This window comes from Camelus bactrianus, chromosome 33, assembly GCF_048773025.1.
Source record: "Camelus bactrianus isolate YW-2024 breed Bactrian camel chromosome 33, ASM4877302v1, whole genome shotgun sequence".
Classification (NCBI taxonomy): Eukaryota; Metazoa; Chordata; class Mammalia; order Artiodactyla; family Camelidae; genus Camelus; species Camelus bactrianus.
This window is the reverse complement of record NC_133571.1, coordinates 7,906,456-7,977,954: the sequence shown is the minus strand read 5'-3', so window position 1 is coordinate 7,977,954 and position 71,499 is coordinate 7,906,456. Positions and strand designations below refer to the sequence as shown.

Here is a 71,499-nt window from a genome sequence, read left to right as displayed (position 1 = left end):
CATCGAACATCACTGTCACAACACACGTTTGATAAGAATCAGCTGCTTATCTTCATTGTGTTGTATGCAGTACAGTTTGATCTGGAGGCAGAGGGCTGGATAAGATGCTCTCTGGTTGGCTGCCTGCCCTAAGATTCCAGGACTGCTTCTGATGGAAGCCACAAGAGAAGCTGATGTCTCAAGCTGCCACTCACCTAGGGAGACTGACCTTCCCTGGAGGAGAACTTCCTTGCTCCTCACCTGGCAGTCTAAGCCCCAGGTGGCCAAGCTGTTGGTCCTTCTGGGGCTTGGCTGCTCCAGCTGTACCCAGGAGCTCAGCTATGCAAATACCAATTATGAGTTTGTATTTGTGCCGACCTCACCTTTTGCTTTCAAATCTCCAATACAGAAAGGAATCTGTCTAGGGAATTTGGACAATAATTTTTTTGGCTTGTTATTTACTTGTTTTTTGTTCAAGTGGTGAATTTTATAACTCATAGACATAAACTTTGATTTTAAAAAATATTCCTAGCTTTGTCACAGTTATTTTTCTAACAACAAAAAAAGCACTTTACCTTTGTTAGCTGGTCCACTTTACTTCAATCACTTGATATTCCTAAAATAAGCTGTGGCTCTTCCTGCCTCTGTATCCTAGACACACCCTTTCTTTGCTATTGATTCACCTCCAATGCTTAGTTCAAATACTGTATTCTCGGAGAAACCCTCACCATCTAGTCATTTAGAGTAAATGAGCCTGAGCTCCCAAGGCCCACTGAAGGACTCCTTCGACCTCCAGTGAGTCTCAAGGATCCCTGAGACGAAATTCTTTCCCCTTCAAGAGGTAGGGAGGCAGGGACTGGGCTTCAAATCCGCTGTAAGGGCAAACCCGATTGATGAATTGTGTGCCTGTCATATCACCCCTGAGCAGTCACCCTCTGCTCATCAGGTTGTCATGTCCTGGGAAACTCCTTTGCTTTGGTCAACAGTGTCTGTTTTTGCTCCATAGCTGGATGGAAAGGGTTAAGCAGTTCAACAATTTCCCCATGGCTTGGTAATTTCTGGAGAATCCTGGCACATGTAATTTGCATAATGCAGACTTATCTCCTGGATGATGCAGTGCCCTGCAATACCAATGCAAATGAACTGCAGCTGTATTAACCTCTGAGGCTCGGGGGGGCTGATTGGACCGTCCCTGGGAGCCCTTGCCGGAGATCACCCTTCCCCGTCTGGTCCCAGGGACGCAAAGTACAGACAGAATTTCCTGGGAATTACACTGAGGGTGATTCTCTCCTCATTTCATCCTATAGTAACCTCAGCGGTCAGGGTGTGATGTCTGGGACTGTCTGAGAGCTTGACTATGAGGTTAGATAGATCTGGTTTCACATTCTGGTTCTATCACTTAGTAGTCACGTGACCAAGGGCAGGTTGCTTGGTGCCCCCCTGCCCTAGCTTCCCCATCTATAAAATGGTTCCTCAAAGGATTGCTGTCGGTGGCGCGATATCATATACACATGAACACCGTGCAAAGAGAAGCGAAGCAGTTCTCTATTGATTCTTGTAAAAGAGTTTATTAGGACATGCACGATGCCTGACATTCCATCTAAGTTATAACAATGTTAATAATCTTAAGCTATTTAGGTTTCCAGGCTCCTGCAGTAAACACAGGTTGTTACATGATCAAGGACAGATTGAAAGTTCATCAAGAAACTTCATTAAGTAGGCCGTCTCTCACCCAGCCGGCTGTGCCTGTCTTAGGTTGTCCTCCTCTGAGGCTCTTACCTGTCACTGGCCATCCAGCCCTCCATACTGGATACATTAAAATAGGCCATCTCTTATCCAGCCGGCTACGCGACATTTCTCACAGCTTGTTTATCAGTTCAGCCCATGGCTTATTCTCTAGAGCCTTCAGATGGGGGCCTACAATTGCCATGAGGATTAGATGAGATAATTTTTTTTTTTCAGTTTTCTTTTCGGGGGGAGGTAATTAGGTTTATTTATTTATTTTTAGTGGAGGTACTGGGGATTGAACCCAGGACCTCCTCATGCTAAGAATCTGCTCTAACACTTTGAGCTATACTCTCCCCCTAGATGAGATAATATAATGTAACGCAATGTACTTAGCCCAGGGCCTGATGTCGTGAGTGACTGGTGGCTGTGGTGACGATAAGGAAGAAAACCTGTTGTTAGAGATTGCTCTCCTGAGCCTGTGAGGTCTGATGCCACAATGTTCTCCCTGAATAGGAGACCATCTGCAGTGTCCTAGAAACACGTGGTTCAGCCTCACTGAACTCTGCAGCTCCATCAGGGGTGAGCAGGGGTCCTTCCTGCATGGGGATCCCCATCCCCTCAGACGATCTGCTGAAGGGTGGAAGTGAGCAAGGGATGACACTGAATCAGAGATTCCCACCCCCACCCCTTCCCAGGATAGTCTTAAGATGCTGTACAAACAGAAAACTGCCCTGTGCCCTTGTGTTCTGGTCAGATTCACTTCTCTGCCAGGGCAGAGACCTCTGGCTCACACAGGCAGAACGGGGCCTCCACCTGAGGGAGGTGCAACAGCCTAAGCTCCCACCCTTCTGAGTATCTCCCCCTCTGTCTGTAGAATCCTTGCCATTAGGAGCCCCTCTTGTGAGTGTAACCAAACAGGACCTCATGGGAACTTCTAGGGTCAGACCCTTCTCCCGTGTCCTCTGCTGAGCTCCTCTCTGAAGTACCCAGGTAATAGTATCTTATGTATGTTTTCTGGATTTTTCAGATGCTAAAAACCACCACCGAAGGGAAGAAGTGAACTACTCGATGGTTAGGAGCACGTGGCCCTCAGACCTGCTGGCGCTTCAGGGTTGATGGTGTTGACCACCCTGTTACTGCGACATCAGCCAATCGAAGAATTGTGCACGAGCTGACCACGTACCTTGCGACCTCCTCCCACCACCCCCCAACCTCACCTGGCTTTTAAATATACTTCGCTGAAACCCTTCGGGGAGTTCGGGGCTTTCTTGGGCATGAGCCACCCCATCCTCCTTGCTCGGCCCTGCAGTAAACCTTTCTCTGCCCCAAACTCCAATGTTTCAGTTTGTTTGGCCGCTTGGTTCCTCGGGCACATGAACTTGCCTTTGGTAACATGCGGGAGACCCAATGGCCTCTGTGAACGAGGAAACCTAAGACATGGGCTCACTCCTCTCCATCTCCAAGGAGATTACCGTTTTCTAATCCTGCCTCTTCGGTAGGGGTCCGGGGGTAGGATCAGAGTCTTGAGCAGGGACCCTGATGTCCCCAGGGAAGACTTAGTGAAGAAGATGGTGCCCTGAATGGCACAGAAGCATCTGAAGCGCCTTTTGTGACCAGGAGCACTGGGTACACGGGGGCTGAGGACAGCCTTTTCCCCTTTGAAAAGTCACTTCAGGCTGGTCTTTTCCTTTAGATTTAGGGCTCTTGGATGCCCTCAGACCAGGAGTCCCTGCTGACCCCAGGTTGGAAGGGCCTGGATGTGATCCCCAGCCTCAGCCCCGCCCTTCACCCCTCCTCCTCCCCGCTGCCCGCACCTGCAGGGTAACCCGCAGTAAAAGTTAATGAGTGATTTATTAAGCCCTGTAGGTGATATTCCTGCTCTTCGCCCCCAAATCCAGATGGCTCAAGCCATCTTTCATTTTCATTTAGGATTTCATCTTTCATTTTAGGATTTAACAATTCAGAAAACTGATTTTGCTGAGGAGTATGGATTTGGCTTTTGTGTATCATGGAGCAGTTTCTTTGCAAAGACGGCTCGGGGGAGACTCTTAGGTGTCTGGCATGGGAGGAGAATTCTGCCCTGCACGCTCCTCTGGGACTGGCTTTCCACCCAATCAAGATAAGGCAGGTAGAGCCATGGTCAATATTTAATCAGGATACACGGATTCGGCTCTGTAAAGGCAACACTCAGGACTTATGTTTGCAGGCTCCAGCTAAGTGCCAAGAAAGTATTAGTCCCTGCCACGTTTTAAGGGCAAAATGACAGAGTTATTTCCCCCAAAGTCAGTCCTGGGAATTCAGATGAATATGCAGAGCTGCACATCACCCTGGACCCTTGCCTCTTCACAGCCAGGATGGGGTTTGGGCTGGGCAGGGCTGGGAGGGGCAGAGCCCTGTCCTAACTGGACCATCCCAGGCTCCCTTATTGCCCGGAAACTGCTCTGTCCACCTTCCCTGCTCAGCCCGTGCTGGGCACATTCAAACGCATGGTGGCCTCACAGGAAGAAAGAAATGCTGTCTTTAGTTCTTACATTTGCCTCTTTCTCTTTCCAAAGGGTTTATTCTAGGAATTTGGTCTCCCTGGTGGGTGAACTCCATCCCTCAGAGCCAAGGGGCTCTGCCACGTTGGGGATAGGATGGTAGATGCTCTGAGGCTGCATCCTGGATCCCCGCCCTGCTTCCATAAACATCCTCTGATGTCAACAGACAAATGTTTTCACCCGTGTTCTCCACCTGACTCTCCTCTTGCATGTCACTTGCCCTTCTGTGTCTTCCCCTTTGGGGTGTGCACGTGGGCACATAAAAGCTCTCGCTGTTTCCCTGATGTAAGTCCTGGAGTTGTGATGAGATAGTCTTACTCCCCAGCAGATCTCTGCCGGCTCCAAGGCATACATCACAGCTCCTCACAGGTCTTTAAGAACAGTAAAAGTTGCCTACAATGATTGGTTGCTGTTTATGCTCTATGTACAGGGTTAAGAGCTTTGTCCATGACCCCATTTAATTCTTCATTATTCCTCCTGAACTAAGAGTTATTACCAACTTCATTTTACAACTGAAGCTAAAGAGACACAGAGAGGTTAAGTAACTTTTTAAAGGTCACACAGCTATTGAGTGGTCAAGCCAGGATAGAAATGAAGATCTGCCTGAGTCTACACTGCATCGTTTACCACCACGTGTGACCGCTTCTCTAATGAAAATAATTAAAATAACTTTAGGTTGAATTTATTAAAATTGTACAAGTAACATATGACTACATTGTTCTTGTGAAAAAATTAAAACTGCTAGTATTTTATCTCCCTGGGGGAATCCCTTTTAATGAACATCCCATAGTTTTGGTCATTTCCCCCTACTCAGTGGGTAATTACTCTCCATTGGGCCAATATAATTTCAGACCTTTTCCTATATATTTACATCCACGTAAATATAAACATAGAGAAGACCAGCATTACCTGCTGTTCATTAATACATGGAATCATGCTTACAAGCACCATTCCGGAACTTCTCTCACTTCACAATATGTCTAGATCCTCTTTCCCTGTAAGCACAGCAGATGTATAAATTTCTTGCTGCCACTGCTTCAAATTTCACATTATGGGTATATACCATAGTTTTCTGGGTCATTCCTCAATTGGTGAACATTTGAGTTGTTATCAAATTTCCATTATCACCATGTTTCAACCAGGATCTTTGAACATAGCTCCTTGTGCACATTTGTGAGTGTTTTCCTAGGGCAGAGGAAGTAGAATTGCTGTGTGATAGAGTATGCAAATTTAAAATTTTAATAGATACCAGCCAATGATCCTTCAAAGTAGCTGCGCCAATAAATAACTTCTTAACAATTGTTACACATACGTCGGGGAAAAGTATCTTCCCTCCAGGGAGGGTAGAAAGAGAAAATGGGCTTAAATGACCGTGGCACACATACACAGGCAACAGGCAGTGAGCGTCGTGAGCTGTGGCTTCACAGTCAGGCAGGTGATAACTTCTCTGAGCCTCAGTGTTCACATCTGCAAAATGGAGCCAATAAGCGCTCTAACTCAGAGGGCTGTTGTGAGGCTTAATTGAGACGATGCATGAAAAGCTCACAGCATAATACCATGTACATACGAAGCAGTTGATGACCGTTATCCTTAGTTACATGGGAAGGAAAAGAGGCAAGGGGATGTTTCAGGGCTGTCTCATGGTGTGGAGGCTGAAAAGACCTAAGCAGTTTTGGCAGAGGAGGTTTGACTCTTCCTTGGTGAATTTGACTAACACTCCCTCAGAAGCCCTAAAGCAAAGCTGTTGAGTCCAAGAGTCTCACAGGGCATGGGGAGCTTCGGGGTTTCCAGATCTGTTTTCCTGGGGACACTGTTCCTCGGGTGACCAACTGTCCCAGTTTGTCCAGGACTAAGGGAGTCCCCAGGAATGCGTGGGGGACTTTGAATAGTAAAATTGGGAAGGCTTCGAGCAAACTGGGACGAATTAGTCCAGAAAGGCAAGACTTGTCTGCTGCTTGGTCTTGGGCTGAGTTCAAGCCCAGATGCTTTGGCTCGGACCCACTGGAGTCCAGCCCTGGGCCCGGGCACCTAGCTTTTCCTACCCCGGGCTCAGCGTCATTCTTCCCTCTGGGCCCTGGCAATTCCATCCTCCTTACCTCCTCGAGGTACACAGTCCTGGATTTTGACTCTGGGAGAGGTTTTTGGTTTATCAGTTGTTCTCATCTGTACAGCATCAAATGACACACACTGTTCTCTTACAAGGTGCCAGGCAAAGTGCAAAGAACTTTCCATATCTTAACTCATTACTCCTCACGGCAATCCCACGAGGTATTATTATTACCTGTATTATCAGATATTATTGTCTGTATTACTCAGAGTTCCCCAGAGAAACAGAACCAACAGATGCCTGCCTGCCTGCCTGCTTATCTATCTATCAATCTATCTATCTATCTAGAGAGATTTACCTTAAGGAATTGATTCACATGATTAAGGAGCCTAGCAAATCCAAATCTGCTAGTGGGGACAGCAGACCGGAGACCAGAGAAGAGCTGATGAGTATGGAAACTGAGGCACAGAGGGATTCTGTAAGCTGCCCAAGGGCACACAGCAGTAAGAAGAGGAGCCAAAGCTTGAGCCCAGGCAATCTCTTCTTCGGGGCCTATCCCCTAATTACTAGAGTGAACAGCCTTTGTTATACGGGGCTATTACTGTACCTATGACCTTGCTGAGTTCTCGGGAGGATAAAAAGAAACACGTCATGTGCATGGTGACTAGCAGAGAGGAGGTGGTACTTGCTACTTCCCTTCTCCCTGATCTTTCCTGTTGTTGAAAATGAGGCCCGTGGCCACAGAGTCTAGTTATTATTATGTTTAGACCCAGACCGCCCATGAGGAACGGAGTTTTGGCTAAGGGAGCATGTGCCTTATGTGTGCTTGTGATGTTGGATGCTGGCGGCATTGGGGATGCTGGGCTGGCCACCTGCATTCCTCTGTGTGTCTTTAAACTAGAGAGGGGGCCAAACCCTCGATCAGCCAGGAGCCTGGAAGGAGATAACAGGGTCTGGGGTGGGCCTGTAAGCCCAGGGCCCTGCAGCCAGCAGGGAGAGAGGGGCCAGGTGGCTTCAGGGGACTTCGTGAGCCTGCCCTTTGTCCCAGGCTGTGGCCTGGGCATGCACCCAGCCCCTGTCTCTGCTACCAGGCACCAAGCACATCGCTAGGATGTGGAACCAGTCAGACGGTGATCCCTGAGGCCACCTCACCTGACCCTCCACCCCAGTTATCAGTCCATCTGACCTAAGACCTGGGATGAAGTGGTTGAACTGCTGGCTGTGGTATGTGCAGGTGACATTTACACCCAGTCTGTGGCCTTTTGCGCAGGCCCTTGTCAGCTTTTGAGGGGAAGCCTCCAAAGGCAAAGAGATGGGCTCTGGCGCCAGCAGGCTTGGGCTCAAATCTTGGCTCCATTTACAAACTTTGCAACACTGCTCAAGTCACTTTATCTCTCTAAGCCTCAGTTGCTTCATCTATAAAATGGGGGTAACATGGCTGATCTCTGAGTTGGTGGATGGTTCCGTTAAAGGAGCTCACGTCTGTCAAAGAGCGTGACACAGGATAGGAGCCCCTTTCTCTCCTCTGCTGGGACTTGCCCCTCATCTGATTAAGACGTTGGTCCTGAGGCCACCTTCTCTGACCCTCTACTCTGTCTTCCTTGAGTCTAGAAGCATCAAGAAGGGCTCAAAGAATCTTTGGCCGGCCTCATACTTGGCACCTAGGTTTAGAGTGACTGACAAAGCCAGGCTGGACTCCTGGGTTGGGGGCCAATCTCGGCTGAGACCCACACAGTGGCAACAGTCTCCCCACAGGGAAAGCACCCCAAAGTGCTGGGGTGGCTTCTTGGACATTTCAGTTTTATCTCCCGGGAATGAGTCCTGGCTGGTTTTGATTGATTTTTTTTGGCTTTCAATTTATAGCACATGAATTTCTGAATTCCCAAGCCCTCTAGCCAATATGCAAATGGTTTGTAACAGACAGGTGGAATGAACACTAGAAAGCCAGCACTTTTTGGTAGTTCCTGCCATAAGGCTGATCACTAAAAAGCAAGATTATTTTTTCCTGCAGAAATTATTTGAGCGTCTTCCATCCTATGGCCCTTCCAGGCTGTGGTGTTGAAGAGGGAAACATTTAAGGAGAAAATTCTAAGAAGAAGGAATTTTTCCCCTGTTTTGGGGTATGACACATTGCTTTCTGTGGGTTTAGCCAGAGTGGGTTGGGGGCTATGGTTTGGATGACGGTTGGGTCAATCTTGGATCAGAAAGGAAGATGCCAGGCAGGTCTGGGCCACCTCCCAGAGCTTGTTTTGGTCCTTCCTTGTCTATTTTTCCTTCCTCATGGGCTCTTTTGGTGGGACACTCTGGCCCTACAGAACAGACCCTCACAAAGCAACTGGGATTAAGATAATGGTTAAAAGCATGAGCTTTAGAGATGGACATTCAAATCCTTTTTCCACTTCCTGTCCTTGTGACTATGGGTACTTCATTTAACCACCCTAACACTTGAGTACGTGTAAAATGGAGATAAAAACAGCACCTGTTTCATTTTGCCAAGGTGAAATACATAATTATGTAAATCCCACAGTACAGCACATGACACTTTAAAACATCCTCACTGAATGTTTCATTCTTTGTTTAATGTATAATCAACAAACTTAGGAACTCCAACCCACCAGCAGCTGATGGGTCCTATTGTGGTCCTGAATTGTGCTAAGTGTGCTGTGGGGAGACAAGAGAAAGACTGGCCTTATTTCTTGACTGAGGAGCTCTGGGAGAGACAGGACTTACACACGAATAGAAAATGATGTGCTGAACAGGGTCTAATAAAATGTTAGGCTGAATGGAGCCAGTGATGAGAGGAATTGAAATACAGGCAGAGAGGCTGCTGTGAGAACGGAGAAGGGGCCCAGAGTTTACAGAGCTGGCTTCACAGTCCTTATCACAGCCCTGGGAGGCAGACATTTTTACTCCCATTTTACTCACCAAAGGGCACTGAGGCCCAGAGACATAAAGTATCCCTCCCGAGTTCATCCAGGTAGAACTGGCTAGAGTTGGCGTTGGAATCTGGATGATGGAGGGTGAGCTTGAGCTGACCTTGAAAGAAAGGTAGGATGTGGAGAGGCCAAGGATGAAGGGGAGTTCTGTTCCTCGGTTTGCTGCTTTAGGGGCCTTGGAACTATGCCCCACGAGGAAGACATTGGAAGGGTTGCCTGCGGCCAGCGCTGGGCTTGCCGTGCCTGGCAGGCCATGGGCATCAGTACCAGCCAGTCCTGGCAGGTGGAGACCATGTATGGCGCCTGCCTTGCCGCAGCCCAGCAGTGAAACCCGACACGTGTCTTGGCCGCCCAAGGTGCCGGACATTTGCCTTCTTATCGTGCTGGGCACATTCCATGGCCAAGAGGCCACCTGGGTTGCCTGTCAGGGTAGGTCCACTTCGGGCTGTGTATGCATTGCACTGCTGCCTGTCCTGCAGGTTTTGCATTTTTCAGAGTCTGGCGTGGCGACGCGGGGTCAGGCGTTGGGGGTGCGCTGCCTCGACTGCAGTCCTTAACAGCAATGAGACGGTTAGCGTCCTGGAACAAACGTGGTTCTGGGGTGAGGGGGCCTGGCTTTGAATCCTGCCCACCTCCCTTGGTTGCATAACCCGGGGCAGGGTGCCTCTCCTCTCCTGGCCTCAGCTTCCTTTACCATAAAATGGGAATGGTAAAAAAAAGACTTATCCTCAGTTTCATTTTGAGTATTAGATATTATAAAGAGCCTGATCTACCTTGCTCAGTGCTCCATAAAATTAATAATCTTTTTAAACATTAAAAAAATTTTTATTGACTTATAGTCAGTTATATTGTATCAATTTCTGATGTACAGCATAACATCCCAGCATGCATATATATATGTGTGTGTACATATATATATATTTGTTTTTATATTCTTTTTCACTAAAGGTTATTACAAGATATTGAATGTAGTTCCCTGTGCTATACAGAAGAAACTTTTTTAAAATCCATTTTTACACATAGTGGCTAACATTTCTAAATTTCAAACTCCCAAATTTATCCCTTCCCACCTCCTTGCCCTGGTAACCATAATATTGTTTACAATGTCTGTGAGTCTGTTTCTACTTTGTAGATGAGTTCATAGTGTCTTATTTTTTTTTTAGGTTCCACATATGAATGACATCATAGGGTATTTTTCTTTATCTTTCTGGCTTACTTCACTTAGAATGACGATTTCTAGGTCCACCCATGTTGCTGCCAGTGGCATTATTTTATTCTTTTTTATGGCTAAGTAGTATTCAATTGTATAAATATACCACAACTTCTTTATCCAGTTATCTGTTGATGGGGGACATTTAGGTTGTTTCCATGTCTTGGCTATTGTATACAGTGCTGCTATGAATATTGGGGTGCATGAATCTTTTTGAATTAGAGTTCCCTCTGGATATATGCTTAGGAGTGGGATTGCTGGATCGTATGGTAAGTCTATTTTTAGTTTTTTGAGGAATCTCCATACTGTTTTCCCTAATGGCTGCACCAAAATACATTCCCACCAGTAGTGTAGGAGAGTTCCCTTTCCTCCACATCCTCTCCAGCATTTATCATTCATGGACTTTTGAATGATGGCCATTCTGACTGGTGTGAGGTGATACCTCATTGTAGTTTTGATTTGCATTTCTCTGATAATTAGTGATATTGAGCATTTTTTCATATGCCTATTGGCCATTTGTATGTCTTCAGTGGAGAATTGCTTGTTTAGGTCCTCTGCCCATTTTTGGATTGGGTTTTTTGATTTTTGGTTATTAAGGTGTATGAGTTGTTTATATATTCTGGAAATTAAGCCATTGTCAGTCACATCATTTGCAAATATTTTCTCCCATTCTGTAAGTTGTCACTTTGTTTTGCTTATGGTTTCCTTTGCTGTGCAGAAGCTTATGAGTTTAATTAGGTCCCATTTGTTTATTTTTGCTCTTATTTCTATTGCCTAGGTAGACTGTCCTAGGAGAACATTGCTAAGATTTATGTCAGATAATGTTTTGCCTATGTTTTCTTCTAGGATATTAATTGTGTCTTTTCTTATATTTAAGTCTTAAAGCCATTTGGAGTTTACTTTTGTGTATGGAGTGAGGGAGTGTTCTAACTTCATTGATTTACATGCTTCTATCTAGTTTTCCCAACACTACTTGCTAAAGAGACTGTCTTTTCTCCATTGTATATTCTTGCCTCCTTTGTTAAAGATTAATTGATCATATATCTGTGGATTTATTTCTGGGCTCTCTATTCTGTCCTGTTGACCCATATGTCTATCTTTATGCCAATACTATGCTGTTTTGATTACTGTAGCTCTGTAATATTGTCTGAAGTCTGGGAGAGTTATTCATCCAGCTTTGGTCTTTTTCTTCAGTATTGCTTTGGTAATTCTGTGTCTTTTGTGATTCCATATAAATCTTAGGATCATTTGTTCCAGTTCTGTAAAAAAAATGCCCTGGGTAATTTGATAGGGATCGCATTAAATCTGTAGATTGCCTTGAGCAGTATGGCCATTTTAACGATATTGAATAATCATTATTTTTAATGGTAATCACTGCTTCTGGAATATTGAGAGTTCTGAGCTCCAAAATAGTGCTTAGAAGGGAGTGAGCAGAGTTGAATACAAGAGGGTGGTGGGAGTCTGCCACAATATCTTGCTTCCTTGGACTTGGGAAAGCCCCAGTTTCAAATTCCAAACTGTATGAGGGAACTTGAACTGAGGTTGAGCTTGCAGAAATCCTGTGTTTCACCAGATTGCTCAGAAAGGGCTGTGTGAAGGATAAATGCTGGAGAGGATGTGGGGAAAAGGGACCCCTCCTACACTGCTGGTGGGAATGTAGTTTTGTGCAGCCACTGCAGAAAACAGTATGGAGATCCCTCAAAAAGCTAAAAATAGACCTACCATATGATCCAGCAATCCCACTCCTGGGCATATATCCAGAGGGAACCTTAATTCAAAAAGATACATGCACCCCAATGTTCACAGCAGCACTGTATACAATAGTCAAGTCATGGAAGCAACTTAAATGTCCATCAACAGAAGTTGTGGTATATTTATGCAATGGAATACTAGTCAGCCATAAAAAAGAATAAAATAATGCCATTTGCAGCAACATAGATGGATCTGGAGATTGTCATTCTAAGTAAAATAAGCCAGAAAGAGAAAGAAAAATGCCATATGACATCACTTATATGTGGAATCTAAAAAAACAGACAAATGAACTTATTTGCAAAGTAGTAAGACTCTCAGACACAGAGAACAAACTTGTGGATGGGGGGGGTGGGAGGGGATAAATTGGGAATTAGAGATTTGCAGATACTAACTGATATATATAGAATAGGTAAACAACAAGTTCATGCTGTATAGCACAGGGAACTATATTCGATATCTCATAGTAACTTATGGTGAAAAAGAATATGAAAATGAATATATGTATATTCATGTATGACTGAAGCATTGTGTTGTACACTAGAAATTGACACAACATTGTGAACTGACTATACTTCAAAAAATATTTATATATATACACACAAAGAAAAAAAAGAGAAAGGGCTGTGTGTTGGTGATAAAACTTTGCCCTGACAAAGTCTCTGTGGAGCCGGAATTAGGTTTAAGGAGAGTTTAGCTCAAACTTATCACCCGGGAGGGAGCCATCACAACCCAACTGTGCAAATGCATGTGTGTGTTTCTCGTCCATCACATCCAGCTTAGTAGAGAGAGAACCAGGATGTGTCAGACATATCTGGGTTTAAACTGTAGCTTGTCACTGTGTGACCTGGGGCGAGGTCCTCCACTTCTCTCTGTCCCCTTCTCAGGCCAGGAGGGCTGCATTCCTCTGCTCCTTTCTTTCCCTTGGCATTTACAAGGGCCCTGTGAGGTTGGCGTGATGATGACTGATTATTGAGCAAACAAGCTAGGTCACTTAAGTGACTTGCCCAAAATCACTAGTCTAAGAAACCCAGAGAACAAGGTGTTCCACCAGCCTTGAGCCTCATGTCTTAGAAAGCTCATCCAGTTCCCCTGGGACCCTCTGGAAGAAGTTCTGGGTCAGGGGTCCAGTTTGAGATCTTGAGCTCTTCCTTTGGCTTCTTTATCACTGCATTTTTCCAAACGGAATTCCTGTCCTCTGGTGATACTGACTGGATGTTTGCATAGTGTATCTCTGAGAATCATCTCAGGTTTAAACTCTGCCATTTTATGAGAAGTTGGCTAATTATATGAGGCACCAGTTGTTTGCAACATGGAGCAGATAGGGGAGATTGACTATTTGAGGGAGTTGTAAAAATTCTCTAGACTGCTATTGCCAAAAAAAAAAAAAAAAAGCTCTAAAATGGACTGCAAGGTGGTTCTACAGAGACATTTCGGGGGAGGGGAAGTCTGGCTTTATGAAGAGTTACTAAAGAATAGTTTAGACTGGCTTGGGGTTTTGAGTTTGATCCAATCAGTCTGAAAATCTAAAACCTGGCCGACCAGCCCACTGCTCTGAACCCCCAGTTAGTGAACACAATGTAGAGTTGGGTGAGAGGGTGAAAGTACCTCTGGTAAATTCAGGACCATTCTCTGAGTTTCAAAAAGTGGAATGACCCCTTAGAGGTGGCAGACCTGTGGCTCAAAAAATTTTTTTATTTTTCTCCAGCAACAGAAAGAAGAATTCACAGTGGCTGGAGGAGACGCTGTGGCTTTTGTGGCTGCAACCTTCCCACTGTTATCTCCACGTGGCCTTGCACTCGTCCGCAGGAAAATGGGGACTGCCAGGGAGGAAGAGGAGCCCCATGGTGGACTGCACTCAGCTGGGAGGAGCAGATTTCTGCAAATCAGGCTGTGGGGGATTCTGAGACCCCTGTTTAATCTTGCCCAGCTCCCAGCTTGGGGAGCGGGAAGGATGAGCCCCACTCCACTTGGGGAGGTGAGGGTGGAGAAAGGGAGGCAGGAAACGGTTGCACGAGTCAGGCTGAGACATGGAGATGCAATGGTTTGATTGGCAGGTTTGGAGACATCTGATTAGGTCTTGGGAGCTGGCTGACCTCTTAGCTTCAGCCCTCCAGCCCCTAGGTAGGTGCCAATCTCCCAGCTTTACAGGCTGTAAGGGAAGGGAATGGAGGACCACCAAGCGTCCTCCTCAGAGTCTGCCTTGAAGAAAAGGTAACCCGATTCTGCCCTTTCCAGGACCGCAAGCTGCCAAACCCATCGAATCTCTCTTCGAGTGTCTGCCTCTTCTTCCCGGCTCGTGCGGTGGGCTGTTCTGTTTTCCGGAGGGAGTCAGGAGGCATCCCACAGCGGACACTTCTAGCATCCTCACATTTATTCTCTTTCTTTTTAATCAGCATTTGAGACAAGTGTTTGGAAGAGAGCCCTCACTTTTTCTTTCTCTGCCTCTCGTCCCTTCACTCTCACGCTCTTGCTCTCTCTCTCCTTCCATTAATTTCTCCTTTTCTTCTTAGTGACTCCCTTTACCCTTCCTTTTTTTGATGCACTGATTTTGGTCCCTACTTCTAACAGTCTTGCCTCCTTAACAGAACCGTGGGCTCCCTGAGGCCAGGGACCATGGCCTGAACTTGCACCCAACGTGGCAGACGCCAGAACTTTCCTGAGACATTTGTCAGCGTGGTTCTCTGTGAGGCTGTGTCCTTCCTGGCCTGTGACTGCTGCAGAGGCCAAGGCAGGAGTGCCACCTTTCCTCTCCAGTCCCTCTTGGGCTGCTTTCTTGGGCTGGGGCGCCAATGGCCACTGGGGCAGCTTTAGTAGCTGATGGTGGCTTGTCCCCACCCTGGATGTCCTCCACCAGTCCTGTCCTTAGCCCAGTGTCACATCCACAACTTCCTGTTTCTACTGTCCAGATTATTTTTCAGCAGCAGAATAGGTGTTGGGTAGCAATTAGGCAAATCTAAAGTTCCCTGTTCTCTGCCTTTCTTTATTCCTCTGCTGGCAACAAAATCCTTAGTGGCTGGAAAAACTAAAAAATTTCTGAGCCATTAGTATCTGGCTCAGGCTGTCTGAAAAATAACACAAACCAAATAAAAAATGAATTTGTCGAACTCTCCTCGTAAGATTTCGTTGCAGACAAACATATATCATTATCCAACTCGAAGGACAAACTCTTGGCTTTTCATTGCTACAGATCGTGACCCCGATGCAGAAATACATGAAAGTCAGAGGTCAAAAGCCTCCATGGAAGGGTCTTACTGAAACCTTAAAGTTCAACAGTTGATGCTGATGGTGCCCTTGCCAGGGACCAGGTTATCTGCTTCATGTGCATAGTCACCCAGTCCTCAAACAATCCCAGGGGGCAAGTGTTATTTTTATGCCCATTTTGCATGTGGGAAAACTGGGGCTTTGGGAAGGTGAAGTAGTTTAGCCAAACTAATGTACCTAGAGATTCAAACCTGGGGTGACTCTGGTTGGTGCGTACATTCTTAGTCTCGACATTGCACCACCTCCAAAAGGAAGTTCAGGGTCAAGTTTAGAATGTTTTCAGGAATCAGGCCCTGGAGTTCATCCAACCTAGGATGAACTCTCAGATGAATGAGTCATCCCAAGAGAATGACGATGGTTACCTCTGTTGTATATGTTGGGGTCCCTTAGACTAGCCCTAAAAAGTATGCTTTTTACTTCCAGACATCATTCCGACAACTTGCGTAGCTGCCGCCAGGGGAACAAGCATCTTGGTCCCCCGCTGCTCAGAGTGTGGAGGAGAGGCCAGCATTGCCAGCGTTGGCCGGGAGCCTGCTAGAAACGCGGGCACAATCTCCACTCTCACGCGAGCCCTTGGTGGCCCATGTGCACGTGCAGTGAGATGGGTTCAGTCTTGGCTTGCGGCTGTGTTAACCTAAGCAGTTGGATTTTTCCCAAGAGCTGAAGGCAGAGCTAACTGACCCATAATTCAATCCATCCATTTTTCTAAAGGGACTCAGCTTTTTATTATTTAGAAAATATTTAACCACCCATGATGGAACTGATAACGATGACCAGCTCATAAGAAGTGACCATTTAAAAACATGTCTGTTAAACAGCGAAGTTCACCTGAGTCCAGCTATCTGGCTCCCCACCCACTGAACACCAATTGTTTTCATTCTAACACTTAGAGACCTTCCGAGTCACTCCTCAGGATCAGGTCCTTGAAAATGGCTTAACAAAAGCATTTCGCCACTTGTGTGCACTTACTAGAGAGAACAAAGATGGCAACCACTCATTAGTCCTTCTACTTGGAGGCAATAGTGCATTACTTTTATTTCTATTATTTTTTTGTTTGGTACTTCGATTTTTGCATCTCTTCTGATTTATTTTGTGGAAGAGATTTTCATATAGGACTGTGAGGTTTTGTCGACAGGGACGATCTTAATCACCTTTCCATCTGCAGAGTGCCTGGCGTAGCGTTTTATATGCAGTAGTTGCACAGTAAATGTCTTTGGAATGTGGGGCAGCCCAGCCAGCAACTCCAACCTCTTCCCGGGAATGCTTCTTAAAGGGGTCTTTCGATTTTTCTTTCATTAAAGATAAAAGTTTCATGGCATCACTTGAAACAAGGCAGTTTCCTTGTAGAGGCCATGATAATATCTGACCAAAGTCTCTTAGTTTTTTCTGTCTTCTGTGCCATGTCTTACCCCACAGCTTTCCAGTTCAGCCTTTTGCTGTCAGTCAGAGAGGCCTTCATTCCATTGCTGGGCAACGCTGAGTTGTTGTCCATGGGTGAAGAGTGTGTCAGTAGTGTGACCCTCTGGAGAATTCTGTTCTGGAAGCACCTAGGACCTCTCCCAGCGAAAGGAGGCTATAGGCTAGGAGATTAGACAGATTTAAGTTTGAATTACGCTCCTCTGACTATTGGCGTGGGCATATGACTCAATCTTCCTGAATTTTAGTTTTTTCAGCTGTAAGATGGGGCAACAATACCTACCCTCATTGGCTGGTCAATGGGGACCAAACAAGATAGTGGCAGGTAAGGTGGCCTAGCAGACACAAAATAACTGAGGACCTACATCTGCAGGGGTGACCAGCTGAAATCCACAAAATCATGGCTTCCTCCGAAACTTCAGAGAGAACAGAAAGACCAGATAGTCAGGGGAGTCTTTTCCAAAGGAGTGAATGTGACTCTTCTTGGATATCTGTGCCGCTGACAATGCTCTAATGATCCGCATTCTCTCCAGGACGGGATGGCTGCTTATCTCAGTGTCTTAGAGAATTTAGAAAGGTCTTGGATGATCTGCCCATGCAGTGGGACCTGAATTCCTGACACCTGGCATGAGCTCTTTTTTTTTTTTTTCTTTAACATTGAAGTAGAATTGGAGTAGAATTGACCTGTAACACTGTCAGTTCCAGGTGCATGAATAGTGATTCTCCATTTCTATACCTTACAAAATGATCACTACAGTAAGTCTACTTACCGTCTGTCACCACGCAAAGTTATTACAATGTTATTGACCATATTTCCCACGCTGTACATTACAGCCCTGTGACTAGCATGAGCTCCTTTTGATCAACACCAAAAAAATAGCATCCTGCAAGTTGTTCCCAGGATGAAACCAATTTTGAAGAGCTCTTCTGAATGAATAGGTGTTACTCCAGTGATCTGTGTGCTTTGGTCACTGAATTGTAGCCCAGAGAGGTTAAGGCACTTGTCCAATATCACAGAGCAAATAAGTGGTAGAACCGGGAATCAAACCTAGGTCTGTCTGGCCCCAGAGCTCATAAGTCTGGGCTGTGTTGCTTTGTGTCTGGGAAGCTGGATTCCCAACTCCTCCCTTCCTGCTGCAGGAAGAGGCACAGAAGTGAATGCTCCTTTCTCCCACTTGCAGGAGTGGGAGGGAACACCGAGGCCCAGGCTCCGCATGGCTAACCAGATCGGAAGGCTCAGTTCTGTCCTGCCCAGAGGGCCTCCTCCAGCTCATCATCCAGTTCCTGCTGCCCCGCCAGGGAGAGGCTCTGTGCCAGCGTGGGGAGGCAAATCATCGGGAAAGGCCATCCGAGCCCATTGTCGCTTTGATCCTTCCTGCAAAGTGCTGGGGACACAGAGAAAACCCCAGCCTCGTTGTCTTATGCACAAAGTTCTGCTGAGAGTGAGTGCTTAAAACTCTTGAAAGAGAACAAGACCACAGGGAGACTGTCCAGCAGTGGATCTGTGTCCAGCTCTGCTTACTCAGCCTGTGGCAGAGAGACCAGAGACTCAGGCCAACCTGGCTCCTCAAACCCAGCTCAAGACTGGCTGGAGCCGGCGTGCTGAGCAGGGGTGGTCAGGAGGGGAGCTGGGTCAGGAGCTCCAGGTCCTAACCTGCCACACCCATCTCTGCAGACCCTCAGCCACTGCCGCTGCCCTGAGCCCAGACTGCTGTTAAAGTCTAGATGGATGTACTGGCTTTATTTTTATTTCAGGTGAAGGAAACATGCAAAGAGATTTCCTCAGGCAGGTGAGGTGTTCGGGCTGAGAAAGGAACGGGCTAGAACGATCTCACCTGCATGGGGCCACCTTCCATGACCCCCCAGATGGGCTGGGTTGGAAGGACGGAGCAGTTGGAGGCTCAGTGTGAAGGAGCAGGCTACTATAGAAGGAAGAAACGTTTCTGTGTCTTCCTCAGGTCAGAAAGCACATAAAATGGAGAGCCCCACAGAAAGTAGGCGAGCGCTCCCACCTGCCTGGCTCAGTGGAGGTGGGAAAACTGCTCCCCAGAGAGAGCATGGCAGGAGGTCATGAGGACAAGTCTGACTATGTGTCGCAGCCACTGAAAGTCCCTTTGCAACATGAAGGAGCAAAAGGAGCTGCACAGGGAGACGGTCAAAGGGTACAAGAATATCTACATGATGTCAAGTCCGTGATCCTCGCAGACCGGGATTCTCTGATAATAATGGAGAATATGAAGGAAGCTTACTATTGGCCAGGGTCCACGCTTTTAATGAATTCTTAAAAAATGTCCTGATGAGGTTTGAAGGGCTACCAAAGGTTGTCTTTTCTGTTTATCCCTTAAGGGGACCTAAATGATTAGACACACGTCCCCTCTGCCTCTTGCTACCCACTCGTCAGCGCTTTCTCAGCAGCTGGTCGTTGACCTATAACAGCTTTATGTGCAGTAAAGAGCTTCCCTCCAGAAAGACGGTCGTGTCCTTGGACAATTCCCTTTGCCGCTCCAGACTCAGTTTCCCCACCTGTGGAATGAGGGTTGGGTTGGTTGGATGAAACCACTAGTTCTCCACCCTGACTGTGCATTGGAATCTTCTGGGGGAGTTTTTAAAACACACTAAGGCTTGTTTCATAGACACCCTCGCACACCAACAACACATAAATGCGTGCATGTAAAAATGGTGAACACGGCATCAGATCTGTGGTCCAGGTAACAGCATCGTACCAGTGCCACCTTCCTTATTGTGCTCTTGTGCTGTAGTGATTTACGATGTCAGTCTCTGTTGAGGGAAGTTGGGTGAGGGGCTCAGAGGACTCTCAGTGCTATTTTTGCAACTTCCTGTAATTTTAAAACACGGAATTCAAAGAAAATTACTTTTGCCCAAATTCCACCCCAGAGGTTGTGATTCGTTGGCCTGGGGCTTGGACACTGTGTTTTATAACCTCCCCAGGTGATTGTGACACACAGCCAGGGTCGAGAACTCCTCTGGGTCCCCTTCCAGCTCTAACATGTTATCAGCAAAATAAATCTCAACCTTTCTTGAAACTACTTAAATGTTCAACTTGTGGGGGTAATTTTTTTTAAGGTTATTACCTGCTGTGTAAAACTTCCTTTTATGTGTCTTAAAGTCACCCCTTGTCTATGTGACCCAAGCTCTAGACGCCTTCGCTCTTAAGCTCTGTCAGCCTCTAACTGTATCTTGCAACTGCTTCTTTCTTTTTCTTTCTTTCTCTTCCTTCCTTTCTTTCTTTTTATTGATGTACAGTCGATTTGCAATGTTGTGTTAATTTCTGGTGTACAGCATAGTGATTCAGTTGTACAGATATATTCCTTTTCATATTCTTTTTCATTATAGGCTGTTACAAGATATTGAATATAATTCCCTGTGCTATACAGTTGGACCTTGTTGTCTATCTATTTTGTGTATAGTAGTTAGTAACTGCAAATCCTGGACTCTCACAACTTATCCCTCTCCACCCCCTTTCCCCATTGGTAACCATCAGTTTGTTTTCTGTGTCTGTCATTCTGTTTCTGTTTTGTTTTGTGTCATTTTTTACGATTCCACATGTAAGTGATAACATATGGTATTTTTCTTTCTCTTTCTGGCTTATTTGATTTAGTATAACATTCTCCAGGTCCATCCATGTTGTTGCAAATGGCATTGTTTTATTCTTTTTTATGGCTGAGTAGTATTCCATTGTATAAATATACCACAGCTTCTTTATCCAGTCATCTGTCAATGGAGATTTAGTTTGCTTCCTTGTATTGGCTATTGTAAATAGCACTGCTATGAATATTGGGGTGCATGTATCTTTTCAAATTAGAGTTTCTTCCAGATATATGCCCAGGAGTGGGGTTGTTGGATCATATGGTAAGTCTACTTTTAGTTTTTTAAGGAATCTCCATACTGTTTTCCATAGTGGCTGCACCAAACTACATTCCCACTAACAGTGTAGGAGGGTTCCCTTTTCTCCACATCCTCTCCAGCATTTATGGTTTGTGGACTTTTGAATGATGGCCGCTCTGACCGGTGGGAGGTGATTCCCCATTGTAGTTTTGATTTGGAACTGCTGGTTCTGATTGATGCCCTTTTCTATGATTCTCGCCTCTGCCGTGGCTGCCACTCACTGGCTGCAGATCATTTTCTGTTTGCGTTGGACCACGAGCCCCTGCATTAGATGCTGCCAGCTCAGCCCAGGTCTCAGCAGATAGGGGTGAATTGGGCAGGTTTCCCTTTAAAGTTTCTTCACTTTATCCTCTGTACTTCCACCTGAAGCTCAATGGAGAACCAGACTTTCCTGAACCATTGGGCTTCACCAGCAGGAATTACAATGTAGGAGGGGAAAGATTCACACATGCCAGTTCTTATTCTAGATCCCCTGTCCTCTGATGAGCCCTCTTACCAGAGAACCCCTCCTTGTTTGCAGAGCCACAGTGCAATTCTTACTCTTCCCGTCTTTAGGGGGATTGTCACCCGCAAACTGATCTCTTCTGTTCATCAGGGCAATCCTAGGACTTGAGTCACCCCCACAGAGCTCTTCTCAAAATCTGGCTTATTCAATCATAAATTACACAGTGCAGGAGGGAGGTGGGCTTCGGGAGGTCAACCCCAGGTGAGTTTTTAACACTCCAGGGCTAGTCCTGACAGGAGAAATGCAAATATATCCTCCTTCCTCCTGATTACCCACGTGGCAGTGAATGGGTACACAAATGCCACACACTTTCCAAGGACCAACTGCTTATTCTCTGTCCATAGTAAGCTAAATGGACACAGATTCTGGCCCTCCATGAGTCTGAAGCTTCATTTTTATGCAGAGCTGTGTCCTCCCAGGTTTGTTCATCCTCCAGAACCTACATCTTGCCTGGAGGCCAAATGGAGCATAGAGAACAGGCTCACTTTCCCTGCCTTTTAAAAAAAATACTTAATTTATTTATTATTTAATTATTTTATTTTGGCGGGGGTAGGGAGGTAATTAGGTTTAATTTATTTTTAGAGGAGGTACTGGGGCCTGAACCCAGGGCCTCATGCATGCTAAGCACCCACTCTACCACTGAGCTAGGCCCTCTCCCCACTATCCCTGCCTTTTAAAGCACGTCTAGAGCCACGTAGCCCTGGACGTCCCCCCATCCCCTTGCCACACTAAAATCTAGCCACTAGGGCTTTGAGATACCCCCGCCCTACCCCCCCCCCCCGACCAAATCTCATTTCTTAGGCCAGGCATCTACATCTCTTCATTTTTAAGAAGAAGGGAGTCAGGGTGAGGGTTAACTTTCCCCAGCAGCCCTGCCACGATGTGCAGCATCTTTGTAGGGTTTGAGGATTTAAAGATGATGGCAAGTCTGTGTTTATTTTCGTCTAAGATGTTCACAATTTTCATCGGCTTTGATTCTAACTCTTTTTAGCCTTCATCTTTCTAGACTGAATAATGATTTGGAAAAACATTCTCTATCAAAAAACATCGCTGAGCTGCCCCCCCCCGCCCCATCCCCGCCCCCGGCTCCATCACTGCAAATACCCTTATCTACGCTTTGCTCTCTCATGACCACCTGCAGTCTCAGGCCAGCTGCCAAATGGCATGGCTCTGGGCCATCGCTTCAGGTAATAGTTTCCAAATGTTTCCTACTTTAAACTTTTGTCTCTTATCTCTCTCAGGCTTCAAGGCTTGACCCCTAATGTGAATTTCCCAAGATTTTGAAAATCAGTCCATGCCCATCCTCCCAGTCTTAAGTTTTTAAAATCTGCATCCTTTTTTAAACTTGGGAGTGGGCTTTGAAGGCATGTAATCAGTCTTGCACACAGTAAGCACGAAATGAGTATTCTGTTTTACTAATCTTTCTAACGGTTCCAGATAACAAAATTGTTCATTCATTCTAACTTCCACTTATAACCTTATTAAATGCCTCTGTGGTATGAGGAACTGGCTATCGGTGTACAGGTGCAGATTCACACGTGACTTTTAAGGCAAAAGACCAAATTCCAAATAGATTGTAACTCCAGGTATACTGCATGGAAAGTCTACTGAGACTGCTGGGAGTTCTGCCTGTGGCATCAGATAACCCGACTGGAGAGCCCTTATCCTGACTTACAGGTCGTATGACCTTGGGCAAGTTATTGCGTCTCTCCTGGCCGCTGTTTTATCACTGAGAAAAATGAAAACCATAATTGTATCTGTCCCGTGTGCTTGTGTGAGGATTACATGAGGTAGTGCCCACTGGCCTGGCCTGTAGAAAGAGTTTAGTCCGCGTGAACTACTATTATTGTGCTTCTAGGTTACTACGTGTGAACAATCCAGACATTGAATTTCAGTGTTTCTCAAGTGTGGCTGGAGGACCGTTTACAGCAGAGTTAACTTAGGCACATTTAAACTGACCGGAGCCTGGGCCCGACCACAGGCTTACTGTTGGCTCTTTTTCACACTGATGCATAAGCACCTGAATTTTATCCAAGTTCCCAGACGTAGGCTGATGGGAAGCATTTGAGATTGTCTCAGTGCTGCTGCTGGGCTCGTGAGCCACGTGGCGTGAGCGCTAATGGTGAAGAGACTGGGTGGGCAGTGTCCACTGACTTTGCAACGTACCAGGCGATCTGTGGCCCAAATGTCTGCGATGTTTCTTAAAGACCGTTTGAAGGTGAAGTTAGTCATTGTAATGCACAGTAGCTCCTGTCTCACTTTTTGAAATGAGTCTTTTCTTTTCATGCTAGACTTAGGAAAAAACTAAGTGGCTTGTGAAGAAAGAACAAGAGAGGGGAGGCTATAGCTCAAGTGGTAGAGTCACGCTTAGCATGCTTGAGGTCCTGGGTTCAATACTCAGTACCTCCTCTAAAAATAAATAAAAACCTAATTACCTCCCCCCACCAAGATAAAAAAAAATAAAATGATACAATAGCAAATGAATAAAATATTAAAAAAAAAAAAAAAGAAGAACAAGAAACTGGGAGGTGGGACGTGATCTCTGGGAGAGCTGCAAGATCACGGACTCAGAAGGCAGAGGATAGAAGTGGGGCACGAAAATAAAAAAAAGCATGGCATCCAGGAAAGAGAGATTTTGGTGCCAAACGCTGGACATCTGTGAGTTCTCTGCTCTTTGCCCCTTTGGGACAGTGGCTGGGGGTGGGGTGGAGTGTGTGCAGAGGCTTTGGGTTGGGTGAACAGACACTAGTTGACAACGGGCCAGTTCAGTTTAGTTCTAAACTATTCCAAATTTAGTTTTATTGGCATCTTAGAAAGGCAGGAATTGTTCTGGTGCCCTGGCACATCTGTCCCAGGAGGCAGGTAGCAGCTTGTCCTTGTTTGCCCGAGCCTTAGTGGAGTCCCCAGGGAGGGGACAGTCAGTCGGTGTCCTTTGAAAACAAATCTTGGTAGAAAGAGGCCCACAGAGGTGGTGGTTGGTCAGCTTCTTCCCCTCGATTCCCAAAGTGGGGGACGCTGGCAGCTGTTGTGCGCGGCCGCTTGATATCCTGTGGACAGTCGGACCCATCTGGGGAGCTCTGACTACTTGTGATGGGGACACACCTTTGTGTGTGCCGGGAAGCTGGGGCTTAATGGAGGCTGAGACTCGGGCTCCTGAGCAGTCTTTCACAAGTGGGAACTCCAACTTTTCATCAGGGGGGAGTAGGAAGCACCACTTTGGTGTTTTTCGGACCCAAGCTCAGGAACTTACTGGCTGGGTGACATGGGACCGGTGACTTAACTTCTCTGAGCCTCAGACTCCCCATTTTGCTGTCAATGTTGTTGTGAAGATTAAATGAGATGCTGTGTAAGAAAACCTGCAGACAATTCTGGCACATGGGAAGGGCTCAGAAAATGGTAGCTGGGCCAGTGCCCATGGTACCAGGATTGCTGCCATTGCGCTGAACCTTAGGACGTAGAAAATGTCCCCCAGACGTCACTGCAGGGATGAAGTCCTGTACCTTAATGTCCTTAGCAAACAGCATTTAACAGTATAGCCTAGCAGAGGTAGCTTAAGTAACTCCTGACCACCTTGAAAGACAGTTGGCCTTATTCATATAAATTGATTAGAGGAAGTAAATACTGAAACTCAGTTGTAAACAGCATGGTCAGTCCTACAAATCAGTCTGTAAACATAAGCAATGCCTACTGAGGGACCTAAAGCAGAAATTCAGAAATAAAAAGTAGCGAATAATTCGAAGCCTTTTGTTGCATCAGCTGCGTGGGAGCTCTCAAGAGAAAGAATATCAAGTATTGGCCCCCAAAGTTTACAAAACAGTAATTTTGGTCATTTCTTTTTTTTTAATTCATCTTTGTTGTTGTTGTTGTGTTTTTTTTTTTTGGGGGGGGTAATTAGGTCTATTTATTTTTAGAGGGGATACCAGGGATTGAACCTAGGACCTCACACATGCTAAGCATGCACTCTGCCAGTTGAGCTATACCCTCCCCCCTTACAAAACAGTATTTCAGAAATGCAAAGACTTATCTACAGGTTAACATTGCTGTGGATAAGATGTACTTCTTGGTCAAATGAACCTTTCATGGACTACTGTTAGAGATGAGAAACTCATGATTTTCTTTGTTCGTTTTAAATTTTTTTAGAGGGAGGAATAATTAGGTTTATGTATTTACTTATTTATTTATTTAATGGAGGTACTGGGGATTGAACCCAGGACCTTGTGCACGCTAAGCACGCACTCTACCACTGAGTTATAACCTCCCCCACTGAAAAACTCACGATTCATAAATATCTTTCTCTGATGTTGCTCTAAGATGTTAGAGGGCAGGCTGACTTTCCCTCTTTGACAGTCAGAGCTGTGTCTGCCTTCCAGCCCCACAGGAGCCAAGGCACCTTGCCACGTTAAGACGGTTTCCAATTCATTAACAAGTGAGAGTAAATACCAAAGTCTAATTCGTGATTTCCAGAATTAGTTGACATGATTCAAACCAATCAGGAAATGACTACTGGAAAATTAGAAAAAAAAAAAGCCAACTTTAAATAATACAAAATTATTTATTGGTTTAAAAAAAAACTGGAATTTGTTCATTACACAGAAAACTATTGAACGTTCCCTATAAAAACTTTAACAGTAACATACATAGGGGAAGTGGCACTATGACTGTGTGTGAGGACGTCATACTAATGTCTAAATTAGTGTCAGAACATCGAACATGGTGACCTGTAAACTGCCTGTGACATCTGGTTAGCAGGTTGCGTAGATCAAGTCGCCATCTCGAGGTGGTCAAAAAAGATGCAAGCTCGCCATGTCCCAAGTTAATGTAATTTCTGTTAACTATAGCAGATGTCCCAGTTGGCTCCCCTCTGATAGAGATCACTGGTGGCTGCTGCTGAGGGAGCGAAGTTCCCATAGTCTGTGCTGGGGTGGGAAAAATACTCTGAAACTCTGAAGGGGTCCAAGTGTTCCGCCTCACAGGAAGCACAGTAGCAGACGGAGGCGGTGGCAGAGGAGAAGGGGTCGCACTGAGTGTGCGAGGGCAGGTGAGGGTAGGAGCAGTCTTCTGAGGAATAGCCACAGTTTCTGGTGTCCAGAGAAGGGGGAGAGTTGTAATTCTCCGGAGCATATGAAGGGAGCTGAGCAGGAGAGTAACTGTAGTCTAAGGATCCAGAGAGCATGGAGGAATCCGAAGACGATCCTGGGGTCTAGAGAGATGAAAACCAAGGAACAAAAAAAGCTTGATAACTTAGACAGGATTGAAAGAACTGAATAGAGTGGATTTATGAATGCCAAGTAAGAACATTAAGGGTAAGAAAAAAAAAAAAAGAAAGAAAGAAAACGAAAAGCACAACAAAACACCCAGCCCAAGTCTGCAGAAGTAATTTTAATTGCTGACTGCGTGATTTCATGACACCACATTCTATGTTTACCTATTTCTTTCCCAACAATAAATTGTCTTGCTTCACTGGCTTCCTTTGTTATAAGCATACTTTAGAGGATGCTTTGCTCTTAAACCACAAAGTCCCATTGTGCTTCAAGTCACCTGCACCTCAGATCCTGCTCTGTGCCACATTATGAGCTGCAGGTGGCACTGTGGATGTTCCTCCACACCCTTGACTGTGGAGAACAAGGTGAACAGGCACAGGTAGAACCGGGATCTTCACTGAGCCAGCGCCTGGGAGACTCCAAGACTAGCAACTACTGCTATGGTCACCAAAGTCTTGTCCCTGGCTTCCTCCTGAGCAGGTCTACAATCGTTACTGAAAAAGCCTACCTTGGAAGCTGGAAGAGAACTGGATGATTGCGGCCTGTGGGCTTAATTTCCTATCCCCTTAAAATTTAGTCAGATATGTACCCAGACTTTTGACAAACCAAAAGAAAAAAGTATTTACATTAGAAAATTCACTTTTTAAGGTTTAAAAAAATATATATATATATGAGTATCTAAAAGACATCTTCAACCATTGGTATCTACTAATGGAAATTCTACTCCATTTTAAGTGATAACACATTTTCAAATACTTAAGGTCCATGAAGAACAGTGAATTCAAATGTTTTCAACTATTAGGGATTCATTTCTTTACCCACCATCTCAGACCCAAGTAAGTTCTTGTGCTTATATCAGATCAAGACAACTAGTCAGCAGAGCCGATTCAATGTTAAAGTAAAACCGAAAATACTTTTATCAGGTGACAGTTTGTACTGCATCAACACAACCTTAGTTCCATTTTCTAGAACTCAAAAATCCAAGGGCCATTGTTTAAATCACTGATTGCCAGTGAGTAGATGCCTGAACTTTACAGTTTGAAAACATTAAGTGACTATTGCTGGGAAACCTCTTTTTATTGCCACACACCAACATACTTGGGAGTAGCCGACTTGGGAAATCGTAATTACGTGTTTTTGCCTTTCAATGTGTGGCTATTTTTAACTCCATTGAGTTTTAAATGGTTCTTTGCTTGTTTCCTGGATGATTTCCTTGTTGATATGGTTTGTATTTCTCACGAGATGATGCAAACTCTCTGCATGACAGTAAGCAATCATAGGTTTTGTAAAGGACTGAGATAAATTACCAGGCTCTGGTTAAAGCAGAAAGGGGCAGCCTGGAAGCTGTCTGGGAAATAGTGTGGAGTACTTTGCATGAAATTGAGAGAAGGGTCTGGGTGTGTCTCTGACTGAAGGTAGGAATCAAAGATCTGGTCGAGGCAGTTTGGGTTTTCTTCACAAGAAACACAACTGGAAAATTCTCGGGGCTGGAAATAATTGGGCGTGGAGGGAACTGGTTCAGGCTCAAAATACAGTCCTGGAAGAAAAAGGAAGAGAGGTTTTTGTTTAAGAATCGCACTTACGGATTTGAGTGGAGTTCTACTCTATGTTCTGATATTTATGATACCTAGGGGAAAAGGGGGCTTATGAAGTTCTAAAACCAAAGGAAATAGGCAAGCAATTTGGATTTTTCAGTTGCCTTAGCTAATTCAAGTCCCCGTGAAATAAACCTAGTTAATTATCTAGAAACTGGCTATAAGGGTGGCTAAGATAAAGGAAAAGAATAGTGATCCGGCCTCTCTCCAACAGTCAAATAATAGCTCAAACTTCCACCTTCCACTTTCTGTAAAAGCATCAATGCCCAGCCCCTATCTGCAGTCCCAGTGAATCCCAGCTCTCAGAAGTAACTTCCAGAGTGGTTTGAGGCTTTAAGAAAACTTCCAAAAGTGAAGGATGGGAAAGAATTCTCTTGACCTAGGGTTAATGCTTTCCTAAACTTTTCACACTTACTCAGTAACTTAATTTTTGAGGAATATTATAAATGGCAACGCAAAGCATGAATATGGAGACCGAGAATGCAGAGTACAAGTTAGTACTACTTGTTTCATATTATCAAAAGCAAGGATGTTATGTCAACCTGATCGTGGAATTAATGCCAGTTGTTAATGTCAAACAGGAATCGTTCTAAACACATGACACCTTTTCCATTTTAATATTAAGAGGCCCCATTTCTGAGTATTACCCTTAAATGCACAAAGAAGACAGGTTTCAAGTATGTCCTTCAGAGGGACGACAGAACACAGGAGGTTTTGAAGTCTTGAGGCTCCTTTAAGATTTAAGTTACAGTGGCACGCTCGGTGGGGAGCTCCCAGGAGCACAGGTTTCCTCATATAAGACCTCCTTAATCTCTCAGCTGTTGAGTGGCATAGGTAGGAGTGTTTATGTAACAGACTTATTCGTAATGGGCTGAGAAAACTTGCACCTGTTGGAACTGCTTTCTGGGAAGAGAGAAAGGAAAGGGGAAGGAAGCCCCTGTCGGCTGGGAGCTAAAGGAAACCAGAGCTGAGGCATTATTCTAGGGCCTTGGGATGTCTGTATCCATCTAATAGTGCCCTAACAAAGATAACAGCTTTCTGAAAACAGGTTTCTGATCTCTTAATCCAGTTTGGTTACCTGGAGGTGAGGACCTGGAACAAATGTGAAGAGTAAGCTTTGGGACAGAGCAGACAGTTCAGAAGTGAGGACACAGTTTTGCACTTTTTCCCTGCTGGGCTAGTGTTTGGAGTCACTATGCCTTTTTTCACCTTCTGATTGGTTGGATTCCAATTAAATGGTGGTGCCTTTCCTAACCCCTGAATCAAGTACTGAAAGACTCTCGAGATGGACTTCTTGGAAGAGTTTTTGAGGGAATCATCGGGCTGGCTGTACTGACCTGCAGAAGATGGTGGGACTGGGTCTGAAAGGTGGACATTGTTGCCTCCGGATAGCTGTCAAAGCGAGAAAATGACCACAAAGCAAAGTGAAATAAAAGTTCTTTAAAGGGAAAGCTAAGACATTTTGACACGAGCTCTGTTGCCTTCTGCTCTAAGGTAAGCCAGATTTTTTTCTTCTAAAAAACCATTGCTCTTGTGAGATACAACCAATGTTATATTTTATTCAGGTTTAATTTGTAGTTTTGTTTGGGGATTTTTTTCCCCTAATGTCAGAGTCTCCCACTTACATTGTAAAGGTTATTAATCTTGATAAAAATGAATTTAAATGGTTTTTACAGTACAGAAATGAACAGTTCAAGAAAACTCAGTAAATAATAATAGCATTTTATTAAATCATTTAATTTAAAATTAATAAGGACTAACATTTATTTAATCTCGACTATCTATAACTTAGTCAGTCATTTTCCTCAGAATTTTCATATACTATCTGACGGCTTATAGGCTTAGGAATTTGTCTTCCCCCCCAAAACACAATTCCTAACTTTTTGTTGATCCTGGAGAGCTAAAAATATCCACCTGTTCTTACTAGCTATGAAATACTGAAATAGAAAATATTTTCATAAAGTTGTTGTCGGTGAACTAGAGCATATCTATTTTAGTTAGTGGTTGGTAAATATTTCATCTCTTTGTAGTTTTTTTTTTTTATTGTTTTCTGTAAAAGTTGCTTTTTTCACTACTACAGTTAAATACATCAAGTTTATAAGACTGTTCTTTTTAACTTCAAAGTAAAGCAGCCTGTACTTTCCGATTAAATTGATAATTGTACTAACCGAATAATCTAGGACTTTTTTTTTTTTTTTTTTTTTTTAGGTTTCGGGTGGTGGCTTTAAAGTTTAAAGGGCCCAGCATTGCTATGAGAGTCTGTCCTGGGAAGCAGAGCTCACCACACCTCTCTCCTGCCTTCCAGGGTACACTCACTCCTGCACACCGGGCCACGGGGAGCCTGCAGTCAGCCGCTGCTGGAACGGGAGGTGGTGTTAATTTTGAAAACGATCCATGCTGTAATGTCATGAACCAGGAAGCTGGAATCCTTCACCAGCTCTTTATGCAAATATTTGGCTGCAGCTTGAGCTCAAGCACTTGGAAGGAGTGGGTTTTAAAAACTCGGCTTCATTGTAGAGCTTTCATTAAGCCCGTTCCTCCCCCGAAACAGGCCGTTTTAGGCTTCCCAGGTTATCTCCCTCAGGTATGTTTACAATATCTTACTTGATAAAATCTTTCTAGTCCTGGGTTCGCTTTACTTTGCTCCAAGAATACAAAGAAAGACTCCTGTCTCTTAGGTTTTGAACAGCATAAAAATCCACAATCTACCATTTATAAAAATACATAAAGGCTATTTAAAAAATTAATGGTAAAAGAAGAGTAAACTGTATCTTTTGATGTGCACTAACTCAAGTTTCCTTTTACCCTAAAGGTAAAAGAGTTGTGTATGTGTGTATGGGTATGTGTAGGGCTGTTGGTAAATTGATCTGGCCGAAGTAAGTTTTAAAATCAAATTTACAAATCTAGCACACACATGTTTCTGCTGGCACTGTTTGAGACCCTAATATTTGTTTCAATCTATAACTCCCATTCATGACTGCCTTCTTAAAATTTCAAATTGTGGATTCCACTCTGACTTCATAACATACTATGGTAAATTTCTTCTTGCTTTGTATATTTCATAAGTCTCTCCTTGGCTTAGAGCTTCCCAGAGACATCCTTCAACCACAGAACAAACTGAAGTTCACCTCTGTTAAACCAGAAGCAGGCATATACCATCCCCTGCTACCTGCCCTCCATGCCTCCTCAGTAGACTTCACAGCTCTCCTAGAATCCCGACTCCTGATGGTCCCCAGAGAGGGATTTTACATCTGGCTCTCGTAATTAAATCATCTTTGTGTTACACCTCCGTGCCTGTGTGGACCTGGGTGGATATACTCTTCCAGGAAGCAAAGTAGGGTCGCCTTTGCTCTGCATGGTCCTGCAAGGAGGCACTGGTTCAGAAGCTCTGCTTATTTCTTACGGGGGACTCCAGAAAAACTTAGATAAGTCAAACTGCTCCAGGGAACAGATACTGGTCAGATACATGAGTGAAATGTTACACTCTTGCTTTTGTTCCAGCAGCTAGCAAACGGGAACAGTGGCCAAACCAACCTGTAAGAAGCCAAGAGTATTAAAATTGCCAGTGTGCAAAGGGGACTTCCCCAAGTGCAGCTGGAGCAGAATTCTACCAGGAATCAAAGCTCCTGAACGAAAGATTACATTTGGTTAGAAACGTCTTGATTTTTTGTTTAATACCACTAGTATTTGCCAGTTCCCTTGTTCCTGGTTTTATTAATTTTATAATAATCTCTGAACTGAAGAGGTCAGTGGTTGAGGCTACCACCCCTGCTCAGCACAGCTGGATCCACAGAAAGATGAATTTAGGGAGCCAATAGGTGGAAGTTTTTTGTTTTTTTTTTTTAATATTAAGACTAAGAAAACCTTGGTTCTACTTTTTGCTCTACCATTAGTAATTACAAAACATTGAACTTCAACTGTAATAGAGGCATACAAATCCCTGGTCTACTTACCTGGCTTGGTTGTTGTAAGAACTAAAAGAAATAGTGAGTGTGCAAAAGTGTTTTAAAAGAACCACTGGAAAACCCTCTATAAATGGAAGGAAGTTTGATGGTGTTAGCTGAAATTGTACATACGGAGCTATTGACTTGACATCCAGCAAATGTAAACTTTGTGCTCGTGTGAGCTGGCTGTAATAGGGCAAACTCACACCAGAACTCTAAACTCTGAGCAAAGCGTGTAAATGAACATGACTAACTGGCTTTCAATCCCTGGTTGTAATTTTCTTTTAGCTGTTTTTCCCAAATAGTAATAATGACAGCTAACATAGCTCGAGCACTTACTAAGTGGAAAGCACTCTTCTAAGTGCTTATGTGCAATAACTTATTTAATCCTCACAAAATCCCACTGTCTCCAGTTTCAAGATCAGGATAGTGAGACATGAGAGACTGAGTAACTTGCTGGAGGAGACACACCATGGACCCAGTCCACTGGTTCTAGAATCTGTGTGCACCACCCCTACAGCATCTGCCTTTTCCCACAAAGGCCCGTTTCATGAAGTTGGGCTTTGTACACAAACAGCACCAGACACAGAAACTGTTACGGGACAGATGCCAAAAAGCTGGAGACAGGACCAACCCTAACACTGGCAATACGAACCCCATCCGCCATATCCGATGTCCACACCCAAACCAACCCAAAGGCAACTGTGTGATCAAGGGCTCTCAGCCATGAATTGCCCTCTCTTGGAGGATGACGCCACCTAGTTTATTTGATTCTGCTTCTGCCCTGAGCCCTCTTGGTAATACTCTCTGTTTTAGGATGTCCATAAAGTGGTAGGGTACCCTTATGACTGCTCAGATCAATCTCGTGATAACCTGGAACTGCTTAAGGCTTCATAACATCTTAAGGAGGTGGTTCTATATTCCAAGGTGTCTCCTCTGAAGCTATGTGGCCCCTTTCAGCTGGGGAATTTCAGTGCCTGGTGATTCACAGATCAATGACCTCGGAGGCTGGATTTCAGAAGAATGAGGACGGACAGGAGATGTTCCATGGAGAGTCTCTCCTTGAAGGGCTCCCTAACATGAAGCTTCTGGGAGAGATTTTCTTTGCATGTGTGAGGGCACATACACTGTTTTCCTACAGAGTAACAGCCTACCTACTGCTGGCTGCTCCTTTCCCTGCACTGGACCAACACGCCCGTATACCCAACTATGATCAGTGAGGGATGGGATCCCCCAAATCCTGAGCCCCACAACATGCCCCAGCTGTTCTTTGTGGCTTCCGGTGGTGAACTAGGATGAAGGGGGGTGGGTACAGAAATGATAAGAACAGCTGAGGAAGGCCAGGTCGGGGGTGGTGACTGGGGCCTACGGTGGCCCCCTACACCTTCCCAGACATAGGGCTGAATGAGCTGAACACGAGCTGGGAGGAAGTGAAGGGTTCATGCTTACGGTTCCCCCTGAGGCTGCCTGGTGTGCCCTTCTCTGCTGCAGCAGCTCCTTCACCGTGATCTTCACCCGGACACCTTGATACACCTTAGGTTTTTCTGGGGAAAGCGAGCTGAGTCAGTGGTCAAGTGTGAGATTTGGGTCTCAAGCTGGGGTTGTGGGGGTCTTTGTAAATTATGGCACCGAGGCCAGGCCTCTGGGTCTGGATAATGCAAAGAGGCTGCTAAAGGGCAGGTGGGAGAGAAACCCACATTTCTCAAAGTCGAGAGGATGAAAAGAGACTGTGGGCAGGTTTCAGGGCCCAGTGGAAACAGAACATATGGAAATCTGGGGCGACGCACCCCAGGCCGGGCCTGAACCCTAGACCAGTAGCAGACAGGTTTTTCTGCTCAGGAATGTGGAGACCAGTCCAGGGGAGCTCACCTCTCGGCTAAGTTAGGGGAACACGGGGTTTTGGCCTGGAAGAGAGTGCTATGCACCTGGGGAGGGGCCGGGCGCCGCTGCAGCTGACCTAGCCCACCCCACCCCACCCTGGTGGAAGTTCTGAGGCCTTTCCTTCTCCGCCAGGCCAGACCTGGTTCCTGGGTGCGGAATCCAGCCCTGGGGCAAGCACTGGACAGATGGCGTTTGGCCAGCCTTGTCCTTGGGCCGGTGAGGGGCGCACTAGACTGACCCCAGTAAAGGCACCAGGCCTGAGATCTCCCTCCCTCCCTCCCTCCGGTCTCTTTCTTCTGCCTCCTCTCCCTCGCCCCCTTTCTCCGCCTTTCCCGCTCTCCATCTTTCCCTCCTCCCTCCTTGGGCCCGGCTCCTGCTCGCCCCTCTTCCCGTCTCTCCCCACCCCCTCCCTCTCTGGCGCAGGCTTTTCTCGGCGGCGCCCGGAGACTCCGAGTCGAGTCCGCGCAGCGCGAGCTCCAGGGAGGTGTGCAGGGCGGCCGAGGCCAGCGCTCTCGGCGGGGAGGCCGCCCCCCGGAAGGGGCCGCCCCCGGGGCTGGCGGGGCCGGGCTGCCCGGCTCGCGGGAGAGGCCGGGCGCGCCCCAGGGGTCGGCGGGCAGGGCGTTCTGCGCGCCGGGAGCGGAGGCAGCCGCGGAGCCGCGGTGAGTAGGTCGGGCCGCGCGGGCGTTCGCGGGCGACGGGGTGGCCGCGGGAGCCCGGCGCGACTCGGGCCCTGACCTCGACCCGGGAGTGAGCGCGGGGGAGCCGCAAGGGGAGGGGCGGGCTGCGCGATCGGCCTGGGCTCCTGGCGACAGTGGCGGGCCGCCAGCGCCTCGCCTGGTCACTGCGGAGACCGCAGCAGAACGGCAGGAACCCCCCGGGCTGCGACCCGGGACCTAGGGATCTCCCCGGGAACGGAGATCGCGCTGCTCGGTGCCCAGACCGAGAGAATCCCGCGCCTGGCCCGCAGGACCCGTGCCGCGCCCTCTCTCCGCGGTCCAGCGTCTTCCCGCGACTTCCTCGCGGAGCCCACGGCCCCGCGGCATCGGGTGCGGGCCCGGATCGCACGGGGGCTGCCACGGCTCAGCTCCGCGCGGCCGGAGCGCCCGGCTCCCTTCCCGGGCTCACCGTGAGCCTCTAGCTCCCCCCCACCCCCCGCCGCCGCCGCTGGGCGCGCAGAGTCCGCGCCGCGAAGTCCCAGGGTCACAACTGTGGCCAAGCGAGAGGGGGCTGGTGGACTGGGGTACGTGGACGGCCTCAGCGGCCAATTTGGCCTCTGGGCCTCTGCCCTCGGGAGCAGGCGCCAAGTGGGAGCGGCCGCCGCGTGCCCTGTGCCCTCTCGGGATCCCCCCGCTCAGACTTGCATGCCCTGACTTTGTGCCTCTCTGTTCCATGCAGGAAAAGACGTGGGAATGCACCCGGATCCAAACGCCCCTCGCCCGCGTGACCCTTCCCCAAGGAGAAGCAGCCGAGTTACCCGACATCGTGGTCAGCAGGGGCTGGGCCGGTGGCTGGATGCTGCAGCTGCAGGGACTCAGCGCCTAGGAGGGGCTCCTGTGCAGGGAGAGAAGCAGAGATGCAACATTTTTAAAGTTTCACAAAGCATCCAGCTGCACCCAGGTTCCTGGAGCAGGAGACAAACAGAATTAATGTTTTATACCTTCGGGTATAGGTTTGAGTTTTTTCCCCCTCATGCCAAGTATTTAAAACCTCTAGAAACCCATGATTTGACAATCAATGATTGCGCGATACTTTCAATTTGAATATTCAAAGGCTTAACAAAATGGACTATCTTCTGCAGAAATCCTGCACACAGGCACCCCACAGAGAGTCCACAGAAACAGGGAGTGAGACCTCTTTGGGTCCTGGCCCTTGCTTTTATGGTATTTTGAGCATTTTGCCCACCTTCCCACAGACAGAGCAGGAGTCCTCAAAGATGCTCTGTATTTCTGCCTCAAAGGCAGCTCCGGGAGCCTGGGGTGACTCAGGCTGCCCTTCATGACCACCTGAGCCAGGCTAGCAGGGCTGACTGATTCCCACCTCCCCAGTCTCCGTTTTAAGGGAAAATGTCTGATTTTAGGGGAGTGAACATGGCAGCTGGTGGGTCTGGCCCTGCAAGGAGTCACTCAGGGCCGCCGGTTGCAGGCCAGAGGCCTGCAGAGGCCTTAGTTCTGCGCCTCGTGTGCTTCCGGCCCCGCCTGGCCACGTGCTGGCTTCCCTCCCCTTTCTTCCACTCTCTGTTGGGGCTCCAGACACTGGGGTTTTAGTACAGGATCCCTGCCCACTAAGACCCATTTGCTCCTCCCCACGGAGCTGGGGATGCCTGTGGGGCCTCACCCTCTAGCGAGTTTCTGAGGCTGGTGTTTGTCACTATGAAGTCCCCATTTCTCTGTTCTTTTTCCCTCTGGAGCCACCCCTGCCTTTTTGCTGCAGGAGCATGTGCTGAGAAAGGTTGATAAGCTGACTCCTGCTCGTTTTAGCTAAAAGGATGCGGATTTGTGTTCAGGCCTTCACACTTTGGATGAGAGGTGGGAGGGGTTTGAGGTCAGGCTGCGCCCTCAGTCCAGGCCTGCGCCCCTCACAGATGACCTGGGATTGTGCTGGGTTATGTCCTCCAAGCACCTGCTGCACCTCTTCTGTATGATTTGGAAGCTTGAGCAGACAGGAGTGGTCCAGAGAGGGAGTGGGTGCCAGGCCAGATCCACTCCTGGCCCCCATGGGCAGGGGCAGCACCAGAAAATGGAGAGGCAGGGTGGGGTTCCCTTCCCAGATAAGCCACGTCGTTCCCATGTTGCCAGGCCAGGTGCAGGTGATAGGCCCCCGTTCTTTGGTCCCTGAGTTCTCTGAGATGCAAAAAGTAGAGTTGAGCCCCACATTCAGAAGAATACCTGAATGCCCTGGAATGTGTCCAATGCAGGATGGAGCACACAGAGACGGGAGAAATGGGCTTTCTGGGAATGCCAGGATACCAGAGTCTCTGATTGATCAGCATTGCTTGGCAACTGAAGCCACATCTCTGGATGAGGGGAATAGGGCTGGGAACACTTGAGGTGGCACGTGGCAGGAGATGTGGGGTGTGTTTGTCCCCAGCCCAGCTGGAATCTGTAAACTTCTGCAGCGTCTTTCTTCAAAGGCATTGGGCCTGTGTCCTGAGTTTCCCTGACAGACCTTAGGACCAGACTCTTGAGGAGAGGAAGGACACCGGGAGTTCAGAGAGCCCCTGTGTCCTTTCTCCCTGCCCTGCTGTGCACGAACACCGCTCCTTCTGAAGGAACAGTGGGCAGAAGAGCACAGAATTAAGGACAGGCTCTTGTTCTCCTAACTTCTTCCATAACTTCTTTGCTCTTCTCTCCTCCTTTTTGTTTTATCTGATTTTTTAGTTTGCTTTTAAAAACCTTCCTCTTTACCCTTTGGCCTTTCTGTTTGTTTTTTGCCAAGTTTCTTTCTCTTTCTCTTCTTGTCATTCCTTCCCTCCATTTCTCACCTGCATTGCTGTTTTTCTTCCCAGCTTTCTACATGTAGTGGGGATGGACAGGGATGACAGGAGGCCACTGAGTTAGTTCCCTTGGCAACATCACTGAAATTGATGCTGCTGATTGGCTGCCCTTTGGAGAAGGTGGCAGGGCAGGGTGAGAGATGAGCTCCTTAGAAGTCACGGGGTCTGTAGGGACAGCATAGACCTCTTTGTCCCTTCCCTCCAGGAGCCTCTGCCAAACCAGGGCAGCAGTTCTGGGGGCTTCTGTGTCAGCCCCCGCCACTGGGATGGCTGTTCCAGTGCTGTTGCTAGCCAGCAGCTTCAGAACCTGGGTTTGCTTAGTCCCGAGCCTTGTTTTGAGAAAGGCGCCCCCCCCCCCTAGTTTTTAGCACAACATGAAGGAGTTTGGTTCCTGCTGTTTCTATAATCCCAAGGCCCCAGCACAGGTATTTAAGAGCCAGATGCCACGCTTGTGGGTATGAGGGCAGATCCCTCCTAAACTGCTTTCTGTGAATCCTCCTTATGGATCTACAAGTGTCATGAGGCCTGAGAGCCCATAGAATGGGATGTTCCTCATAGACTTTTAAAAGTTTGTCTTTTATTGTATGTCAGGTACAGTATTGTATAGCCTCCCCATTTTGCAGATGAGAAAACAGGCTCAGAGGGAAGAGCAGCTGCGCCAAGATGACTGCGCACACACATGGCAGGATTGGGAACCGAATGCCAATAAACCTGATACTAAACCCTTACTCTTAACTGTCATTGTTGTCTTCCTGATCTTTTATAGCGGACGTTTTCAAACATGTTTTATTTTTAATGAAGTATAGTCGGTTTACAATGTTGTGTTAATTTCTGGTGTACAGCATAGTGTTTCAGTTATATATATATATATATATATATATATGTAAAACTTTTTTGACTTCAACCCACAGTAAGAAATTCATTTGACATGTTCGCATACTAAATCTATAACAATATTTATATGTTTACAAAGCAAACTTGTCAGGGAACAATGCATACCTATGTACATGAGGCATTCTGAACTTTTCTGTTCCATCTTTTCCATCTCATTCTATTTATGGAGAATTTACGTTGGCTGGGAGTCACTAAGATAATGTAATGACCCACTAATGCGTTGTGACTAACATTGGGAAATATTGCCTGTGAGACTTGCAAACCCACTGGTCAGTGTTGTGCTCGGGGACGAGGTGTGCCGGCTACTCTACTGTTTGGGTGTGTCAGGAGGCTAAGGCAGGGCAGCTTACTGATTGGAGGGTGGTCTGTAAACATGGGTCACCGGAACCAAACAGAGAAGAGGCTGGCTGGGGGTGGGGAGCTATTCATTATGCTAATGACAGTTTGTACTTCTCAGACTGGGAACTCTTCTTTCTTGCGGGTGGGGGGGCATTGTCACTTCCAGGGTGTCTGCGTATAGGTCCTTATCATCTCTTGAGGGTTTTAATAAAAGTCTGAAAGAAAATATGGGCTTTCAATAGGCTTTAATAGGCTCACTTGCTTCAAACTATCATGTGGAGTTCTGATTTTTGGATGTTGGGATTTTTGAGGGGCTGAGACAGACTTAGGGTGCTTTTTCCAACATCCCTGTTGGTGGTCATCTGGTCCCAGGCTCCCTCCACTGCCTGGCTGAGCAGCCAGCCCACCAATGAGTGTGGAGGAAATGAAAGCTCACTGTTTTGTCAGGCAGCCTGTTCCACTGTTGGACGGCTTTGAATAGAATGATAACGGTTGAGCCCAAATCCAGTGAGGTCTATTAGTTGAGCACCATCTACGTCCCAGGCATGGTATCAAGCACCAGGAATACAAAGACAGATAAGCCCTGCTTTCTGTCGCCAACTGCTTGGTGAGAAACACGGAAGACCTGTTCTCCCGCGTCACACCACTGCTCCTCCATCGTGGGCTTGTTTGGTTCATTCATTGGTTCTTTCATTCATCCATTCAACAAGCAGGTACTGCTTATCTGCTCTGACCAGGCCCAGTGCTAAGCCTGAAGAAGTTATCGTGCCCCCTTCCACCCCCACCACAAGCCTTTTCCTTTGGGGGTTCACCATCTGTAGTTTCTCTAGTTCTTCAGGTATTATAATATTTCAGATCTCTGGGCCACTGAGCTCAGAAACGCTTTCATTTGTCTTTGACCTTCTTAAAGTCCCTTAACATCAGAATCATGGGAATAGAACTCATTTCCTTCTAAAGCTTTAAACTGAATATTTAAACTGAAGTTTTTTGGCAGGCTTTTGTATGCAAATGACACTGCAGAGCCTTATAATTTTCCCCCAAAGTAGGAGATTTTATTAAGTTAGACACATTAGACTCATGAATATGAAAAGACTTTCAGTATAAGGAAAAAAGGGAGTTTATTCCCTCCAAATTTGACTACAGCTCTACATTCTCTTTATTAATGCAAACTTCTTTTGTCATTTTGACTGGGGGACACTGTTACCAAACCTTGTGGGAAATATCAAGTTCCAAAAATGTGAAGGAAACAAGTACTTACAGGGCACAGTGTGAATGTTTGGTCCGTATGAAAATGACCAGGAAAACTATTAGATGATGGCATTTAATGACCTGTGGTAAATCCGTCTCCTCCAATAAAACGTATTCAGAGATTTTACTTTAAGAAGCTTCCCTGGGGAATGAGCACTTGATAGTTGATCGTTTAAATAAGGATGATGCCATCAGATGCTGCTTGAAAAGTCTTTTACTTAAAATATTTCTATTATGCAAGATTTAAGGCATACAAAAACATAAGGATTTCTGTGATAAAAGTCTTTGAATATATTATCAAGCTTAAGAAATAAGTGATCTTTCCTTTATGAGTAATCTATTAAGCCTTAAACTTGTGGATTTTTCTACTCGAGATACTTGATTAGGAGAGGAGGTTAGCAGGAGTGGCTATCAATTTTCCTAATTCGAAGAGCTAATTCTTAGATACTATTTGTTTTGTACACATTTTTTTTTCCCTTTGGGAACTGGTACTTGGGGTTTTTTTTGTTTTTTGTTGCTATTTTCCTTTTGGCTTGTAATATACTGACAATGAAATTGCATTTTGCAAACCCACACATGTTATTTATCAGAGATTATGATTAGAGGACACTTTTCTATCAAAGATCAAATATACCACAGTGTCATCATTTACAAGTAATTATAGAAGATTTTCTTCTTCTTTATATAACCTGATCTTTGGGGATTCTAATTCCTGATCTATTTGTCATATTTGTTTTAATCACACCAGAGATAATACCAAACATTAACTTTTATTCATAAGACTTCTTAGCAATGTATTATAGTTTACGTAGATGCTAAGTGACTATATAAACATTTTTCTGTGCTACTTCAAAGTTTCAGTAATTTTCCTTCTAAAAGACATTTGAAAATGTAAAATGAATCATCATACATATTTTATCACTAAAGCTGTCTCCAACTCTCAGGATTTGCAAAAACTATGACTGTGTTAAATACTAAACATGCTGAAGACTTTCTTGAGCATCAGAAATGTCACCCACAGTGTCAGGGTCTAAATAGCTAATTCATTTTCGTGGTATAATTTCTGCTCAATTTAACAAAGATTACTGAACACCTACAGCATGCTGGGCACTTAAGCCAGGTGCTGAGGACACAGAACTGAGAAAGCCAGGAGTCCTGCCCTTGACGAGTCTAGTTAGAGGATCTTGTTTTGCCAGGATGTACGGTTTTGCATTTAAGCTCTTGAACATCAATAGTTATCGAATATAGTGTTTATTGAACAGTGAAATGTTGTTTTGACTGAGAGGATACCTTGGATAGAACCCAATGACAGAGCATAAAGGAAGAGAATCATTTTGTTACTTAATGTGACTTAAACCTTGGACATCAATTGTTATTTTAGTTCATTAAATGTAATTGATGCTTTATTTCTTATGAATGTATTATTTAGATTTACATATTAAAATGGATCACAAAGATACTAGTAATACCTTTATATATGTATACATATATATGTATGTAAATATATATTCACTATTGGGGTGAGTCATTCTTTTCCCTTTGTGGAGTTTTTTGTAGCACACTTTGGAAGCCTTCCCCTACCACAAGAGTGCCATCATATTGTATTGTTAACTGATAATACGGTGCTCATTTAAGAGTATTTATTAAATAAACAAGGTAAAGCTATGACTTTTCTCCTGTCATTCTTTGAAGTTTGTGTAACACTGTAAGAGAAATACAGACATTTTCAACCACATACTATCATGTCTGTTTCCAGCGATTTATGGGACGACTGCCTGTATTGTAGCTTTTGCATGGGCAAGCTTTGCTTTCCACCGTTTGTGGACATGGTCATCTGGGTAGCTTTCTTTAACTTGGACTTGACATCACCATCTCTGCTCATGTTAAACCTTAAAAGACCTGAGAGAGATGGCCGTTTTAAACCTGAGCTCTTACCTTTTCTCTGGCTTCCCCAGGAAAGCTGTGAGCCTGAGCAGAGCAGGTTTAAGGAAGGAGCGGGAGAGGAGAATGTGTTTTTTTTTTTTTTTTTTAATGCTGGCATTGTGCATTATTACAACAAAGTGCGGTTAGTCCCTGGCAAGCAGTAGGAAATAGAGAGTACTTGAATGAGAAATGGGATAGGGAAATAGAATTAATTTCCTTGTCATAAGGTTGTAGCTTGTGTTTCACTTTTTAACAAAGTATTGTAAATTCCCAGAACAACAACACAGAACCAAATTAAAATATGTGCAATGTATGACTGGGATATTGTGTTGCATACCAGAGAAACACACATTGTAATTGACTGTACTTCAATAAACTATATATATGCAATGTAGCAACACATTGTCCAGCTAAGTAGAACTCTTAAAAATCATTTATAGTTTAGAATTACCAGCAGCACTCCCCACTGCTCCTGCCCCTTCATAACAGAGGACTGGGGTTGATACTAGACAGACTATGGACCTATGTATGTCTCCTATTTTTTTATAAACTAAATTTGTCAAACACTTTGAAAGGGCCTGGATGCTCTGAGAAGAAGGTAGGTACCACTGGTTACTGAGCTTTATTTACCTGAGAGCCAGCACATCCTCAGGCTGTGACAAGATGGACACAATAGGTGAGCAGACAACAACAAACGAAGAGAAATAAGCATGCCTACATTTAGTGTTATAATCAAACAAAAGGTAGAGGTATACGAACACGTACATATGATTTACACAACTCTTAGTGTTGTGTGTCACTTAGTAACACATTATTATAAATTTTATACAACCAGTCTAGAAAAGTGACTTTGCAACTCTTCCTCGTGAAGGCCCCTGAAAGCAGAGAGAGGGCCCGATCTCTTCTTTCTGATTTGGGGAATGCCATCCAGGTGGGTGTGAGGCTGGATGACGGATGACACTGCAAAGCATCCCACCAGTCGGGACTGAGGGCTCAAGTCTCATCAGACTGAAGACAAGCAGCTCTCTCTCCTCCACGGCAGAAGCTGCCCCCTTCCATTGAGGAGCTAATATTGAGCAAAGCCAAGTCAGCCTGTAAAAAGGAGCCGTGGGAGGGAAGGAGCAGGCAGGGGACCTGGGAGAATGCAGCCCAGCCACTGAGGACCACCAGTGCTCCTTGGTCTGCTCCTCCAGGGCTGTCCTCCCTGGAAGGAGCTGAGGGGTGCGAGGAAGCCTCTTATTCAAGTATTCCCTATGAGCACTCCACAAATTAGGAGTGTGTTTGCTTAACCAGACTATACCCTTGAAGGCCTGGAAAGGAAAGAATATTATTTACTCACTTCTAAGTGTGAATTAATACCCATGTTTGACTTTCTAGACTCCTATCTAGAGCATGGGACACTGTCACAGGGGATGTAATGGAGACTGAATTGAGGGGCTTTGGGGCCTCCAGAAGATGGAGAGAAAAAGACTGGATCACAGAGGACTCACGGGGTCAGAAAAATGTGATTAAGGGAATAAAGAACAGAAGGTGGTATAAAATAAGAGGAAGATCGTGGGTATAACGTCTGAGCCTTGACTCAAGCTTTGCAAAGTCAAAGTGTGTGCAAGACATTTATGACGGGCTCAGCCTGCAGACAGGCACACTGCTTGGTAGGAATTACTGTGGGAAGTTAATTGGCGAAGGAATCCACACCAATCAAACTTACACGAGACAGATTGATGCTTTGGATGTCAGTTTCTTCATTTATACACAGTTAAGAACGATACATTTCTGACCAATGAACAACCAACAAGGTCTTCCTTCAAAGAGAAGAGGCTGTGTGTGTGTACACTTGACAATATGTCTTTCTCCAAAGCCCCTTTGCTTCTTGGTGTTCTGTGGTCTGTCATTTCTTGCCGACAGCCCAGTCCTGCTCTCTGTGTTTTCCTTATAAGGCATGCATTCTTACTTGATCATGGAATGTTCATTTTATTAATGTACTCTGATAACTGTAGGTTTATTCCATCAGAGAGACAATGTCTAGCTTAATTAAGTCTGCCATTGATCAAAGAAAGCTTTTGGCCTTTGTTGTTTGTTGGATTAGCCTAAGTATTGGACACCCTGGGCTTTAAGGCAGTCAAAATCATGAATTTATGAAGCTGTAGGGTCCTGACTTTGTCCTATTTTAAAGACAATAAAGCATTTATATGTGGTGCCATATTCATTACTTGCAAGTTATTATTTGTTACTTATTATTTGCAAGTTACTGTAAGGAGAGAAATGTATATAGTGCTTCAGGCTTAAAAGTCACGTGGTATAAAATGAGTTTAGTTTTACATGCTCTAATCTATATTATAGGCTATACATTCTCTTTTACAGAAGAACACCCACAGTTCATAACTAAGAAAAACTGGACAGGAAAATCGGTATGTTTTATGATCTGCGTAAAGTTTTTAATGTAGTTTAAGAAAAAAAATCAGTGCTAAAATGATAGGTACTTCAAAGCAAACAGAAGATTCAGAATACAATGGGTTACTAAGCTTCCCCAGAAATCTTACTGTCAGGTCGTCTAACTAGAATTTACATTGTGGTGTGTTTCAGTGGAGTGATGGTGGGGAGAATCCCAAATAAAGGCCATCATCCATTAACAAAAGGCAGAGTGATGGCTTATCCTGAGAATCCTGTTTTCGCCAAGCGGCCACACCACAACAATCCGTGAATACAGAACCAGACTTAAAGAAATGCACAGAAGTCCTCTGGTGCCCTTCAGTAAGCTCTGCGGCACTCGTACGCCCCCCAGGTCAGGCTTCCATCTTCTTTGGTCCACGGAGAAGGGTCCTGGAGGGCAGAGGTGTCTGCCCCCTCATCTGGGGAGAAGGGCCCCACCTTGGGTGGTGGGTCATTGGACATCGTCATGAAAGAGGTGAAAGGGTAGGGGGCTGGGGTGGGGTACCCCTGTGTGTGGTACAGATCCTCCAGTGTGTGCAGCGAGTAGGGCTGAACCCCAGCCAGGGGGGCCCCCCAGCTCGAGCTCCGGTGCTGGGCAGTGCTCCCGGACTCCAGCTGGGAGAGGCAGTTCATGCTGGGGGCCAGGCTCTGCAGGGCATCGGCTGGCACGGGGTCTGGCTGGCTGAGGCCTTCTGGTACCGTCTGTTCCCACGAGTCCCTCTGAGGAGGATGGAAAGGTCACTGAGGTTAGTCATCAGGTGGCAGTCTGGTGGGGACAGATTTCCTTCCCAACATGGGGTGCTGCTGGCCCATGGTTTCTAGAGCAGACTGGGTGTCCTCCCTCTGCTGTCCGAAGCCTCCTTGCCAGGCAGCTTTCCCCTCTGGTGTGTGAGGTGAAAGTTTTAGTTCCTGTCTTACTTTAGAATTAGATTTGTCTCTATCTCTCCATATCTACCTACCTACCTATCGAGTCCATTCCCTAGAAGACAATATTAAATGAATAAAATGTGAAAATAATAAACCGAACATTTAGACGGCATTTCATCATTCACTCCTGGAAGGGTAAGCCTCTAAACTGCTCGGTGGGCTTCTGAGGGGACTAGGAAGGCTACCCTGCCCTCAGTGAGCAGAGGTAGGAGCCTCGTAGGCTGGGAGCTGGGAAGATTTGGGTTCAGTTCATGGCTGGGCCACTTACCGCCTTTCTGACTCTGAGTACCTCAGTTTGTTCATCTGTAAAATGGGGCTTTAGTAACTATATCCTTAGTTGTTGCAAATATTAAATGAGCAAAGGCGCATATAAGTTACCGGCTGGTGTAGATAGTAATGTTAATTACCACTCTCCCAAGTCCTGTTTTGTCTAAAATCCCATCATCAGAGATTCATTCCTTTGTGGTTAAGGGCTTTACAGTTTTGTATAAGAAAGTTATTAGTATTCTTCTTTATGAACTCACCTCAGGAAAGACTGAGAGAGAACAAGAAGAGGTTAGAAATCTGGGGGGTCAGGGAGGAGAGGCGAGGGGGGAGGGGAGGGGGGAAGGGGAGATGGGGAGGGGAGGGGGGAAGGGGAGATGAGGAGGAGAAGCGGGGGAGGGGCGGTGGGGAGAAGTGAGGGGGAGGGGCGGGGAGGTGGGGGGAGGAGAGGTGGGGAGGTTGGGGGGTCGGGGGAGAGAGGCATCCAGATGCACCTGCCCTGGCTGACAGTCTAGCTGTGTCTGAGAGGTGACTTCATGGTTCTTCCTTTACGTGCAGGATGAGAGATGGGGAAGCATCTGGTAACAGCGTTAGCGCACTAATAAAATGGATATAAATCCTATTTTATTAGTCGTCCTACACGTCGCCTACACGTCTGGCTCGAGCCTCCTGCTGCCTTGGCGGGCACGGATCTTCCAGGAAGGCTCCCCGGGCGAGGGTCCCGGCAGAGCGGCGGGTCCTGCCACCTCCGGGGCAGCGCGAGCCGCCGCGGGGGTCTCCAGGGCAAAAGCACCCTCGGCCTCGGCCCGGCTGGCTGCCGGGGGAGCCCCGATCCCCGTCACCGCACCCCACCCCCAAACCAAGCCTCCGCCTCCTCTCTCACCAGCACGAAGTGCGCGGAATCGCCGGGGAAGGGCGGCGGCAGCAGCGGCGGCAGGGCCGAGGCGCCGAACAGGGGGGCGCCGCCGCCGGGGGTCAGGGCGGCGGGCCGGTGGTCCCCGCAGGGCTCCGGGAAGCAGGGGTCCAGGAGCGCCGCGTGGCCCTGCCCTGCCGCGGGCTCGCAGGCGAGGGGCTTCGCCACGCCCGGGCTGCAGGCGTCGCTGGCAAACTGCTTAGTGCTGTGGAAGTCCGAGTCCGACAGGAAGGACCTCCGGACGCCGTAGTAACCGGACATCGCCGGCGAACCTGCTGCCAGGGGAAAGACACAGCGGCCAGGATTTCCTCAGAGGAGCTCAAGGCGGCTCTGCTGCGGCCGAGCCCCTCCACGTGTGAAACGGTGTATCTAACGCAGGCCCGCCTCCGAGGCCAACGGATTAATAGATACATGTCTGGAAGAGCGTTAAATACAGCGACGTTACCTCTTTGACCTGGGCCAGCCCCAATAACTGACAGGTTTAAAGCCTGCTCTGCCTTTGAGATGGGTTCACTTTAGACGATGCACTAGCTGTTCAACCAGCCTCAGACTTGCACTTTTACTGTGCACTTTCTCTGTGCCAGAAGGAACCGGGCTTAAAGAGAAACAGTATGAATCCCTTAGCATTTACATTTTATTTAACAAAGCATCTTTTTCACAGTTTCTGAGTTCTGACCCCACAGACGTAGGACCGTTAACAAGAGGCTGCGTCTGGGACATGGTATCTGAGATTCGGTATCTCTGGGTAAGGTGAGATTGTGACCTCACCCCAAATCAGAGGCAGATTGTATTCTTCTGTTTCTTTGTATACGGACCTTCAACTCCGTGTCTTGTACCTCGCAGGCACCAGAAATGGTCTGCTTGCTTTGTTTCTGTGAAGCCACGTTTGAGGATCACAGAAATTGTGTTTTCTGGCTCTGATGAGTCTGGTGTTGTTTGCTGCCCTCTCGTGACCATACCGGTTCCCTCACTCAGCTCACCTGGGCACTGCAAGCTCGAGAAAGAGATGCCTGGCACAGAAAGTTCCCTGGGGTGGAAACCAGGAGGGGAGGAAACTGGAAAGAATCTCACTGAGGGCAAAGTCAGTGAAATAGTCCCAGAGGAGAAGAGATGTGTTTTCTAAGACTTTCTGAGTCCGTAGTTCAGTTGTAGCAGGAAACCCTTTGTGATTTAGAACATGTTCAGGGGCATAGACTCAAGGTCTGTGAAACTGATTTTTTCACACCGTAGTGGTAGGTGTGGCTTACACCTTGAGGTCACAAAAACAGGGCTGAGCTGGGAGGAAGACGCAGGTGCTTTTCCTTCTCACCTTCCCCTAACCACCGTGGACCACTTCTGAGCTTTGTCCTTGCCCACCCTGCCCACTTGTCTGCAGGGAGAGGAGACAGACTCATTAAGATCGTTTTTGTTATCCCGACTCACTTGCACATTACTCTGCACACACAGCACTTTGGCTCCTGCCACCTGATGTGGCACTTCGTGTAGTGCTCATGACTCTCTCACCTGAGTTACAGCCCTCTTTCCAGCCAACCTGCAGGCTCCATGGGGCACAGCTTGTGTCTTACACATTTTCTGTAAGCCCAGTAGTATAATACTGTGGTCAACAGTTACATGTAAATGTATTCATTCATTCAAAGAAAATTAAAATTCCTCGTGGATATTTACCGCACAATTCTACCCACTCCACTTCCATCTAAAATCCTGTAGCCCCAAACCGCTCATGAATTTGAAATCTGTAGTTAGAGGTTTCATCATAAGCATATTCCTCTAGAAAAAAAAAATCTGTGCAAGTGAAAATTAGTATCAATAAATAAGGTTTTGTTTCACACCACGAATTTATAGCCACAACAGTGGTTAAGGCTGAGAACAGAATGAAGAATAAGGAAACAAGTCTTCCAGGATCTCATGTCTGCATTTCCAACTTCCAAGTTAAAAAACACAAAGAAACAAAAAGCCTTCTGCACTCTTAAGCATATCTTTATCTCTCTAAAAGGAGGAAGAGATGGTAAGAGAAGCTGCAGGAATTTTCTTCTGTAGAAGGGAGCAGATACAACCAGGTTCCAGCGACAAAGTACGGTTGGGAAACACAGCGTAGAGACATTTGGATATGTGGCATCTTCTCGTGCTTTTATTCCTTTCCCTTATCCGGCTCTGAAAATGATCAAACTTACTGAGAAAGCCTATGCTATTTCTGAGTTTGAGACCTGAAAGGAATGTGTGTGTGTGTGCGTGCGCGCATGCATAGATGTATGAGAGTGCTCCAAACTATTATTAAGAATGCTCTTTTTCCATCCCTATAGGAGTATTTAATGAGACATATGTATTAACATGAATGTAAGATGGTTAACTAAGTGCCTGGCATATAGAAAGCACCAATAAATGGTAGTTCCTCCATCTGCCCACAGATCTCTGTCTGTTCTAAAGCCAGTGCATAGTCTATCAGGCCATAGGGCTAGAATTTTAGACATTTTAAATGGTATCAAGGACCTAATTGCTATTGCTTCTGCCCAGCAAACTTACACTAGATAGAATACATTCTAAATTTGAGAATGACTGAGTGAGGTCTGCCTTCCCTGATTTTGTATTTAAAAAATAAATGTTTTAAAACCAAAATTTTGAAAGTGCTGTAAGGCAGCTATGAAATAATGGAAACTGAAATGCCTGATTTAAATTCAAAAGGGAGGGAGGTGATTGCCCCTTGAGGGGTGGTACTCACCTGGCATCGGGACGAATGGAGACTGAGAGGAACTGACACTGCCCTGGAAGACAGGGGGCACGAATGTTTTCTTCTTTAGTTGCAAGGTTGAATTAAAAAAAAAGATTAAGTATACATTTTGCAAGCTTTATTTTCTGATTCTAAGAAATATTTGTGGAGAGGTTAGTTTTGGGGGAGCAGTCAACTGAGAGTTAAAAAAGCAAGTTCTAAGAGAACAAACTTTTACAAGGGACAAAGAGAAACCAAAGTTTTAGATTCTGGTAAATATGCTAAAAAGCACAGGCTACGTGAAATGAAATAATTTACCCTATTTTTTTCCATCCATGTTAATATCCCTCATCAAGTATATATCAATGATTTATGTACATCCATCCATCCATATGCACAGAAATATGGTTGTTTGGCTTCAACATTCAATGACTACTTTTTAAACTGTCCATCTCCACATAGAGTGGAAGCATGACCATGACTCGTCCTCAGTGCCAAGGAGAGCATGATTCATGGTAAACACAATAAAAATATGTGAGAGAAAGAGACAGACCTCAAAGAACCTGCAGTTTCGTGAGCATGGAAGGTTGAGGTCTACTGGTTGAATTATGTCCCCTGAAAAGGTGAAGACCTAATTACCAGTCGCCGTGAGGGTGAATTTATTTGGAAATCGGATCTTTGAAGATGTAACTAGTTCAATTAAAAATGAGGACATACTGGAGTATTGTGGACCCCAAATCCATGACTGGTGTCCTTATAAGAAAAGGAGAGAGACACAGACACAGACACAGAGGGGAGAAGACGGTGTGAAGAAAGAGTCAGAGATCTGAGAGATACAACTTCAAACTGAGGAACATTAAGGCTTGCCAGCAACCACCAGATGCTAGGAAGTGGTGAGGAAGGGTGCCCTTCCAGAGCCTGCACAGGGAGCCTGGCCCTGCCTACAGCTTGATTTTGGACTTCCAGTTTCCAGAATTGTAAGACAACAATTTTCTATTGTTTTAAAAAGAAAAGGTATATATATATATATATATATATATATACACACACACACACACACACATATACACACACACGTATGCATACATACATACACACACGTATACACACACACACATATACATACATATACACACGTATACATACATACACACATATATCCATACAAACATATATACACACATATATATGTAACTGAATTCTACTTTGCGATAAACCTGAAATTAACAGAACATTGTAAATCAACTATTACAAAAATTGATTCAATTAAAAAACTCAAAAAACAAAACAAAACAAAATTTCTATTTTTTAAGCCACCTTTTTTGGTAGGAATTTGTTACTGCAGCCCCGGGGCACTCATACAAGGAGTGACCAATGATGAAGCAGACAATTCACGGCAGTGTGAGAAGTGGCCCTGTGGAGGACAGACGGGGTGAAGGGGACACCTAAGCTGGTACTAGGGGTGGGGTGGGGAACACATCCTGGAGGAGGTGATGCCTAAGCGGGCCTCTGAAGGATGGATATCCAGGTGTTTAGGTCTTAAAATACACAAATGCAAATTCTGGCTCCAAGAGGCCCAAGAACAAAGTTATGTGGAAAATGGAGCTGTTGTAAAAGTTAAAAGAGTCTGAAACACCTGGTTCTTTGAATTTGAACTCTTAGTCCTGACCCTAATAATCCTACAGATTCTCAAGAGTTGGAAGGGATTTTCTAGAAGGTCTCATTCAATCACCAGTCAATGCTGAAATCCTCTCCATATTAACACTGGGTGTGTTCAGCCTCTAGTCGTAAACTCAGCACCCTCTGAGAAAGCCTACTTCTTCTTTGGAGACCTCTGACTGCTACAAAGTAGGCTGAAAAGAGTCACGTTCTTAATTCCAAACTCCTCTGTCCATACAGAATAAGTTAAACCCTTCTTCCATACATATCTCTTGAAATATTTGAAGGTAACCCATCAATTCCCAACTGTCTTAATCAGTCTGGGCTGCTGTAACAAATACCACAGAGTTGGTGGCTTAAACGACAGACATTTCTCCTAGTTCTGGAGGCTGGAAGTCTGAGACCAGGACGCCAGCATGGTCGGGTTCTTGGTGGAGGTCTCCTCCTGGCTTGCCATCACCTTGCTGTGTCTTCAGGTGGCAGAGAAAGAGATCATCTTTTCCACGTGTCTCTTCTTATAAGGGCGCTAATCCCATTCATAAGGGCTTCGCCTTCATGGATCTAATTCCCTCCATAAAGGTCCCATCTCCAAATACCATCACCCTGGGGATTAGGAGTTTAACATGAATTAAAGGGGGTGGTGGTGAATACAAACGTTCATCCATAGCACCAAACTGGAATTCTCACTTCTCCAGGCAAAATATCCTCCAACCCCTCAGAAGTAGCATGATATTTGAGAGTGAAAACCCTGGAACCAGAGTGCCTGTGTTTGAATCCCAGCTCTGCCCCTTATCAGCTGTGTGATCTTGGGCACTTGAAGATTAAGCATGATCTTACATGTCGAGCCCTTAGGACAGTTCCCGGCATAGAGTAAGGAGGATATCAATGTTAGCTATTATCTTAGACATTGTTATGTCTCTTCAAATTGATGGTATATTCCTCTAAACATGTTTTCCTGTTGAATAAGTGAACACTTTCAAATGGCAGAAGGGAACTCTGGGCAGAGGTGAGTGTAGGCCAGGGCACTGTATTGTTATGCAGGGGAAGGGAAGGAGGCAGTGATTAACTGCAGTTAATCACTCTGATTAACTCAAACGTGTGTTTGAGCACATTGTCCCCTGTTTCCAGGGCCTGTGTTATCCATTGTTTCCCTTCAATTTCCAGCTCTGTCTGGCCAGGGCTTTCCTCAAAGGCCAGTGCTTGGGTTTACTTCCTCCGGCTTCTTCTGCCTCAGCCTCCTTTCCCAGGGTAAGTCGGGAGCGGAAGGCTGGTAGCTGTCCTGGGTGCTGCCCGAGCAGACATCCTGTTGCTCTTCTCCCACATTCTCTCCTGGCTTGCTCCCGTTAAACTGCTCTGGCCAAGGTTGGGGCCGGGAGGAAGGCTTCTGTGAGCCATGGTTCACCTGCCCAATTTGATGGACAGAAGTATCTGTCGGCACCTGTCAGCCCTGCATTAGCTGGTCCAGCTCTGCCCGAGGCTCAGACAAATCTCAGCCTGTGCTGACAGACCTTTCAGCTCCTTCCGCCACTAACAATGCCACCGACAATCTTCTTACACGCCTTCTCCTTCTTCTGCCCAATTTTAAATATTACTGTCGAATTGCCAGCACTGTACTCTCCCCAGCCTAATTTTGATACCTGAAGACTCTACAAAGCTTTCACAATGACATGCTTAGTGGTTTTTTTTTATTATTATTATTTGATGAAAAGAAGCCTCTTGTGTTCATTTCTCTTACATAATTTTGCCCTTCACCTGCTGTGGAAATTACACACTCGATTTCCATTCTTTATGGTTACTCATAAAATTTTACCTTGCGTATTTAACAAAGCCTACAAACAGTATCTTAAACCTCCCACCAACAGACAAAATCCTGAGGATGTTAACTATTATTGCTCCTCTTCTAATACATGAGTATGTATTTCCTTATATTTTAGCTTGTTTCTTTTTTTTAAATTAAATCTCCACAAATTAGACGTCATAATTACTTTCATCATTTTATTAAGTATAACTGCATTAGATTTACTCACATGTTCCTCATTTTCTTTGCTTACTTGTCTTCCAAACTTTTTTTCTAGATTCATTTTCCTTCTTCTGAAATAATCCTTTAGAAAATTCCTTTTGTTGTAGGCGGTGCTGGTGGTAAACTGTTTCCATTTTTCGTTTATCTGAAAATAACTTTTCTTTTGCCCTTGTTCTTAAAAGATACATAGTTTTTCTGGGTCCACAATTGTACCTTTATAATTATTCTCTTCTCAGCACTTTAAGTATCACTCCACTGTCTTTCTGCTTCCATGACTGCTATTGAGAAGTTTGCTATTAAGTTTACAGATACTCTTTGTGACAATCTTTTTTTCTTTTCTGACTACTTTTTAACATACTCCCTTTGTCTTTAAGGTTCTTCCAAGTTCACCTTTTTTTTTTTTAATTTTTAAACTTTTTACTATATGATTTTCTTTTTTTTTTTTTAACATTTTTTATTGATTTATAATCATTTTACAATGTTGTGTCAAATTCCAGTGTTCAGCACAATTTTTCAGTTATTCATGGACAGATACACACTCATTGTCACATTTTTTTCTCTGTGAGTTATCATAACATTTTGTGTATATTTCCCTGTGCTATACAGTGTAGTCTATTCTACAATTCTTCCAAGTTCACCTTATTCTATCTTGAGATAGATTTTTAAAGATTTATTCTGCTTCTTATACAATGTGCTTCCTGTGGCTGGGGATTCATGTCTTTCATAAGCTCTGGGAAAGTTTCAACCATCCTCTCCTTAAATATTGCCTTGTTTGGATTCTCCCTTTTCTCTCCTTCTGGTACTTTGTTTAGATGTATCTTAAACATTTTATTTTTATCCTCTGTATATCCTTTACATTTCATTACCTTCTCTATATCCATGATTCTCTCTTCTATATTTCAGTGTAGACTGGTATAGATTTTTTTCAGATTTTCATTCAGTTCACTAATTCCTTCTTCACCTATAGCTAATTTGCTGTTTAACTCAGACATTTAATTTTTTTAGTGTCAATGATTACATAGTTTTTTTTCATTTCTTTAGATTCCATTTGGCTTTTAAAAGATTTGCTTGGTTTTGTGTTGCATCCTCATTATTTATGTTATTGTATATTTTGTATTTGGTGATTCTAATATCTGAAAGTCCTGGGAATTTAACTTTATTGTTTATTCTGGCTCTCATTCCTAATGATTTGTTTCCATATGTGTTGAGTGATCTTGGATTGAAACTCGTATCTGGCTGACCTTAACCTGTCGAAATCTGAGGTCTTAAATTGAGGCTGTGTTCCTCCAGAAGATTTATGTTTCTATTTCTTGGGAAGCAGCTCTCTTCCAGGTTCCCCAGGTTGATCCTGAGTCCCAAGTTCAACTTTCCAATTTTGGCAAAAACAGCTCAAGGACCAATTTTCATGCATCAAGCTAATTTGGACACCTGTCCTTAGGGGAAGTCTGCCTTTCTGGTGTGATCAACTCTCATCATTCAATGCCCTTATTTCTGCTTAAACATTTCCCCCACCTCCCATGCCAACGCTCAACTCAGTCCCCTCAACCTGCCCCACTCCCAGCTTTGGAGATTTCCCTTATTTCCTGGCAGCTCAACAAATCAGCAAAATCTGTTTTAGGCAGGATCCACTTTTGCTGTGGGTGTGATCGCCCCACCTCCAGACCTTTGACTCTGCCTGAAACAGAATCAAATCCCTAACTATTGAAACTAGATGTGCCTTCCAGATTTTTGTACAGCAGCCTTTATTTTTAACCTTTTATTTTTCTATGGCTTCCAACTTTTTCCAGCAGAGATATAATTTATAATAAAAGTATTTCATAAGCATGGACTTGTAGTAATTTCATAAACACATTATTAGGCACATGGCCAAATGTGTTATATGTACTACCTCATTTAACTATCACAAGCACCCCAGATGATAAGTAATATTATTTTCATCTTAATGATGAGGACATTGAAACAGAGAGAATAACCCAGGTTCCCCTGCAGGTAGGGTTGATGATGGAGGTGGTGGTGGTGGTAGTGGGTGGGATCAAACAAAGACCTTTATGGTTTCAGAGCCTGTTTCTTAACTATCATACCATACTACCTTCCAAGAGTTTTAATAACTTAGGAATAAAAGTGGGAAAACATCATAGTTAAAAAAAATTAGTGTAAAGGACCATTCAGAGAGATCATATAATTATATAAAAGCTCACAAGGAAGATTTAGTGGGATTTATACTTCCATATATATATATATATATATATATATATATATATATATATATATATATATATATATATTTTCCACATATATTCTATGTGTATATTCCATATATGTATTCTCTCTCTATATACATATATATATTCCATATATATACATTCCATATATATATATTCTTTAGTCCTTTCGTGGATATTCTATTTTGGGGGTGTGTGTCAGCTTTATTAAGATATAATTTACATATAATAAAATTTCATAAATTTTAAGCATACAATTTGATGAATTTTAACCATTTAAACAAATTCCTGTGGCCCACCACCATGATATAAAACATTTCCATCTAATTAATTATTTATAGCTCTAATACATGCTGTGCCCTCTATGGTGGCCTGGGAAATATTTAGATGGATAAATAATATAAAAATCAATGGCAACACACAACTTTATTTCATCTCACAGAACACAGAGGAGTTCCAAAGGGCCTATACTGGGACTGGGAAGGAGTTCACTGGACAGATTTCAGAACTGACACCCCAGATTTTATAGGTTGAGAAAGAACAGCCCCGAACATGCAAGTGCAGCATGTGCCCTGGTCATCACTGCGTGTGTGAAGGGAGAACACGTTCCTTTTCCCTTGTTCAAGATATTACATTCACTCAGTTGCATCTCACTGTATGAATTCTCTAGAAATAATACTGAAATTAATATTGAAAAGCCCATAATTTTTGACCAAGCGAGATGGTATATACTTTTTATTTTGCATACTGCAAACAACAGGATCCTGCAATGCCAGGTAGCCAAATTTAGAGGCTTACATTTGAATGAAATTTGCCAGTCTGCAACTTCCTGTAGCTAACACAGCAGCCTCACAGCTGCCCCAAAAGCCCCTCCATGAAAATGAGTTAATTTGAACCTAATAGATCATTATGGTAGGAAAGTGATAAGATTAGGCATTTCCCTTGAGTACATTCATAGTCATTTTTATGACCTTGTAGTATTTTTAGATGCCAACCTAGTTGAAGGAATATATTGAAATGTACTAAGGAAGGGGATTCTGAGTAGCCTAAGATTTTTTTCACACTGCCGCATAATATATTTTTAAAATTCTGATGATAAAGTTTAGAAAATGTCTCTTTAAACGTAAAGATGTTGCTCCTAATGCTTAAATAATAATCATAACCACTTGTGAATAGCCAGGATCCCTTTTCAAGGAATTCACAGTACTTTATATAATTAAATTCTTCTTGTCATCCTATCTATGATTGGGAGAGAGGTGGAGCTGATGATATGCTGAATATTTTAATGGTTTTAGAAAATTAATAATAATATGTTAATATCTGAATTAGATACACTGTAAGTCACATGATTTTCCTTCAGCTTTGAAAAGAATGTAAAGTCAATGCCAGACATAACACAGTTCGCCTTTAAAAGGGTATCTGTGTTGGATGGAATACCTTCTTTCTCCAGAAGAAAATGGACATAGAGAATTAGATCCCTCAGTTAATCTGACAAGTATGTGGCAGAACCAGGGACATTCTGATTGGTGTGAAATCCTATACAGTGACTAAACTATACCAAACCTATTCTAACAAAACTTACTCGTTTTGCAACGTTTGAAAGAGGTTTTGATTTATGGACCAGTTTTATCTGAATTATACAGTAATTTAACCATAAATAAGAAAGATACTCTATAATGAACAGCAACTACGGCTATAAGCATCTGCCATGTGCCAGATGCTTTATATAATGTTACCTTATTACGAAGTAGATATTGCCATGGCAGGTTTACGAAAGAGGAAACCAAGCATCAGAAAAGTTAAGTAATGTGCCTCAAACCACCCACCTAGTAAATTACAAAACTAGGATTCAAACTGAAACTCTCTGACTCCCAAATTTATGCTCCTTCAACCTCCCAATGACAAAACAAGAAAGTTCTGTGCACCAGCCCTTCCATCAAACCAAAGATATTTACTGGGCACCTCTGATGTCCCGGGCACAGTGCTGAATGTCTCAGGTGCTAGGGAAAAATGACCTAAGGGCTTAGATTAGGATCTACTCAGGGACACAAGCCATTTGTGTTAGATTAAATATGGCCACAATTACCTTGCAGCTCCTCCCTTCAGTAAGTGGAGTCAATCCCTCTATCCCTTGAATCTGGGATGGCTTTGACTAATAGAATATGGCAGAAGTGATGTTGTGTGAGTTTCAGAGTCAAGGCTTCACGAGGATTTGCTGTTTTCACCTTTGCTTGCTTGAAATGCTGCCTTACGATTTCCTTTTAAGAAAGTCAGTCTAGCCTCCTGGAGGACGAGGGACTGTGTGGCAGCGAATCCAGACACTCCTGCTGACAGCTAGCACCAACTGCCAGAGGTGGAAGGAGTCATCTTGGACTTCCCAGCATGGCTGGACCTCCAGCTGAATGCAACTTGCTTGAGTGCACAGAGGTGCACAGCCAACCCACAGAATTGTGAGAAATAATAAAACATGACTATAAATTACTAAGACTTAGGTGAGTTCTTATGCAGCAATAAGTAACTGATAGAGACATACTCAGGAGAAAGTTGCTTATGGTACAGAACAGTAGGTACCTAGTTTTCAGGTGCATGGTCCATGCTCTACACACTATAGAAGTCAGAAAATGGGCAAGTCCATGTGCTGAGGATTTAAATTTGGCACTGAAAGATGAGCGGATGCAGAGGACATGGGAGCTCCCGGGTGTAAGGAATTTGGTGAGCCAAGCACAGAAGTGGAAACATAGAGTTCGTCTTCAAGGAATAATAAGCAAGTTGGTTTGTCCAGAGCAGAAGTTTCACTTAATTGATTAAATAAAAATGTATTGTGCACTTACTAAGCATCAGGAGTGTGGTAATTTCCTGAAATACAATGAGGTATTGAAGGCATGGATTCTATTCTTTGGGACCAAATGGTTTCATAAAGGAGACAGTTGCATATATATCTATGTCATTGGTACAATAATAAAGATAAGAGTTGAGGAGACTAGCACTTCATGAACACTCATTCCATGCCAGACTCTGCGTCAGGCACTTGTCATATCTCAGTGTGTGAATTTTAGTGACAAGTAGCATTTGTGTGCTTCATGAGCTCTGCAGGGTGCTAAATGATTCACACGCATAATCTCATTAAAGCCTTTGCCGTTAACCAAGGAAATACACTGTTGTAAATTGCTGTATCTCTTGATGACAGATTGGACAACTCATAGACCATACAAAGGGCTTGTCAAGGTCACAAAGCTGGTGAGTGACATAGGCTGGATTCTAACAGACCTACTCTCACCATGATTTATTGCAGGTGGGGCTGGGGGTGGGGGTAAGGAGGAGGGTAGGGCTGGAGGTGAGCTGCTGTCCTGAGGGAAGATGACTGTACCCATTATACTCTCGGTGATGTATGAGCCGAGTGCTGAAGGATGAAAGGAGATTAGTCAGCAGATAGGATAAGAGTCCTTATAGCTGGGGAGCAAAGCAAAGGCTCACATGTGTGGACAGCATGTCACAGACATGGAAATGTCTGCAGGAAGGATGAAGAGTGGCTGGAGGTGGGAGTAGGAGACAGGTCATGAAAAGCTTTTTTTGAGCCACACTGGGGAGGTTGGACTTGGTCTGGTAGCAGGCAGTGGTCCTTTACACGCTTCTTAGCAGTGTAGACATGCTGAAAGGGGCATTCTAGGAAATTTAATCTGGGGCTGAGAGTGATGAGAGTGATGGGTCAGAAATGGTTGGGGTGGGGAGTGAGTGTATGGGTTACTGTAGCTGAACAGACCCACTGATGTGGGTCTGATGGGCTCTTGGGAGGGTGAGGTTTCAGGAGGCCAGCAGGTGACATTTACATCCACCTCTATTTGGCTTTGTGTTAGAGCCTGGCAAGGGTTGATACACACCCTGTGGGTGCTCAGAGCTGCTGGCCACCTGTCTCAGTTGTAGCAGTTCCCAGGGCCCTTGCTCACTCTTCTTTATCACCAACCTCCCCACTGATACCCGTGTTTGTGAAGAGGGCCCTGGCACGTCTTCCTCCTACTGCCCTATTTACAGAGGAAAAAAATTTAATAGATTTAATGATTTAATAGAGCATTGTATAGGTCCAATCCTAAAGCCTGTAAGAATTTGTGAGGAAGGAATATTGAAACGTAGATCCTTAAAAACATTTACCTTGCATGTAGAAACCCTAGATTTACCTCACAAAGAAAGGGCTTACTGGTTTTGTGCACCTGGTTTCCAGTAGCACCACCTCAGCTGACAGTAGGGACCACGTAATGGACAGAAAATGGAGACGTGGAAGGCTTCCTGCCTTCAAATGTATGGAGGTAAAATCAAGACTAAAAGTGACTTGTTTAAATTACCTCTTGGGGGAAGAGAATTGGAGAACACTAATTTATGCATTTTGTAATAGTGCATGTAAATATCTAACATAGATTGTGATGTTTATTAACTTGCTGGTGCAACAGCTTAATTTCCTTTCAATAAAATGTCATAGTAAAATTCTGGAAGATTGCATGTGAGACTCTCAGGACGTAGGAGGAATGGACTGGTGGGCAGGGGAGGTTAGTCGGCTTCTATTTTTTTTTTTTTTTTTTACTTTATACTGTTTTATAATGTTTAAAATTTTACCACATGTTATTTTTATAATTAAAACAACCAGGTAATAAAAGTTAAAATATAGAAATTAGGTCTTATATCTCTATCGTACATGTCAAAATTCTAAAAAACCCAATATTCCAAGTGTCTTATATTTCTGGGATATGAACTACTTAATGTCCTTTGGAAAGTAATACTGTTACAGGATTCCACCTTTCTGACAGTTTCTTGCAGTTTTACTAGTAAAAGTCTTCTGCTTGGCACGAAATTATGTCCAGGCTGCCTCTGTGAGAAAGTGATTTCTGTTGCCTAAGTTACAAAATGAAACACTTTTTTGTTGTAAACCCCGGGTCTTAGTGTGCCTTTGGAATGCTATTTGTATTTACACAGCTACGTTAAAACAACAGGAACCACTGGGATGGACGTTAATAAATGGTGCTGTGCACTCTGGTCAGAACAGAATCTGCAGAACTTCAGCTTTGCCAGATGGACTCTCTCTCTCTGTTTTCACTGCAAAACCTGATTATTTTTGCAAGCTGTGTGAAAGAATTCACCACCAGGAAATATTTTAAATTTCATGACATTAAAAAAAAAAACAACCCTACAGAACCAATAGAACAGCTGAAAAAATAAGTCTCTTTCAAAAAGTTTGCCTTTATTCGTATTATTTAAAAAAAAAAAAAAAGTCTGCAGTTGGGAAAGGAGCAGGTGGTGGGGTGAAGAACGTGGACAGCCCTGGAAATGTGGTTCAGTTCCCTAAACAGGGCAGGACAGTGGGCCAATTAAAGTCAGACAATGGGCCATTTTGAAAGCTTTAGATAAAACATTCATTCAAATGAATACCAGGGATATAATATGGACTTCTGTATTCAAACATTGGCATTTTGAGTTTACAAGGTATTGCCTGCTTGGAAAATGTTTTTTTTTTTTTCTTTTATAAGTCTTTCTGGACTCTGGAAGGGGGTTCGTTGGCAACATTAATGAGCAATATGCAAAACACTGTGCCACGGGACTGAGCGAAAGGTGTAGGGGGACGTTCCCAGGGCAGAAACAGCTTCCCTTTATCAATAACCATGCAAACATTCCGAATGAATGGATCCTTCTGCTGGCAATTCAGAAGAAAGTAGCAAGGGCAGGTGAGGTGCACTCACTAAGGAAAAATGAGAGTTTCCCTAAGAATTTAATAATCAAACAATAAGAACAGTTACTTCCAGAAAATAAAAAGAAAATTAAAATGATATAAGAAAAGTAAAACGTCCGCAAAGCAGGAAGACGCACGCTGGGCCGTCTGGCGCCCATTCGCTGTTCCAGGCAAGCACGAAATTCCTATTAAAGCCAGAACACATTGTAGGAAGGGTTCATTTATGAGAGTTGAAGAGATGAAAAATAATCTTTACGGTAAATTTTAAGAGATCATAGAAGAGCATAAGAACTTCCTGTAATAGCGGTGGTACAGATACTTCACACTTGGATGCCTTCAGAGCTGGGGCTGCCTCTGTCCAAAGCTTATGCTTTCCAACCATGGAGTCAACAGAACATTCGTGTGCTCTGCTTTTAATGTGACAGTATAGCGAAGGCTGCAAGGGCTGTAATTTCTTCCTTTTAAATTGATGTATGGCCAACTTCCTAAATTCAATTTCAATATTAGTAAAGGCTTCCACCTGTCTTTAGCATGGAATAGTAAAAACGGCCCAGAAATGAGACCATTGGTGGTTCCTCCTCGCCCCATCTTTTCCTGTATGTTCATAAGAAGGTAAGAGCTTAAGGAGATTACTCTCCCCTTCCCTTAGTGGCTATTGAGTATACCCATGACTCTTCAGCAAGTACAACTGAGAGAGAGTGCTGGATACCACCTAGGCTGCAAAAACATTTAAGAGACAGAGTTGCAGAGTCAGCAGGTCAGCTGAGCTGTTAGGCTCTGCATTGCACTGGGCTCGGGGACCTCTTCCAGCCTTGGAAAGGGGGCTGATAAGATCACTTCCCCCTCGAGTGGGAGGAGTGGCATTCTCCATCCTGTCCCAGGAGCGAGCCGTGTGATCCCAGCCCCTCGAGTCAGCTCTGCACATTCAGAAATGAAATCGTACTTCAGCCCAAGGCATGGCAGGACAGTAAGCTTCAGGCAAGAAGAAGTCCAAGTGAAATGGGTTGGCCGAAGCAGGCCCTAGACTGCTCTAAAAGAGCTGCAAAGTGTCTTCTGCAAGGTCAGTGTGGTGTGCTGTCACTCTGGCTCCGGAAATGCCTTCCTCTTATACAGGGAGGGCCAGGTACCATGAAGAGCCCAAGAGACCTGGGGTCCAGGGGCGGTGGGGAACAGCAGAGAGGCAGTATACTCTGGAAGCGGGTTCTGGGACAGGACCAGAGATAGATTCTAGAAGGAAATGAGAAACTTCTGTGTCTAGGTTCTTCTAAGGTGTCTGGGTATCACAGGAGAAGAAGATCCTGGCTCTGATTTGGGCTGGATGTGGCATCATCTGAGCAGTCTATGGAATCACTGCAGGGACGGGCAGGGAGACAGACGGGTGGCTGAGAGGGAGTGAATTCATGATGGGGTCCAGCACCATGTGGGGTGAGCAGAGCACTGAGCAGAGGACCTGAAGCAAAGTGGGTATTCCAAAGCTCATCCTTTCTTGGACCAGAAATGAAAATATAAGACAATACATTGGGTAAAATAAAAACTGAGGAGTCCAACAAATGCGGGTCCAAATCTAAGCTGCACTGATTTCTACCTGATTCTTAGTTTCTTCGTCTGAAAAGTAGGTAATGAGCGTCACCCTCTTAAGGCTATGGAGGGAACACCAGAGACAACCGGGGTGATGGAAGCAGACTCATGCCTAGAAGTCACCTCCACTGCCCGACTCATGCCAGTCTTTAGCCGGATGTCAAAATTGGTGCAGGCCATTTTCACTCCACGTAATTGTTCTTGTGCTTTACGTAATTTTTTTCCTGTTGCCTATTTCCCTTGCAAACTCCATCTGCAAAATTCTAGTTGAACTAGAAGAAAGGAGATTTCTCTTTCTCAGAATAAAAAAGAGATTACAGTGTGGTCTTGAGTGGACCCCTCAGGATGAGGGTGGAGTGGAACCCGTTCTGGGGTCTGGAAAAAACCAGCAAGTCAGAAAGGTAGACAGCAGAACCCAGAGGGCAGAAGGGGGCCATAGAAACGCTGTGAGTACTGGTGCCCTCCCATCTTACCACTCATAATATTATATGATCCTTTGTAATTGAGGAAATGTAGGCTTAAAAAAGGAACTTCTTAGGTCAGTAAATTGGTGGCAAATCCTGATCAAAAGATTCAGACTTTTATTTCCTTCTTCCTGCCATTTGAAGTTGGTGTTCTCATAAAACAGCCATCCAAAGAGGGAACTACAATACCCAGTTTGCTATCCAAGACTGGTTATGTCTTTGGATATTTGTGACCACAGAATGGGAGCAGGTGAAACTATTTTAATGAAATGTGACAAGTTGGAGCTTTGACTGTAGCCAGCCTGTCCTGAAGAATGGAGGAGGAAGGCATTGTTGAGTCAGAGTGAAAATAAGGTTGCTCACTGTAGCTTCTGCTATCTTGTTTCATTTGCTCAGAGTGAACCAATTCTTCAAACCTACAAAAGTCACCCAGTGGCTTTATATCTATTATATTAGAGTGGGTAGTAATGGAGACAGAAGCATCTAGTTCCCAAGGCTGCTGTTCAGCACTCACCACCGCCTGGGGGTACCTGCCTTTGCACAACCCATGTACGTGATAACAATTATCAAAGGCTACCACGCTCTGAGGACTGTTGAAACCACCAAAGCTGCCATCTGCTGAACACTTACAACTGTACCAAAGGCTTTTAACACCTTATCTAATTTAATTTTCACGACACGTTTGTGGTGGGTATCACTCTCCCCGCGTACATGGAAGGAAAGCGAAGTCTAGAGAAGTCTAGTCACTTTCACACAATAGAGTCAGATCCTCAGTCTGTCAGGCTCCAGAACCCAGGTTCTTAACCGTTCTATCACACTGCTGTTCCTCCTGGGCTGGAGGCTCCAAACGGAACAAATGGAAATGGCAAGAATTTATTAGCCAGTTGGGAGAGAGATTTAAGACAACAAGCAATGATAGTGTGTACACAGTATTAAATAGCAATAATACTGACTGAGTACAAACCACGTGCAGAGCCCTTGACAAGCCCTAACCCTAATGATCACCTTGCAAGGCAGGTAGTAATATCCCCCTTTGGCAGCAACATTAAAGGACCTTTACGGTCATCATGTAGTTGGCAAATGGATGAGCTGGGATCAGAGTGCAGACTCTTCCCCATGCCATGCTGCTTGTGTCTTAGATGAGAAACTTCTGTGAATTAAGTCCTGCAGGTTCCCGGATGGCAGAGTGATCTGACACCTCAGCTCAAGGATGCTGCAGCTTGAGCATGAGCTAGTTCTCAGAGATCCAGGGCTACTTTACATCGTAAACAATGAGATGGGAACATTTGAAATCTGAATAATAAAGAAGATAAGGGAAGAGGATAAACTCTTAAAAGTTTGAGTATTAAAATCCAATACTGAAATGGGCAGGATCGAGCTCTCTACTTTCATTGACAAGGACACTGAGGCCCAGAGAGGAGAAAGGAGTTGCCGGAGACCCCTGACAGTCAGAAGGAGGGTGCTCAAACAGACGGAGGAAGGAGCCATTTCCCTTTCAGGGTAGGAGAGAAGTCTTAGATGTGTTTTCCAAAGTTTCAGGGAAATCAAAGAAGCTTTGTGATGCGGTACCATACAATTTCCAATTGCCTATTCTCTTCGCTTAATACTTCACAAGAAATCCAAATGCAAATCACAGATATGGACGTCATAATGTTTACACTTGGTGGTAACTGAAGCGCGCACATAATTGGTGCCACAAAACAGCAGCTGGGTATAGAACAAAACAAATCTCTAACTAGCAGTGCTGATGGAAAGACAGGCAGTTGTTACAGATGGAACTACGCAATGCACATCTGTTGTGCAGTTAGAGGTCGCTGACCTCTCCAGGAAGATCAAACACTTTCATTTAATCTGTGCCATAAACGCACTATGTGGCTCCCATTCACCTTCTGTTCTTTCAGTTTTTTCCATCAGTATGTACTCTGGACATGCTTCTTACAATGCTTTCCTTCCAAAAATAATTAAGAAAGATTATTAACCATGACACCCTGGCTGTCAATCTGACCTTATCCTGTAGATTCTCGATGTAGAGATTTTAGCATAGGTGCTGCCGAAGCGAGAACCTTGACACAGAGATTTTAGCAGCTAATTTAAGTGTAAGGATTTAGGGAAATATAGAAAAATCAAATGACCATAAGTAATTATGATTTGAAAAGCAGACACTGGAGGTTGTTGTAAGAAGAATCAGGCCACTTGGAAAGAGTTAGACTTCGGTCTGTATATGTATATTACATATAATTCAAGGCTGAGATGATCCAGATAAAGTTCTCACTTGGGACATATCTCCTACTTAGTAAGTTTAGAATTTTTTTTTCCTCATGCAGCTGTTGTATATTCAGTGATTTTAAATGAATCTTTATGATAGCTCGAGAAAAACTTGATTAGAAAGTTCAGTAGCCTGCAAATTGTTCATTGAATGTCAAAATGAAAAATTGCAGCAGAAAAATACCATTTGATATCACTTACGTGTAGAATCAAAAAAGAAAAAAAAAAAGAGAGAGCGAACACAAATGAACTCACAAAACAGAGACAGACTCACAGACATAGGAAACAAACTTTTGGCTACCAAGGGGAGAAGGGGGTGGAAAAGGATACATTGGGAGTTCGGGATTTGTAGATACTAACTACTGTGTACAAAATACATAAACAACAAGGACCTACTGTACAGCACAAGGAACTATATTCAATACTTTGTAATGGCCTATCATGAAAAAGAATATGAAAAGGAATATACATATGTATAAATGAATCACTATGCTGTACACTGGAAATTAACAGAACATCGTCCACTATACTTCGATAAAAAAAACAAATCGACTGTACGTCAGTAAAAATTTGTGGCTATTATGCCTACTGCTTCTTCTTTTTAATTTTGCTATAGATAACTGACAGTTCACTGAATTTTGTGATGTTATTAAAAATTTTCAGTCATTAGTTTTTACGGAATGTCGTTGAAATCGTGTAATTGAAAACAATGCAGCATAGACTGACGTCAAAATTCTGAATATGTATCTTTTGGTACTAAATGTTGGTGAGTGTCTCAAATTTTAAATGTTCTGGTAGAAGATGTAGTAGTCTGGTAAAGAATAACACAGAAAAATTTGAAAAAGAAAGAGAAAAATGATTTAAAAACAGAGATCCATGTTAATAGTTGTGAAACCACAGAATTACGGCTAAAATGTGCATAATTAAAAAAGTTAAAAAAATTTTTTTTTTAATTTAAAAAGATTTAATTAAAAAAATTTTTTAGAAGTGGTTTTAAGTCCAGTCTTTGGTGAAAGTCTCTTTGGATGCAGGAGATTTTTCTCTTTTGCTTTCTACTGCACAAATGTGAAAAACATTTCATAGCATCAAAAACAGATGTTCACGTGGGAAATTTTGGTAAAGATGGATCAATATAACCTGGGTAAACTTATGGACGTGCTGTCACAAAGGGCAGAGCAGCAACCTGGGCATCAGACAGGTGCTTCCTAAAGAAAGCTTCTCCAGGGGTGTGCAGTTTTCATAACATCTGTGTATTACTTTCTCAGGGCAGCTGGAACAAATTACCACAACCTGGGTGGCTTAAAAAGACCAAAACTTATTCTTTCATAGTTCTAGAGGCCAGAAGTCCAAATTGAGATCTTGACAAGTCCATGGCCCAATGGAGCCTTGAGGGGAAAGTCCATTTTTTGCCTCTTCCAGTTTTGGTGGCTGGCTGCCTGCCTGCCTGCCTGCCTTGATTTGCGGTCCCATGGCCCCAACTCTGCCTCCGTGGTCACATGGTCTCTTTCTTGTGTGCCCTCTCACTTGTCTGTGTGTCTCTCTCAAAAATCCCTCTTTTAAGGACACGTGTGATTGCATTTAGGGCTCACCTCTTCCAGGGTCAGCACCTCCTCTCAAGATCCTTAACATAACCGATACTTTGCCTGTAAGTCAGCATACACAGGTTGCAGGGTTTTGACGTGGGACCTTTGGGGGTCCGTTTTTTTTCCCCCTAGCACACTATGTGTAGTAAAACCATGTGGAAGGGCCTCCAATGTCCTCAGGTTAGCCTTTGACTGGTCCTCCCCCATGTTGTCAGTAGCCAGTTTTGCATGTGTCTAAGGATGGCTTTCCTAGCAGAACTTCTCCAAGAGATCAGACTCATGGTCACATAGTGAAGTGATATGAAAAAGAGGTCGTGTCAGTGTCACCCATGCAATTAGAACCTCATCAGTGTGGCCAGTCATGTGAGTCTCTGCGATTCCTGCTCTTTGAGGGCTGGCGTTTGCAGCAGGGACAGAAAAAGTCCTCAAGTGTCAAAGGCTAATTAATACGGTATCTTTCTTGGGATATTATATCCCATAATAGTGGTTGAGATGAAACATGAGCAAGTAGATAGTAAAACCAATTCATGGAGAATACCTAAAGTCCAAATAACCACATTTGGTTGGGGACTATATGCATTTAATCACCCAAATGTAGAAGGTCTTTGAAATGAGGATACTGGCAGTGAGACATCGAGTAACACATGAGATCATGAAGTTAAAGCTGTTCATGCTGCCTGTGTACCTGATGCCTGAAAGCAGCTCCTAGTTAGAGCAGGTTTGCACCTTTCCAGATCTTTCTATACGATATGTTTTGTTATACTTTGATTTACATTTTTTTTTTTTTAGTGGAGGCACTGGGGATTGAACCTAGGACCTCACGCATGCTAAGCATACTCTCTACCACTGAGCTATACCCTCCCCCGTTGATTGCCTTTGTTTGCATGTGCTGTGGTCTTACTGTTTGTGTCCTTCCAAAAATACATGTCAAAATCCTAAGGCCAGTGTGATTGTATTACGGGCCTTTGGGAGATGATTAGGTTATAAGGGTGGAGCCCTCATGAATGGGATTGGTGTTTTTATAAAAGGGCCCAGAGAGCTCCCTAGGCCCTCTCACCATGTGAGGATACAGGGAGATGTCTGCAACCTGGAAAAGGGCCTTCAGAACCTGACCATGCTGGCAACTTGAACTTGGACATCCAGCCTCCAGAACTGTGAGAAATAAATGTTTGCTGTTTATAAGCTACCCAGTCCATGGTACTTTGTGACGGCAGCCCAAATGAATGAAGGCAGCCCAAATCAGTCTGCTTTCCTCCAGTGCACATCCGTCTTTCCCTTCAGAAGGGATAATGGAATTAAGAGTCAGAGGGCCTGCCACTTGCTGACTACCACTTGCCAACAATCAGTTCTCTCCTTTTGTTCTCAACTTCTTCATCTGTAAAATGGAAAGCCATGTAAATATCGATCTCACAGGGCTAGTGTGTCAATCAAATGAGGCAACACATAAGGAAGTCCACTTTAAACTGCACTTGTGTAAGTAGTCTTCCCATCACACCATCACAGGGGCTGTGTTGCCTGGACTTCTGTCTTCAGCACTCAGTGGAGCACTTGGTTACACGGTCTTGTGTTTTTCAAATGTGTAAGTGTTCCCTTTCCACCAGTTTATTCAGTGTTTAATGGCACAGACCATGGATCACACATTACCCACTTTTGTATAGTATTTGCAGTGCTGCTGGGCCAGTAGCAATGCTCAGCAAATTCTTATCTGGGTAGAGATAAGAATCTTGGCTTCGTGTGGGGTTTTGACAGTTGCTCTTTGCTCCACGGTAAAGTGCTCATACTAAGATGTGCAAAGAAATCACCCAAAGAGCTTGCTAAAAATGACCGTTCCCTGACCCCAGCACAATAACTCCATGTTAGCAGGGACCGGGAATCTGCATTTGAAAATAAATCAACTAATATAACTTATTATTAGTTATGTTTATATTGTTATATCTTTTAAAAAGTAAAAGCATTAAAAACTGAGAAAACATATTCTTTGATAGTCACAGATCTTAAGCAAGAAATCATGTTAGGTGTTACAAATATATTTACATATATTTACATCCACTTTTTGTCTTGTTATGTAATTCCATCTGGCAGAGGGCCTTATCATTATGCATGTGTGTTGATGGAGATGCCAAGGAGACAGTTATATTCTCACTCACAGGGGGAAGGTGCACTGTCTGCTCCTTGACTGTGGCATTATCCTCATTGTCTTTTGTCTTCCCAGCTAGCAGTGTGCCTGAAACTTCTGTCAACTTCCACAATTCTAGCTGCAGTTGTGGACAAGCAATCCATGTTATGTCTGTGCCGCTGTGGTTCATGGAGAGCAGATTCTGAATTCTCTCTGTCTCTCTGTTTCTCCGTGTCTATCTCTCCCCCTTTCTCTCAAGATCCAGATTGGTATAGATGTTGTAACTCACACCCCAGATGCTTTTGAGCAGGCACTAGGGGAAACACTGCACTAGGAGCAGACAAGGAGCCAGTCACTCTGATTTTTATCAGCTGAGCTATGTTTGGTGAACTGGAAGAGAGGAGGTGGCTATATATAAAAATAGATAAAAAACAAATTTCCTCTGTATAGCACAGGGAACTATATTCAACATCTTGTAATAACATTTAATGAAAGAGAATATGAAAACAAATATATATACATACATTCAGAATGCATGTGTGTGTGTGTGTGTGTATGTGTATATATATGCATGACTGGGACATTATCATGCACACCAGAAATTGACACATTGTAACTGACCATATTTCAACTAAAAAAAAAAAAAGACAGAAGAAGTGGTTTAAAAGATAGGAAGACAAATATGCAAATGATAGGTGTTCCTGGAGGAAATTGAATCTGGAGTTGGTTCACCTGACACATGTCCCAGGAGTTTTATTTTGGAGCGGTGCTGAACATGATGCTGACATTCTGAGCAGAACACACTAGGAGAATCAGATCTATTTCCATTCAAGAATCATTTTTGGAAATCTGGGTGTCACTACTTACACATTTTCGGCATGGAGTGGAACTATTTGTGATGAAAAGGATGGCAGTAGTGATTTCAGACTTAAGACATATCCTACTAGGATTTTTAAAATCTGATTTTGCATGTTATAGAGAGATGGTTCCAAGTTGTGTCTCTTAGATTTAGAATAACATGTGGACGAAGGTCAGTATTATTCCCACCAACCGCGGGCTTGTTAATTCACAACTGGAAGAAATGAAAAAGTCAGGGACGCATCAATCTTTCATGACCTCTAGCTGAAGCTGCCAGCCAGTAAGTTCACGGAGCTCTTGAATTCCTTGCTTGCAGATTGACAGGTGTGCCAAACGTTAGTAACAGTGGTTATACAGTGTGTGCCAGTTAAAGGGGGGCTTTGCTATGGAGAATATCAGACTCAAGAGGTGAGAGATCGGTGGGAGGATAAATGGAAAAGAGAGACGACTAACTATAATAGAGGACTTAAATCCCCAAAGACTTCAGAATGCACTCAACTGAGACTTACATTAAATCTTGAGTTACTTGTCTGCCTGGATCGTTTTTCTGCCAGTAGATCTTTGACTGTGTGCTTCACTCTCACGCCTTGATACACTCGTTTGCTGTAGTCTCCTGGGACTTAAGCAAATGAAATGGTAACAATCAAATGTGGATGGCGTAATTAGGTTAACCTCTCCAGGGACGGATGCAAGGGCTAATCACAATGATGATATTTTCTTGTCAGAATGACAGACTTGAATTTGAAGTGGCTTCAGCAGAGGTCATTTAATCTTATCTCCTGGTCTTTGAGGGAGACTGATCCAAGTTTGGCTTAAGAGAAAGAAACACTTTTTCATCTTTTACACAACAGCTCTTCAAAGTGTCCTCTTTTTTGCACTCTTGATTTGCTAAGATTTACTCCAGAAAGATTTATAATTTATGCTTTAATTGCCAGATCAGGGATTGGCTGCAACTTGAAATAATGCTTAGGTCATGTTGCAAAAGTTAGATTTGCATGATTCAGGTTACAGAGTGACATATTCCTGCTGCATCATATTCAACCTGATGTTGGGTGAGCAGGTCAACTGGACTGTTTTAAGAAGGTACTGTCCTAAAGGAGAAAGTTGTTACCTATTCATAGCACTAAATTAAGTATTTTTTAATTTTTGAAAATCCATTGATTCAACATGAGTTACTGATTTGAAACTAGGCTAAGGATAAGGGAAGAGTTATTCCTTCATTTTAACAAACATTTGTTGAGCACTTACTACATGTTCTTACTGAAGATATTATCGTGCTTGGTAACTTACATGAATTACTCCATGTGATCCATTTTACAGATGAAGAAACTGAGGTCTGAGGCTAAGTTATTCATCTCATAGCTGTTAATAAGCAATTGAACTGGGATCCAGATTTAGGTCAGATTGTAGCTCTAATAACCATAGAAATCTGCTCTTTTCACCATGAGGAAATTACAGAGATAATGGACTATAGAGAAATATATTTCCCCAAGGTTCTGAAATTGGCAACACTGCCTCTAAGGATTGTGAATCTAGGATTGACTAATGAGTCAAATCTCATTACAAAAAGAATAAAAGGAAGAAAGGAAGAAACCCAAACCAAAATGAGAGGTAGAGAGTTGCACGGGATGACAGAAGCTGCTGAATTAGCCACTGACTTGGGGAAAGTCACAGTCTCTTGGCCCTGCTTTCTTCATCTGTGAAGTGGGTATAATAATCTCTCTGAACCTGATGGCAGGATTTTATAAAATATGCATATGAAAATGCTTTGAAAACTATCAAGTTAAATACAAAATGCCTGTACAAAATGAAGGAGAAAAAAAAATCTAGGTTTCAAGACAATTTATTATTTAATTCAAATAAAGCTACATGTAACCTGAAAGTTATTTGACTGGTCCTTTGGGTCTAATTTTGACGAGATTTTG

The 71,499-nt window shown here is 44.3% G+C and overlaps 2 protein-coding genes and 1 long non-coding RNA gene across 3 annotated transcripts; 1 reads left to right on the top strand and 2 right to left on the bottom strand.

Moving 5' to 3' along the window:
- Window positions 1-25,840: 25,840 nt before the first annotated feature.
- POU2AF3 (POU class 2 homeobox associating factor 3) lies at window positions 25,841-35,514 on the bottom strand. Its single transcript, XM_074356876.1, has 5 exons — window positions 35,436-35,514; window positions 33,530-33,624; window positions 29,474-29,528; window positions 27,849-28,078; window positions 25,841-26,480 (listed from the first exon to the last, which is right to left on the bottom strand). Exons 1-5 carry the CDS (start codon window positions 35,440-35,442, stop codon window positions 26,109-26,111), a joined length of 759 nt encoding a protein of 252 aa, XP_074212977.1. The 5' UTR covers window positions 35,443-35,514; the 3' UTR covers window positions 25,841-26,108.
- On the top strand, window positions 34,390-35,681 carry LOC141575840 (uncharacterized). The gene is made up of 2 exons (XR_012503761.1): window positions 34,390-34,620; window positions 35,357-35,681. It is a non-coding gene; the product is annotated as an uncharacterized LOC141575840 (long non-coding RNA).
- Window positions 35,682-44,267: 8,586 nt separating this feature from the next.
- On the bottom strand, window positions 44,268-46,847 carry POU2AF2 (POU class 2 homeobox associating factor 2). The gene is made up of 2 exons (XM_074356822.1): window positions 46,363-46,847; window positions 44,268-45,008 (listed from the first exon to the last, which is right to left on the bottom strand). The coding sequence occupies exons 1-2, from the start codon at window positions 46,651-46,653 to the stop codon at window positions 44,607-44,609; spliced, it is 693 nt and encodes a 230-aa protein (XP_074212923.1). The 5' UTR covers window positions 46,654-46,847; the 3' UTR covers window positions 44,268-44,606.
- Between the last annotated feature and the right edge of the window lie 24,652 nt (window positions 46,848-71,499).

Bases quoted from the DNA above. Each gene is read 5' to 3' on its own strand.
- POU2AF3 (XM_074356876.1), bottom strand. The intron at 29,529-33,529 runs GTAAGCATGAAC...TCGCTTTGACAG, and splicing joins AGGCAGCCTCAGGGGGAACC to CTATCCGGAGGCAACAATGT. The intron at 26,481-27,848 runs GTAATTTATCTC...TCATCTCTCTAG, and splicing joins TCTGCTTTAACCAGAGCCTG to ACCCCAGGATCGTCTTCGGA.
- POU2AF2 (XM_074356822.1), bottom strand. From the start codon at position 46,653: ATGTCCGGTTACTACGGCGTCCGGAGGTCCTTCCTGTCGGACTCGGAC. The intron at 45,009-46,362 runs GTGAGAGAGGAG...CATCCTCCTCAG, and splicing joins ATTCCGCGCACTTCGTGCTG to AGGGACTCGTGGGAACAGAC.